The sequence below is a fragment of the Aptenodytes patagonicus genome, chromosome 1 (genome assembly GCF_965638725.1).
Source record: "Aptenodytes patagonicus chromosome 1, bAptPat1.pri.cur, whole genome shotgun sequence".
In the NCBI taxonomy this organism is placed as follows: domain Eukaryota; kingdom Metazoa; phylum Chordata; class Aves; order Sphenisciformes; family Spheniscidae; genus Aptenodytes; species Aptenodytes patagonicus.
Window position 1 is genome coordinate 128,900,913 of NC_134949.1, and position 66,319 is coordinate 128,967,231.

A 66,319-nucleotide genomic window follows, 5' to 3' on the forward strand; every position below is an offset into this window, starting at 1 on the left:
TATAAGAGACTGGGGTTAATACAGACTGCTTTTAGATCTGGTTTGAGGATCCTGTAGGACAGATCATAACTGTTCTTTGATACACAGATAAGCATTTGACAGACTACAAGTCTTCACAGAGGGAGACTTTCTGCCTCTATCTGATGGAAGAAATACACTGCAAATTGCACACTGCACATCAAGTGTCATTATCCCACACTGTTTGACACAAAACTTTCCCTGCAGCCTTGGCAAAAAAGCAAGATATTTAGCATTGACCTATGTACAACTATAGATATCTGGTATGTTATGTATCTACTGCATATGCTTACAAGATAATTTGAAACAACCTTAAAGGTGGAATTCATCTGCTCTAACCAAGGCATCCAACAGCTGGATGACTAAATCTGAACTAGTCACTGTTGGCTCCCTTTGTTATTAATAGAGATAAATGGATACTGCCAAAAGGCAATTCCACCTGGTCCTATCATCAGCAGGTGAACGGCCCTTCGGGCAGTACCTACTTGTGGTTTCCACTGACAATAAGAGAAGCCAAGCTGGGACTGAGATATCTGGCTTCAGGAAGGGTGGATAAATCCCACAAGTGTCTGCAGAACTGTTGATCCATATTGTTGAGATTCGCAGAAACACTGTAGCCTTCCTCTTTCTCCATGAGATATAAAGGACTGGCAAAGGAGACCAGAGAGGTACAGCCAGTCACTCCAAAGGTGATGGGGACAGGGATTATGGTGGCTGCAGTCTCTTCTAGGAGAAAGGGACTGTGTCTTCCAGCAGTCTGAAGGTAGAAAAAAGATCTTCACTCTCTTATTTATGATTTTCTTATAGGACTGAGTTGCCTTTTTGTCTGTCTGCCCTGATGTTAGTCGCTCCCATTGGCATTTCAACCAGCTGTCCAATTTCAACCAATTTTAACAGCAATGCAAACGTCTCTGAGAAAAAAAAGTTTCTAGACAAGTTCTTGGATATGTATGGAGCTGTGGTGCTTAGGCAGGAGTGTTGCATCCTATTGCTGTCCTGCAAAGGGAAACTGAAGCACCCACAGTTTGGCAGTCTGAGGAGGCGAGGAGCCCCAGCGTGCTGGCTGATGAGCATGTGCTTGCTGGCCATGGAGGGCACGCTGCCCTTGCTCAGCCAGCAGTCTTGGAGGGGCTTTAAAAGCAGTTGAAAATTTTGTGGGAGAGAGGAAAGACAAGGTGGAGCATTACACATCATCAAGAGATGCAGGGCTCAGGGAGTTGAAGGTAATGTAGAGGCAAAACCCGAGTGGATAACCATGAGGGACATATGCTTAAAAATGTGTAGGAATCCAGGCTTCTTCATTGTCCTATATAACCTGTTCATCAGGGCTCTGTGGTGAGCACAGGGGAGCCCGAGTGTGACTAACGGCAGGCAGCGACTTTAATTAGGAGGGCAGAGCAGCGACTTTATGCGCTGGAATCACTCATGCTAACCTTCCCCCACCTGACTGCCGCCCGCCTCTCTCCCACAGACCTGTTCAAGCCACTGTTCGTCCACGATCTCTCCTTGGTATATTGTTTTCCTTGTCAGGCTCTTGAGCTTGTCTTTTTTAAGCACCGATACTCCAACACCATTTGTACCTTGTAGGCAGCACACCACAGGGGATCCCTAAGTGACCAGCTCCCACTTCTTGCTGAAGGAACCAGGGGGACACCAACTTCTGGTCCTGCTGCAACCACATTTTCAAGTCAAACTAAAGCCCGAGTATAGTCCAAAGCCAATAGACTGTGGACTATACAATGACTTCTGTGGTAAAATGAATAACCAAACAGTTCAGACCCAGTTTTCACAGTCTTCTCCATAGCAGCCTTATTCCCTAGATGAAGGGAGCCTTGCTTTAATAATGGCACATGTGTAAGGCACTGAATAAACATTTCCAGATACTGTGTCTTAACAACACACATTCATGGATACATATAAACATTGAAAGAAGAGGCCCATTTAAGTTACAGAAGAATATATGTGTTTAGGTATTTAAATATCCTTGCAAAATGAATCTGAGGGAATGCACAACAGGGTGACAGAAGAGATGAAAAACATTGAGTGCCTAAACAGGCTTTTGTGCCACCTGGTCCTGCATCGATGTATGTGGGTGTGTAATTCTATTTGTTTGGAATACTATTTACCTAATACTTATTTTGATTTTTAAAATGATAGAAAATACTTCCTCTGAGAATTCTGGGTACCTCTTGTCTGCAAAAGTATATATGCATTATATAAGTATTATGTTGCTTGTTACCGTAGACTGTCATTACAATACTTTTAGTTCCTCCTACGTTCCCAACTACGAAAAGAATACTGCTAGCCAAGCCCCAAATATAAACCACCCTTTATCAATTCAATAATGGAACAAAGCATCGTCCTTCCCTGAACCGCATTCCTATACAGCCTACTCCCTCTAAGTGCTTGCAGCAGTAGTGTGCGTGTTTTTATGTCTGTGTGTGAGTATATATCTACACTTAAAAATTGTCCTTGCGTGTGTACTCCATTCATGGTCTTCACAGACACAGCCAGCACAGATACCAAGTAGTGCCTGTTCTGACAATACATTTGATGATATGGAGGTCTGTTATCCACCGTCTCAGAATGTAAAAAGAGCCTGGGGAAGACTACAAAATGGCAGCACTGGAAAATCCTTCAGATTAAAATGAAAGATTGATTTTGCTGCAGAATTCTGAATGCACAATTCTGAATTTCACAACACGCGCACCATGGAGAGGTGAAATCCTGCTCTTTTGAGGAAGCAACACGCTGCTTGATGATGCCAACAGGGCAAACAATTCAGTCCCGCTGAGTTGCAGGTAATGGTAGTACAATGTTTTTCCGAGGACAAACATGAGTCTTGTAGGCCATACAGTGGTGGAATAAGGAAACCTGCGAATTAGGGTTGCAGGTCTGCAATGCATTTCATGGGGATGGAACCAGGGAGGTTGGTAGAACTCCATGCAGAGGTGGATCTCCATCTCTTCAAAATTACAGCCTGAGTCCTTGAGGGAGGGATTTTTCTCACCTAGTTTAGCTATCTATTTAAGAAAATAGATATTTAGTCCAACTAAATTAGCAGAATATCTTTGGTTGTTCACAGAGAGAAAAACTGTTATTGACGCCAACCTTAAACTGGCCTGAACTGAAAGTAATTTGGGATGGAAACTCTCCATTTGCTGCTGGGAGAGCCTAAATTTAGTTTTCAGGCAACTACTGCTAAGTGAGATAAACTCCCTCTGAAGGGAACTCAGATCAAACCTGATGGGAGCAGGATACCTTAGATCTTCTGGAAATCTTATCTAATATCTGGGGCCATCTCAGATGTTTAATCGTCTCTGAAAACTGAGCTCTGAGCTCCTGTGCTTACTGCTTTTATTTGTTTCTTTAAAATGACTGTTTTTATGGGTGGGATTAAGTCACAGTGGTTGAGAGAGGGTGAAGATTTATGAATAGCTATGAAAAAGTTATGGGCCATAGTGTTCTTGAGGTGGGGGGAGGCTACGTTTGATGCTTCTACTTTCATGCTTGTGATCATGTGTAAGTTCATTCAGAAGGCCACAGATGAGAGGGTCAGTTTATAAGTCACCAGCCTGTGAGGTCAATTAACTGCCGATTAACTCCCACTTACTGCCAAACACGGTCTTGAAGCTGAAGATAAAAAAATGAAAGTTACTTTTAATTTTTTGAAAAATTTTTACTCCAATATCTGCAGATTTTCCTGTATTAGGAATTGGTAGCTGTGGTAGCAAACCGCTGAGCACTACTTCTCAAAAATACCACTGTTTGAGGTATTGTTGATAATTGTGGAGTATTTAAAGCATGCTTAGCACCCAACAAATAACTAATGCAGATATTGCCTCCTGTAGGTGACACAAAGATAACAAACCTAAGCTGCACCAGTAAAAAACTTAAGCATCATTTTCAGTAAGGACCGTCAGTAGGATTTCTACTGTCCCCTGGAGGATTTAATCCAGGAGCTACTTAGCCAGGCTTTTGTCTTGCACATGGCAGGTCCTTAGTGCAAGCAACTGGAGTATGTGAGCCACTTTCTTTCCCTTGGAAAAAGAGAGACAACCTGGCAGCATACTGACCAAAGGGCAAATACCCTTAGTTTTAAACGAGGGTGTTGGATAAACTAAAAAAGATTGCCATGTGTAGTCTATTTGTTTAAGTGTAGTGCCAGAGCATCGGTGACATTTCAGCCCGCAGTTACAGCGTGGCAAAGATGCTGGTGAGCTCTGCCATCGTCCACCCTGGGCAACCGTGGTGGCATCTGCGAGGGAGGCAGAGAGCTGGTGCACATATGGTCGGCGAGAGAAACCCGGGATTGACTTAAGAAGCAAACCAATGTAAACACTGAATATGAGGGAAAAAATGTGCAGCAAAACTCACATCCTGAGAATCTCGGTCCTAAGTGGATCATTTGTTTATCCCACCAGCCAAACCTGGCTCTGCAGCAAAGCAAGCCAAAGAATGTCTCCTTTATTGTTTCCATGATGCTTACTCATCTACAAGCCATTCCCCTTTTAGATTATTCTATTTTTAAGGCATAATTTCCATCTGTTCTTTGATCTTATACCACATAAGACATTTAGCTAATAACATCATCCATCAAATACCAACTTTCCTTTAGAGTTCAAACACAATCGACACAGGACCCTGTCCATCTGCTGGCCAGTGCCTCTGAACAGATCCAGCTTGTGAATGGCCAGCTATGTCGCCTATTTTTTAATTAACCGGCTAAGGTCTGTGCTTCCCGTAATGCCGCAGGACGACTAGGGGACACTCCAAAGGGAAGTGAAACGCGCTCCTCTGTGGAAGTGGAGAAGAGGGTCTGCTGCATCCACAGCTGCCATGTGCTTGTAAGTGGGGGTTTCCAGTGGATGGAGTCTGCCTTCAGCCCCTCAGGGAATTAATTTTTGCATAAAAGATGCAATATTTATATAAAAGATTTGAAGGCTAACCAATTTCAAACTTGGCATTCTTCAGAGGAAGGTGGGTAAAGCAGAAAGATAATGTTTGTTTGAAATTTTAAATAGCTCTGCTTCTGTGAGCAAACTTCTGAGTTTATTTGAGAGAAACTTCAGAATTTCAGGGCAGGTTATCTGAAGCATTGGAATTGCAGATTTGCAGACAAATATTTATACAGAAAAATACTTGTCTGCTTACACTGGAGAGCCAGGGAATGTCAGATGATTTAGGTGACCAATTGTAGTGAAGCAGCACAGCTTGAATTAAGGATATCTGAGATCAATCACAGTTAAAAAAATCCTGAGAAAAACCTGTCAGGAAAAAGGAGATCAATGAGTAATCTGGGGTAAAGGCAGTTTCTCTATGGATATTTTCCAAGGACAAACAGATATGCAATTTTTTAAATCGTTGCTTTCAGATTCTTCACTTAGCTCTATTACCTTGCTTCTCAGTGGTTTGCTTTATCTTGCACACAGTGCATTTGTTTAGGAAGGAATTTGATTCAGGATTTATATTCCACTAGCTTACATATGCCACAGCGTACGTATCTCCAGATCTGAAACAATAACAAAACAAAAAAAGCGCCTACGTTTCCTTCTATTTCCTGGCTTGCCAATAATAAGAAGTCCCTGCAGAGGGGAGCTTGGCTGGTGGTGTTTTGTGATTTCTCAGATAACAAGAGCTTCACATTTCTGTGGAATTCCCATTTGCCAGCGAGCTGCTGCTGCCGCTGCCCTGATTGATATATGACTGCAGTGGCACTTTTCCATTTGACATTCCCTCTCTCTCCCTTTCCCTCTCCCTCTCCCTCTCTCTCTTAAACAACAGCCCTAACTTTTGTGTGTTGCAAATATAAAAGGCAAGCCATGTGACAGAGGGACAGAGGAACAAAAGCATTTGGAAGTAACAGGACCTCTTTTTAGTCTCTCCGAAGAATTTGAGGGGAGGAAGGAGCAGTGCATTTTCCAAAGGTAAGCACACAAATAAGAGATTCCTCCAGATTCTGAGTATTACATGGACTTAAACTGAGCACTTAATCTCTTTATCTGACAAACGCATGTTCTCCTTGCACCATTTTTTAAATTAAAATGTGCTGATGTGGAATCAACACAGCTTTAGTACCTGTGTCTCCTTCTTATCCTTGTATCTTTAACTATATCTCCTGTCTGAAGGATGCCTGTACACAGTCAAATAGGTAGCCCAGTGTGCTTCCGAGCAACTTGGTTAAACATCTATTCTTGTGAGCGTGCCGGGCTCATGTCTGCAGCTCTGCACTGGTCCTAGCTGTATGGCTTTGGAGTGAATGGACGTGCTGGACTCTGCCCTGAATTCATCGAGAGCGCCGGTATCGCCAGCACCCTCTTTGTCCCATTACAATAGGGCTCTATGAACACAGGCAAGCCTGCTAGTTTAAAGCTGGACTGTTTACTTTTATCACTACTTATGCATGCTGTTCTCTTGCCAGTCATCTGCCGGAGTGCTTAGAATAATTTGAAACAACAGGCAATATTTATTTCTAGCTTTGTGTGTCATGCTTCGCAGGAGCACTCTTAATTTGCACATTATTATTTATCCAAACTTCTGGGAAGCTTTACTATGGACTGGACAGCACTGGTTATGGATTAGGAGAGATTTAATATACACTCTTGATTGGCTGAAACCTATGAGGAAAGCCACAGTGTTTGCCTTTGCTGTAACGCCGAGGGGTATATTTAGTAGGCAGCCGACCCCGTCCGCGCGACACGTAATGCAGCGTGGCTGTGCAGTCGGTAGCTGACACGGGAGGATGCTGCAGGACCCCAGACCGCCTGCTGAAGGAGAGAGGGAGGCTCTCCTCGTTTGCTGGCAGATCATTTTGCTGTGTATCAGCATCAGAGGCAGGAGCATAACTGTTCTCTGTGTCTTTGGGACAAAAGAAGAGTTTCACTGTTATGAACCCAGTGATAAAGTGTCAGGGTAGTGTAACTGCGAGGCGCGGGAACGAACACTGCCCCGAGAGAGCCTGGCTGAGGAAGAAAGCCCCGTCTCCCTGCTAGGATTCAGGTGAGTGAATTCATCCTATAAAAGTTCAAATTAATGGGTCCAGTAGCAAAAACCAGGGTAACAAAGCTGAACCATGTGAAGAGCAATCTCAGTACTATGTTAGCTAACTGCTGTGGTGTCAGTAAAGCAGGCTCACACAGAGTGTGTGTTGGGGGGGGTAATCTTCTTGTGGCAAACCTGAATTTGCAAGACGGTGTCTGTGGACTGACTCTTGTGGGACTGTCAGGCAGATTTCTTATCCTACCCCTCAAGTTCATTGAAATTTCTCCCATAGCCTCCCCATAACACATCTTATTTGTTTCTGCCTGGGACAGACGGCGTGACAAGTAACTTGTTAAGGTTTCTGCAGCTCTTTAAAGATGAAAAAACGTTTCCTATATGCTAAATGTTACTAACAGTTCCTAAAGCTTTGTAACTGTCCCAGTGGCTGGAAGGTGAGAACTTTGCATGTTGGAAAAGGACAGGCAAATGATTGTTTAAAACCAACAGTGGGGACAAATTCACTTCAAAGCAGTTCCTCGCTGCAAAGATATTTTCTAAGAGAAGCAGTCCAGCTGCCTGGTGGGGTTGATAAATGAGGATGTAATAATCACAGTGCTGTTATTTGTCCTTCCTCAAAAGAACATCTACATTTTAGGACCTCTTTTTTTTTTTTCTTTTGCATTACTAACGATGCTCACTTTTGCTCCGGCTGTGAGACCTTACTCATATCTGTGAGCAGTTATACACATGAATAATTCCCTTGACTTAAATAGAACTATTTGGTGAGTAATTACTTACCAGCTTGAATCAGGGGTTCCCAGGGTGACCTATACATACATTGGCATGTTCTCGCTGGAATAATGAAATCTTATTTGCAATACTGGTATTATAGGAAGATGTTTTTAGATTTTCCAGTTAAAAGCAAATGTGGAAGGAATAGATGTTTCAAGCTTACAAAATAAAATACAATTTGATTTAGTGAAGGGATAAAATTAGGGGCTGCTGCTGATTACTCTAATTACAAGCTCAGATCTCTACCTGCAGGTGTCCCATGTAGGTTTCCTGGGTTTGCGCAGCGCCTGGTTTTAATCAGATGGATGTACGCTGATGATTCCCCCTTGCAGAGCAGGATACTTGTTATGGACAGTCTTGTGTACAGTTTGCAGCAGCGATACCGCAGGCAGCTACCTACGCATGGCTGATCTCCGCAAAAGCCATCTGCCCCACCAGAACAATCCCTCACGTGCCATCGAGGCTTGTGAAAGCACCTGTATGTTCCTGCTTGCTTGAGTTGCCAGGATTGCAATCTCTTTTGCCCAGGTGGGAGGGAAGCGAACCACCTCCTTGGGGGCTGGTATGATGCCTGCAGTGACTCATTTGACAGGAGTCCTCCTGGAGTCGGCTTCATTCCCTGTTTCCCCCAGGGGCTGACTGTGTCTCCTTCCTGGCTTGTCTGCTTTTAGATGCACTAGGAAGTGCTCAAGGTTGTTCTTGGACCTTGAAGGGAGTTGACTATCTATGGTGCAAAGCTTGCATGAAGCCACTGAGACGTTTGTTTTTGCAACAAGTCTGGAGGATTATTTGTTTAACTGAAAGAAGAAAAAAACCCCTCCTTTTTTTTTTTTTTTCCCAAATGTTACCATTGTAATTACAATTATAAATATTAGATAGTTGTATTACAAATACTACAAATTCCTCTGCCTCTAATGTCCTGCTGAGTATGAGGAGAGACTTGCCTCTATGAGTTTTAGAAAAGTTTTGCTACATGAGACCGTGCCACAGTCCCATGTTATTTGAGTAATCCACCTCTTGAGCGTGGCTGGAAGCGGCCACATCAAAGAAAGGCATAGAGACCCCATGGCAGGCAGCTACGGGGTAACTTGCTGTGGCGAAGGATTTTTCCCTAACCCCATCAACTGAACTCTCAGAGTCCTGAGAGTTTATAACCCTTCCAAAAACTCTTTAAAAATGAAACCCTTACAACTGTAACCCTCCCATACATAACAAGTCCTTTTGCTGAGCCCAGCTAAACTTTTGCCCTCTGTGATATCTTGTTCCACCAGATCATTGTCGGTTGTGTAAACATGTGTTTCTTTTCATCAGTGTTAAATGTGCAGCCTCTCAGCTCCCCTGCCCTTCTCCACGTCCTGGTATCCGGGATGGGGTGAGTAGCTATGCCCAGATCACCTTTTTTTCTGCTGTCTTGCTTCCCGCTCGACAGCCCTTTCGCTGGAACTCAGCTCAATGGCAGGAGAAAGGTTCAGCTGGTGTCAGGTTAGCTCGGGTGCCTGAGTCTCCCTGCCCAAGAACACCCCACTTTGCCCATGCTTCTGTGCATGCATACAAAGAGATGCTGCAGTCTCCGCTGACTATGATCAGCTGTTATTTCCTTTTTATATGTGTCAGTGTGGAACATATTAAAATTTCTCAGTAGTGGTATGTTAGGAATCCCTCTGATGCCCCACCTCTAACTTAGCAGAACAATAAAAGCAAGGTTGTAGTAAGCCTTTGAGCAGCTGGCCGTCTATATATTCCTTCTTTTTCACATAATCTAATTCAGACTATTATCCGGGTAACAGTGGCACTACCACTTCCAGACACCATCAGTCCTTGTCCTGTTTGCTGGAATTTCGTTGCGTGGCACAGAGATCCTTTCTACCACAGACGAGTGTAGCCTTTCTTCTGGTGTCAGGGTATCAGGCTGCTGGTGCCATGGAGACACCGGTCCTAGGAATTCCACCGCATCGCTATTTTTCAGCTTCTCTTTGCTATTTTTCTATTTGCATCAATCATTGTTACAGCTTACGCTTGTCACATTTACATGCTTATTATTACTGAGCTGCAAACTGTGTCGGTCCGGCAGTGTGGAGGCAGCACAGGTTATGTTGCCCTTTAAGACATGTGAGTTGAGGATCTGAGTTAATGCCTCAGCTCTGGTTTGGCAAAGGTTAAGCATACCATGGCAGTGACAATCGCATTACTGTCATAGCAGCACGGCTCAAAGAGAGTGGGACCTAGGGGAACGCTGTTCCCCTTGTTAGGAGACATAAAATTGTTACCATGAGTCAAATATTTAGGTTCCCTAATTATCAGAGGCTGAGGTATATGGATGGTGGTCTGAATTTTGCCTGTATATAAAAGAAGCGAGGATTTTGCCCCTGGGGTCAGAAAAGAGGGAACATCCCCTCCAATTGTGTGCTATCTCCAGCATGCGTAGCACTCTCTGCTGGTCCTGGTGGCAGGGGTGTCTTTGCTTAGTATTAAAGAATAAGAAACCCATTCCTACTCCTGCATCTATTGATAACTACAGTCCTTTGAGTTCTCTAGGAAATATGCTAAATCAACCTCTAATCATCAGGCATGCAATACAGTAAAAGACAGAGAACGAAACCTGCCCACCTGCTTGTAACACACTCCTACAGGTAGAGGACACATGCCCGAATGCCCTAGACCTCTCAGCAACTTGTCGTTTGGCCAAGAGTCATTTTTCCTCATGTTGGGTCATAAGACTAAAGCAGAGGTAATTACTGAAGCAAATCCTATAGCTAATGCTCGGCTGGGAATATTTGCACTTTAGCCAGCAGCCACCCTTGCTGGTTTGCCTCCTGAGAGGGATGGGCAGCCTTCCTTAGACCGCTCGGCTCTGCGCCCGGTGCTTCACCGAGGAGTGATCCCATCCAGCACCCTCTGGATGAGCAAGTGGAAAACTGTATTCCTCTCAATTCCTGTCCCAGACTCAAGACCACGACTACTCTGATATGCAGCGAGACACTGAAGAATAAAGAAAAAATCCAAGGCTGGCATCACCTCGCCATTAAATGGCTCTACTAGCTCATTAGAGAGAGATCACATACACGCCCCTAACCAATCTATTTAAAGTTTCCTGGAAGCAGGAAAAGGAAAGAATAAAAATACAAGTGCTCTTTTGTCCACCAGTAGTTATTCTTTGCAAGTGTATTGAAAACCTTTTCTCCATGTTGGCCTGTGCCTGTCTGCTGGCAGGGTGCCAGCTTGCAGTACCCACTGGAGTTTGTTATTTCAACCGCCTAGCAGGAAGGCGCTGTTAGCTCCCCCTCTCCTAGCTACCTGAAGGACTGGAAATATTCTTGGAAACTTCAAAAGGAGAGGGAAGCTCAGCCAGCTCAAGTGCTGTTCAGCTTAATTTGTTCCACCTCATGCACCGGGTCCCCGCCACGTGAACACTTATGGGGGCCTTACACGAGCCGCCCCATCGAAGCCCGGGGAACCAGTCCCATGCGTGCTCATCCCATACGAGCTAGTGCTCCCAGGAGTGCTTGCAGCAGTGTGTTCTTCCATTATATTTGCTGCAATTACTATGTTGTTTCTTATGCTTCAAATACCATGGTCTTCCTATTTTTTCAGTCTGTTTACAGTCACAGGTATTCATCTCCTGAAATATTAAAAGTCTTAGCGAAGCCTCACAGCAGAAAATGATGTGCAGGAGTTTCTTTCAACTACCATCAGCGTGTTTGACATTTCAGACTGCTCAAAGGTAGTGTCTGTTTTCTCTTCTTGGTTTTTATGGGACAATGCTCTGCAGTTGCTGGCTGGCAGGCGGTAGGACAGCGCAGCTTCAGTAGGACCAGAAGATGTGCTTCCTTCCTGTGGACAACCAGATGAAGCGGCTTAAGTCCCTTCTTTTGAGCCTGTTTTCCTTTCTACTGCCTTCTTCCTTCCCCTGTCCTCTTGCCCACCAGCTGCCGCCAGCTCTGGCCAGGAGTGTGTTATTCATGTACCCTCCTCGCACACGCACGCTGCCCTGCAACCTGCTGTGTCATGGGTGGATGGAGCTCCTGGACGATGGGTGAGAACATTCCCCTTGGTGTCAAGGGGGACAAGCTTCAGCACAGCTGGATGTCAGCAGGGCAAACGCTCATTTAGCACAACGAGGCCTTGGGGAAGCATTTCACTTATTTAGACCTGTAAGGATCTCACTCAATATATTTAGTTTAGTATTTGCCCTGTCTTGGGAGGGGAAGAAACCTGTTCACATGCTGCACGGAGGCATTTCACAAACAACTGGAGTTCCCTGTGTTCACCTGCTGCTTCCCGGCTGCCACATGGCCGCTCGGTCACTTGTCATGTGTTTTGAAAGGCGGCTGCAGAGCAGAGCGAGGATTTTGAAAGCGTATGTAGGAGGCCAGCTACTTCACTGCTGGAACAGAAATGGCTACAGTAAAATAACTAGATGAGAAGATGACTACATTTATTTACAGAGCTAAAACATACACTGGAGCTGATAAAGCCTTTGAGTTGATTCAACAGAAAGCAGGATCCGGCACAGCATCTTAGGTCGTCTCTCCTACTAGATAACCTGTTCTCTTAAATTGCTCAAACGGTCACTTGTACGATTTTGTCCCACAGCACACAGTGCTTCCCAAGGGGTTCCTGGGCATGGTGGGGGTGGTTGCATGGGCTGGAAGCCCCCTGAGTGCTGTGGAGGCTAGAGGAAGTCCTGGAGCAGACCGCGCCACGCCACATGGCCACAGCACTGGAGAGCCACTCCGGGGGGCTTTAATGTCCCAGCAGAGATGTGGCCTTAGAGTAAGACTTGAGCTGTGGACATGCAGAACAATACATGGCTTTGGGAGAGGGGTACCCCTTCACAAGGGTAGCCCTGGCATAAGGGCAGACCTGCTGCCGCTGTCAACTGGGAGGTGTGGTAGAGCGTGGGGCAGCTCTGTACACAGGGCACCCCCAGCCGACCGCCCAGCTGGGGCCTTGGCAACTCATTGCAGGAGCAGAAATTATGGTTCCCCAAGCTCCCTGAAAGAACAGATCTGTTACTCAGAAATCCTGGTGATGGGTCGCCGTGGGCCATGCTAGCACTGTGGCCAGGCGGCAGCAGCAGTGGGGACGCCACAGCGCTACCACATGCCTGGGGCTGGGGGACTGGGGGTTGTCTCCAGCACAGATTGCTCGTCCCCCCCTTCCTGTCCCCAGCCCCTTTTGTGGACCTTCTCATGGCAGTGGGGAGTTCAGCCCTGCAGAAGAAACACTGGTGTAACCCAGTAGTGTAGTTTGACCAACACAGTCATTTCCACTGCAGTCCAGATCTTGGAGAGCAAAACCCCCAAATCCTTATCCTTCTGGCCTAAACTTTTCCAGGTTAGATAAAGTTCTTGAGAAAACCATTTTTGTCTCATAAAGATCTCGGTGACATTTTTGTCAGAACAGCAGTGGCAAACTACACACATACACATATATATACACATATTATGGTTAGTGACACTTTTTTAGGGCTGGAGTTCGGAGAAACTGAGTAGTCTTGTAACTTTTCTGTTTACATAACAAATTCAGAATGAGGGAACCACATGGTAGGATCCAAGTAATTGCGTTTACTAAATATGCACAGCGTGCAAGGCCAGGCTTAGTTATATATACACACTGCTGCTCCAACAGGATTCTGGCAGCCTCCAAAATGTAAAAGACATTGAGTGACTTGAATTGTACCCTCATTGTCAAGCAGGAGTCTCAAACATGGAAAATGCACACCAAACAAAGGCCAAGCTGCACATACGTGCATGCCTAATTCATGGGGCTCAGGAGTGGGGAACAGCTATGTAGAAGTACACCATAAATGAGCTTTTCCATTGCTCCCTTCCTACCTTCCAGGGTAAAAGCTGTGCAGATCCAATAGACCTTTGGAGAATTGCTCAGCTCTTTATTTTTTCCAAGATACATAGCAAAAAGGGAATTTCTGTTTACGTTCTCACAAAGTGACTGGCTAAATAATTCCAGATGATGGAATTTTCTTCTGTCCTTAAAGCAAAACAAAATCTTAACCTTCACCACTCTCTAAATGATATTAAGACGATGATAAGAAATCTTCATTTCAGCATTCAAAAAGCAGTTAAAAACAACATAAAGTTGGAAAAATAACCCTAACTCTGCCCCTACGTCCATGTGCAATACAGTCTTTGATGGTATGTTCATATGGTCTTTCTTTGGTTTGTCTTCTATTTTTCCCTGCAGTTTTTAGGTAACAGCTGTAACAGCTTTTAGCATGTTATGTCTCTATGAATTTCTGAAAACCAGTTATATGGAAAGGGCACTATAAGCCTATTACTAACAACATGTAATGCCTACATCAGTGAATTCTGAAAAAATGGGAAGTAGTGATTTTCATCCACTGTTAGGCCAAATATTTTTGTAGCAAATTTTCAGCCTGAGAATATGAAGTCACCTTTGCATCTTTTTCTCTACAGGATGTTGTAAAGAGGAAGCATTTTAGCTTCCTTTTGGTTAGCTTGGCAGGTGAGCTGTTTACCACAGTTTTTCACATGAAAAGAAACTGAGGAAAAACCAGCTTAAATAAAAGAAAAAGAATTCTATGTGAAATTGTTGATTTTGATAAAAAAGTGTATTTTCCAAATGAAACAAAATGCCATCATAAGTACAGCTATAATGATTAACAATTACAGGTACTTGCTTCTGGTTTTGGACAGAAGGATAGACTGGAAGCTACATATGTCACTCCTGATACCATGTACTGTCTAGGATTTTATAATTTCAGACAGCATTTCAAAAGGAATACAACCTTTTTCTAAAAAAAAAAAAAAAAAAAAGTTAATTTAAAATGAAATGCCATTGCACAAAATCAGCTGGAAATGGAAAATGTCATGTCAACATACTTCATCACGGTGATGTACCCGAGTGAAAATATTTAGACTTTTTTTACACAGTCAAAAATCTACACCCTAACTTCTATATGTTTAAATGTCCCTGTGAGACTTTTTTCCCATATATCTCAATTATATATGGCATATGTACTTGAAAAATGTATGTGTATAATTCACGTAGGTATGTCAGGAGATGCTGGCATGTGCAAATAGCCTGCTGTTGTCTGCAGTCCTGCTTCCAACACCTACACGCTCGTTTTGCCAGTTTGTCTATCAACAACTGTACCCAGTTTTTTCACGAAAGATGGGTCACATGTACATCCGTGGTCTCTCTTTTTACTAACAAATATGTGATAACAGTGCTTTTTTCTTCCTTCAAAGTTTTGTTACCAAAGCCCGCCACATTTCTTTGCCAGGGAAGTATCAGGGCAATTTTAAAAGATTGTGAAAGTGTTAATAGTTTTTGTATTGTGCCGTGCTTATCCTGAAGAAGGTACAGACGTCTTCCTTTTCTCACATTTTTCCCTGCTTCTTTCCAGCTTTCTCAGAGTGTTTTCATGAGGCAGACTCTATGTCATCCAATTATTTCCTGAAGAAAACTAGAGAGATAAGCCTTTGAATACCGAGCCAGGACTCCAGATTTCTCTCACTGTATTAAATCATACTGATCAAAAACATAGAAAGATATAGAAGCACAAAATTAACAGTGGGACAGAGAGAGTGGGAAATGGGGATCCCTAGACGTAATATTACATGAGGTGAGACCATCTAATATCAAGTAAATTTATTTGGACAGAGAGGGAATTACTGGGTGTGTAATACTGATTAACTATGTTGGAGAGAGACCTTGCCAAGCAGCGTGTTTTGGTCAGCCTCTTCATAAAGAAGAATAGGAATGTAGGTAAAAGGTTAAATATTAAAAAAAAAGTGCATCACTCCTCCTGTTAGCTAATCCTTGGGCATCATCTGCATGAACCGGAGTAGTACAGTTTACTTCTGGGAGGGAGTCTGTCCCAGCTCCCATGACCGAGAGATTTCTCTCTTACCCTGCTAAAATGTTTGGAGGGATATTTATTGACATTAATGAGACTGTGCATAAACGTATCCGAGATCCTAAGTCTTTAGTGTTGTTTAAGCTCCTTATACTGCAGACGTAGTATTTTTTAATGCCATATCTGCTGAAAAACATTTGCTTGAGGAAAATATACCAGGTCATAGGCCAGACTCCGGGAAAAAAAAATATTGTCTATTAAATCCACAGTCACATCATTTTTCCTTTCCTACTTAGGCACATGGACAATAGTTTGAAACCCAAAAAAGGCTTTAAAAAATGTCTAATACACAGAGCATCCCTAATTACATTTCTTCCCAGCATGAGACTTTGTATGTCACTTCAGCCCGACAAGTCCCGACTCCCAACTTGGATGAACTCTGGAAGTGTTTCTCACTGCTATGCACTCCTCTCACAAAAGTGTTTGAGCAAGCTATAAAGCAATACACAAATCATCAAGCACTCTGGTGGGGAGGCCTCGTAATTTCAGGCTGTTTGGGAGATGAGTATCGCTCGGTTTAGAGTATCGCCAGCAAACCAGAAAACAGTTTTGAAAGAGGCTTGTATAAGGCAATAAAGGCACACACCAGCTCTTTAAATAGGCAAGAGGCTCTGGGGGAGCATTTCTGCGTGACCAGGGAACTGTTTTATCATAAGTTTCTTCAGAATGTCCTTGCACTTTTAACTTTACTTATGACTATCCTTTGCTTCATCAGGTTGTATTTACATGGACAATTAACAGCTCTTTCAAGCTATAGCTGTTTGTAGTAAAAGCGAAATTAAGTCACCCATTTGAGACTACAGGCTTTGTGAGAAGGATCCAGGGCCTGTGATGAAGCAGCTGAGGGAGATGCCCTCCTTTCCCTGCCCGCACAGAGCTCCGGGCAGTGTTTCAGGGGTTGTCCTGCGCCTGTTTTCTGGGGGATCTCCTGGTCTCCCACATGCGCCAGAAATCCAGATGCCTGGGTGGATATCCACATGACTCCACCTGCATATATTTTTACCCAATTGATAGCTGGGATGTACTTGGATATTATGGAATATAATGTATTTTTCAGATGCTGCTCTTTAATTAACGGGGAAGAGACTGACACTGAGCAAGTGCAGCCTGATAAGTAAGCAAGTAAAGCATGCCCACCTGTGTGCATGTGAGTTTGGTACTCAGGAGGGCAGGGCAGCCAGAGACCTAGGTAGTCCTCCATGCCGTGCAGGTCGGCACTCAGCAAGCTTCCTGGGGGACTGCGTTGCTCATGCCTGGGCTCAGACCCTCAGCACCCCTCCATCCTGGGGGTGCCCCTTGTCCCTGCAACACAGCAGCTGCAGGAGACTGACACACAGCCCCCAGAGCCAGGGGTCAACCTGCCTCCAGCCATTCCATGTGCTACCTAGGCCAGAAATTCCCATCTGTAATGCAAGAGGCAGCCTAGCTTTGCCCCCCTTTGACACTTTGAGTGGATACACAGTCCTTTCAATTTGCAGAAATCTCTGATGTGTTACTAATCACCAGTTTTGAGGGGAACCCATTAGGGACATCACCAACTGGAAAAGATTGACACTGCACCACTTGTGATGTTAAAAGTCAAAAGGTTCTCCCCAGTAAAATGATAGAGCAATGCTTAAAGTAACAAGGTCTTGACATCTCCTTCTTAATGCCGTATACTCTACCTACTGTAGGAATGATGCTTACTCAGAGCGTATATTTTGCCCAGCAAAAATCTTGTGTGCCTTAATATTATTTATGTCTGTTTTTCTCCAGAGCTCTTTTTGGTCAGAATTGTGATTTATGTTTTCTTTATTCCAGCTATGCAGGAGATTCTTTGACGGATTACAATCTCAGCAAACTCCAACTCGAGAAGGAGAATGACAGCTAAGAGACTTAAACCAGACTTTTCATCGTCCTGGAAAGGAACTGGCTGCCAGTATTTGGAGTTTTTTTAATACTCTACCTCCCTCTGCTGTTATCAGCGAGAAGTTCCTCGACAATGGGAAATCATGTACTTGCAGCTTCAATTTCCATGCTCTCGCTCCTGGTGATGATGGGAGACGCGGACAGTAAAACAGACAGTTCCTTCATGATCGACTCTGACCCCAGCCGCTGTATGAGGCATCACTATGTCGACTCCATCAGCCACCCCCTCTACAAGTGTAGCTCAAAGGTAAGGACTTCCCTCACCCCCTCGCAGCAGGGTGCTGCGTCGGCAGAGTTGTTAAAATGAGCCATTTTGGGTGATTTTTCTCTGTGCAAATTCCTTGCTAACAAAATCTAGCTGCAGAGACGTACAGATGTAAAGACGTCTGAGTGCGTACATCAGAACTAGGACTAGAAAGAAAGGCTCTTGACTCTCTTTTCACCTTTTCAAAAGGAGAAACACACCATGATGGTAAAGCTAACACACAGTAAAAGATAAGATTCAAAGGAGCACGTCGGGGTCTCAGCTGCCAGTGCCAAGGAGATGGGCTAGTTTGGAAGTTTAGATCATCCCAGTCACCCTCTCCTTCAAGTGAGTCTTTAATCCGGAGTATGTAAACTTACAAACATTCGAGGTGAAGTACTGAGATAAAGAATCAAGCTGTAAAATGCTAATGAAAAAAGAATGTGAAAAACATTGCTAACTTTTTTCCCCATTTAGTTTCAAGGCCTTTGTTTTCATGCAGAATGAGAATTGGATGTTTACTGTAGGGCTTAGGAGCAGAAGGAAATACAAGATTGTCTTTCATTTGAGATTTCAAGCCTGAAAAGTTTTGTGTCAAAATGGTTTAGCAGCCTGCGCATGTAGCCTACAGTCATTTATTTCATTGCGTGGAGAAAAAGAATGGGGAGAAACAATGGGAAAATCCTTGCCGTTCCCTTTTGTCTTGTCCTAATTTGTTCCGGCTGAGTTAACTCAGTGCATATTCAGATGTACAGTCTTTGCCTGGACCATCCCTCTGTCCCGCGGAAAGTGGCTTTGCCTTATGCACCCACATCCCTGGATTAACGAAAGGGAACAACTGCCAGCGCTAACGCTTTTGCCAGCCCTGTGTGGGGTAAAAGAGTGATGGGAGGCAGGTACGTGATTGGGTTTAGGACAAGAGGGCTGCCTGTGGTGTTGCCTGACAGCAAACCCCAGCAGCCGTGATCCTGGGAGCATTTCTGAGGAGAGAGGATCCATACAGTTCAGACGGATGCAGTGCTGGCTGCAGAGACCCCCAGATGCCTGTGTGCAGAACGAGTTATCTGCCTCCCATGATCAGTGCAGGGGTGAGGTAACACCACAGGTAGCAGCAGGCCATAAAATTTAAATTAAAGCACAGAGAGAAGCGTCAACAGAAAATAAGACCCACTTGGTGCTCTGCACTCCCCCTGTGCACCAGGACGGCTGCTGTCCTGGCTGTGCACCTTCAGCAGGGCTTGCCCTGTGCCTGCTTGCCAGGGAGGGGCTGATGGCCTCGAAATTGCACACAGGTGAAAGCCCCGCTCTGGCCTGCCTTACACCGGTCTCACAGCAGTGGTGTCTGCCCGGCTTTGCATAACCATGCCTGATCCACAGCAGTGGGAGACCAGAGACTTTTGCCCTACTGCTTCTAAGTTCAAACAGTAAAATCATGCATTACTTGTGATTCAGGAGAGGTCTTGTGGTTTGCTTTTAGCCTAGACTAGACCTTCTTACCATCTGGGAAACATCCAGCATTAACATACAGAACTCCAGAGATGCATCTGTTTGTACAATATTGATTTTATTGCAGTTGACTCCAGTGAGAGGCAAAGGTGAAAAGTCTAGGTATGTGGGTGGTGTGGGTGGGTTTTACTTACTGGTATGTGGGTGCTAGCAGCCCTCCCCTCTCAAGGCACTTCAGATCAGCTATAAGACCTGAGAAGCCATAGCTACTGTGATGGTTTGTTCCATGAGGGCAATGCTCCACCCAGCTGGCCCTCACTTTCGGCTCCCTACTCTTCCAGAGAGCAGGAGGAGCTGTGGTATGTAATGTAGGCAAGACAGTAGGTAGCCCCCAGAGGCCCTTTGGTCTCCAGCTTTGGGTAGGATCCCCCTCTGCCCCTCTACATGCAGAAGAGCAAATGAGTAACAAGCGGTGACTTCACTAGGGCAGTGAGAAATGCAGAGTATAACTGACCTGGGCACACTGCCTCAGACATAAGAGGATAAACACAACAGGTCCCAGCCCAGCCCCTGAGGTAAATCCCTCCTGGAGCATGAAGGATGGGGCTTCTCTGGCCCGGGGCCAGAGGACTGCCGTACCCCAGTCTCTCCTTTCCCTGGGGTCATCACCCACCCGCTCCCATTCCCCGGCTGTGGTGGGTTCCCACAGCATGGCCTTGCCTCTGCTTGGTCCTGCATCACTGCCAGCTCTCCAGCAGCCACTGCCATGGCCAAGCTCTCCTGTCTCTGGGCCAGCTGGGCACTCGCCCCGAGGCTGCTGCCCCGGCACTGCCAGCCCCGCAGCTCCACACACTCCTGCCTGCCCCACAGTCAGCCTGTGTCTCACCTCTGGCCATGATTTTCTTCCATGCTCAGGGCATTGCTTCCTACACAGCCCAAGGGCTTTTGCTCCTCAGCTGGCTCTCCTGGTGGAGGCTTTTAGGATAACTGTATTAGGTGGGGGCTGCTCCCTGGTCCACGTGACCCGGAGCTGTGATTGTGCCTGTCCAGGACTCTGTCGGTTTGTTGCCTGATGGCTGGGATGTGCTGCGGGGTCTGGCACACTCCTGCGCACCTCCATGAAGCCCTTTCACTGTGTGGCTGCCTTCCTCGCTCCACCATCGCCACCACCATCCTCTGGGTTTTTCTTAAAACTCTGGCTGCCACAGACATCAGATAGAAGGTTGTTCTTCTCTTTATTTTTCTGAAGAAAGAACAAGAGGGAGGGAGGGAGGGAGGGAGGGAGGAAGGAAGGAAGGAAGGAAGGAAGGAAGGAAGGAAGGAAGGAAGGAAGGAAGGAAGGAAGGAAGGAAGGAAACCCACCAACAACTCAATTTCTTATCTTCCCTAATGAGAAAAGCAATCAGGCCTCTAGGAGTGGGACTGATGGAAATGAGAACACAGCATGCATTGTAATGAAAACCATATTATTTCAAAACTGAGCTATGAGAAAAAAGCTGTTGACATAAACATCTGTAACTCTGACTGCAATCTGCACCTCTTGGCTTCCCAAATTCCACAATGGTTTCAAGAATAGTTTTTTAACAATACTGCAAGTTGTATGGACTTTCTCATGAAGTAGAAAATGAAAACAGTTTCCATACAAAGTGAAATAATGTTGACATTTCCTAGAAAACTTCTCTCTGTTTGTTAAATCAAGCTCTTTTTTTTAAGGTCTCAGGGATCTGAATCATCCTGGTACACATATGGCTTCTGTTCTTGATCTAGCATATAAACACAGACCAATATTAGACTTGCTAATGAAAATTAGATGCAATGTCTGTTCCTATATATATTGTGATAAAATATAAGCAAGTCAAAAAAAGGAAGGTTCTGCGGGAGTAGCTGTGGGAATTGTGGTACCTCTTGTTTCCAGCGAGTTTCCATTGTGAAGCTTGGACTGGCAACTGATGTCAAGCAGAGACTTTGCCCTTTTTTGGTGTGACATATTGGCTCTACCGAGCCATCCTTTTTCACTCTGTATGTTTTCCCTTTTAGTGCAGCATAGAATTACAGAAGTTAAAAATGGCTTCAGAAATTGCAAGTTGTATTATGTTTGCTGTCCGTCTTGGTTAAAAAAGGATTATGTCCACCGTGCTTCTCTGTGGAGGCTGCCAATTGTACCCACATGGGAAGTAGTTTTGTTACATTTGGAAACATCCACCCAATATAATTTAATCATTAAAATCCCTCTTGCTTGTGACCTCAGGCAGATGTTAAAAACAGGTTTCCAAAGCCTTCAGAAACAGCATGTATAAAAGAGACACAAAAGAGGGATGGAAGAAGGTCATTTGTTCCTGAAAAACAGTGTTTTCCTTTGACTTCAAGGAAATGTTTGTATCAGGTCATGAGGTATTGCCTTTCCTGACCATATTGGATTCTGCCTGAACTCTGCCACGGAGACCCACTGGTCTTCATTGATGTGCTGGATTGCCTTGACGCTGCAACCAGAGCCTCCTAAATTACAGTATCGGTTGTCACAAGTGCTTCCTCCAGATGTGCCAGAAGTGTGCTACCACTGACAGACTTGCACTAAAGAATCCAGCCCAGAGAGACACAGACCAGATGAAGGAAGATTTAGCAAATGTTTGAAGACATTTGCTCATGAGGTAGCTCAGGAGATTTTCAGTAATGTCTGCTTGCAGCCAGGCCACGTACACTGTGTGAAAGTCTGTTCTCATGCATCTCAGCCCATCTGCTTTTGGGCCTCAGCTTGTTGCTGAAGAGTGCGGAAAAGAGGACTACAAACACTGTTAATAACAAACCAGTTCACAACTTCCAAATTTCCAGAATACGGCTCGAATGATCAGAGTCAAATATTGCCTCAGATTCAGGTTGCTCTTTTTCGTGGCCTTCCAGATGCCTGTGAGACTGCTGACTTTAAGTAAGAAAACCTATTCTTCCCTAGCTGCTCATACAGGCGAGACCCCCGCGGTTCCCACATTGTAGCACGCTGTGCTTCCGGATCCAGCATCGCAAGGTGACACGCACAAGCTCATATGTGCGGGGGATGAGGGGAGCCAAGAGGCACGCGTATCAGGTTATAAAATACCCACACATTTTTACTATATATACACCCACTGTATTACTGTGCTATGCCATCACAGCATTACTAATTATTTAGGTGATAATCTCTATTGTGCTATAGTATACGATGCAATAAGCAGCTGGTGCGATTGATTAAATGGCAAAGCAAAGCTTTTAAAGTACATGCTATTTCCAGCTCATTTGCACACCTGCCAAAATCCACTGGTGCTGTTCTGGATTTATGAGGAGGAGGAGGTTAAATTTTGCTGAGGACTTCAGGTTAGTCCAGAAGTTTAGAAAGCTATCAAAATGGGAAATCTGAAAGTTTTTTATACTGCAAGTTTGACTTGATACCCATGGTGCTGTGCCATTTGTAAAAATTTACACTGTCATCCAAAAACAGGGCATAAAACCAACACTGTGTAATTTTACGTGGTATGAATACTGACCATACTCTTATGAAAAACTAAGTAGCCAGCAAAATCTGAGATTAAAATTAGAGTCTCCACAGACTAAAATATGTTTTTAAAGGCAAGGCTTGCTAAGCAATTATAAATGCAGTTGCACGTTGAAGAAATACTGACTGGTTTTGCATTAGAAAGCTTGCTGTTCATAAGAAATGTATTGAGACACAGATATTGGCACATCAGATAATTCTACCCTACAATGACACTGCTGCAACTCTTCTGTAGTCCTTAATCCTATCCCCTGGGGGTTTGTTTTTTTTCCTGGCATTTCTGAAAGTACCTGCAGATACAGGAGCAGATGTGTGCCATAAAAAGTCCTTAGGGTAACAGTACCAGAAGTGACTAACTGTTCCAGCTCCAGAAGCATCAACCATTGGAAGCCACCTCCACCATACAGCACTGTGTGCTGTCATATTTGGGCTGAAATCACAGAATCATAGAAATGTTGGTTGGAGGGGACTCTGGAGGTCCTCTGAACTTCCCAAAAAGCAACTTGTGGCCATTGCACGTCTCCCTTTGCCACTCCTGAGGAGAGTTTGGCTCCATTGTCTTTGCAACCTTCAAGCGGTTGCCAGCTGCCGTTGGATTGCTTTTCACCCTCCTCTTCAGGCAAATGCTTGGGAATAACCTGTCACAGAGAATGCACACAGTCTGGTGAACTGGTCAAAGTGGGGGACCTAACGAGCTGTCAAGATGCTGGGAAGGGAACTAACTGTTTTAAATGTCCCAATCTGCTGTCTTTCCTTTGCAATACAGGCAGGATTAGATACCTGTGTAGTTCTTCACCAGCTACCTGCCTGTCACTATGGGAAGTGAGTTTGTTTACCAAGGGGACAAAAGTGGATCTTTATATGTCAGTAATGGGGTGCTAGCACTGTCATGATTGTCCCTTTCCCTGTTCTCGTATACACTAAAGACTGGTATTAAGGAGCTTGACATAGCTGATACATCTAAGGCCGGGGTGTGGCTCAACAGTAAACTGAAATTTCCTTCCCACCATATTACTACTAACAGTTGAAGTGAATTTGCTTATGAATATGCAGCATCACAGGAAGGGGACCATAAATTTGTGCTACAAATCATGAAGGATGGCAAATTTGTCGGAGAGCAACAAGAACATATCTCTTAATTAAACCAAGAAACAAGATGGTACCAACCCCAGATGATCAGCTCATGAAGACATCTTCCTTGTGATCTGTCTGTGTTGACTGGAAGTGTAGTTGTTAATATATTAATACATTTCCAAACAAACCATTTAGCATGCAAGTACTCTTGGAAGAGTGATTTTTAAGCACTGTACGATGGATGATCAGTGCCTTTCCCATGGACACAGACAGTGCTGGTATTTCCTACTTGATACCAGGAATATTTTCTCTCTCTTTCACTCTCATCTTTCCTCATGACTCTGAATAAAGAGAAGATTAAACATTTGACATACCTGCTTGCAAGACTTGGAGACTTGCAGCCAGTTGAGCATGTGTAGTGAAAGAAGCTCAAAAAGGTTTAACGTTGTAAAATATTTGCTGTTACATCTGTAGTTATGCTTTTAGATTGTCTGGAAAAAACATGAGATATGTGCATCATGGTTAAAATGTAATTTTCTTCCTTGGTTATAGGATAGACATACGACTGTTTTACTGCCTACTGTCTCACCTCTGTCATATTTTGACCTTGTTTGGATGATACGATAAGTTGATTTTGAAATTTCTGTTGGTTAAGCAGAATTAGCTGATATGGACTTAATATTTCATTCCCCATGAGGGCATAAGAGTTTGTTCAAACCTGTCCAACACCTACCTGTTATCAAGGTCGTAACACCTGTTTCTAACCACATAATTTCCTGAGCTTTAGAAGATGCTTTCCATGTTTTATATAGAGCTTAGGAGACTCTATCCATCTCCTCTGCTCAACAAGGGGTTGTTGGGAAGGGGAGTAGGTGACTCCTCATGGGCTTTCCTTCCTTAGTGCCTCCCATTGTGCAAGTTACCTTATTTTGATCACAACTCAGTGAACTCAGGAGGAGAAGATCCATGGAGCCTGCACTGCTTTTGGAAAATCTCACTAGTGAACCCTCATGTTTGGCAATGAGTTCATCTTGTTTACATTTTCACTACCTTACGCTATGCAGTGCATTTTATACGTTTATACATGCATCAGATACAACTGATGCAATTATATATATATATACACACATATAATTGCAAATACGTATTCAAGGTGATCTTTGTAGAAGGAGGGAGCTAGAAACTTACTTCTTTAGAAGCAATAAACTGAGCATCTTCTTTATATTTCTACTTTATATGTTTATATAGCTAAGCATTTGGGACATTCACTGGCCCCAAGGACCAGTTCTGCTGATCACTAGTATATGCACTCAAAACATTGGAAAATATCCAACCAAAGTATCGGTCTGGCTGATGATTTAAGGGCTCGGCTGCCACAAATCTGGGGTCAGCAAGTCACAGTTGCAGTCACCGTTCCTGGAAAACAGGGCTGGCTGTGATCATCTGGAGCCCCCAGGTCAGCTTTTAGAAAACCAGGACCCGTACTCCTTATTGGTGTCAGTGCCTGGGACTCCAGGAGGAGCCTTGCTTTTCCTCTTGCCCATGTTACCTCCTCCGCTCTCTCAGACACAGCTCAGGGGCAATGCACTGTGTGGGGCTGGGTGGCCTCACCAAGGTGGGGAGATGCAGTAAGTGAAGAAAGACCAGCCAGACTGGAAGGAGGTACCCACCTCCTGGTGTTAGCTGAGCACTGGCAGCCATGGGGGCACATTTCCTAACCCATCTCTTTTCCTTCACAGATGGTGCTGCTGGCTCGCTGCGAAGGGCGCTGCAGCCAGACGTCACGCTCAGAGCCGATGGTTTCTTTCAGCACCGTCCTGAAGCAGCCTTTCCGCTCCACCTGCCACTGCTGTCGGCCCCAGACCTCCAAGCTGAAGGCCATGCGGTTGCGATGCTCAGGGGGCATGAGGCTCACTGCCACCTACCGCTACATCCTCTCCTGCCACTGCGAGGAGTGCAACTCCTAGGAACGTACCTTCCACAGCAGAGAGGGGACTGGGATGCTGTTGTTGGAGAAGGGTCCCAAGAAGTAACCCAAGGTGAGGTCGACGCTCCCAGCGTACGATTGCAGAGAGGACAGGACTAACCAGGCTGGATTGAATTCTGAGAGCTAAAGTGTAAAATATCCTGGGGCCCTGGATGGTGCCGGTACCGAAGCATGGGCTGTGACAAAGGTGAAAGCACGAGGACTTGTTTTGAGAAGCCTTTCTTTTTTTCTGAAAGGATATTTTTGTGAGTTTCTTCTTTTCCAGGCTCAGCTCTAACTACAGAGAAGTGCTTTTACTTTAGGCCAAGGGCAGCAGGAGAAAAGAGAGGAAGGTCAGCTGGATGACAGCACTGCGCTCTGGAAGTTGGCGTTCGGACAGAGGATGGGCATCAGTTCCCACATACAACCTCTTAACCTATCAATTTATTCTCAGTTTCCTAGTTTTATTGGCCTTCAAAACAGTGTTGTTGGCAAGGGTTATCTGTTACTGATCTAGCAGCCAAGTGCTGAGTAACTTTTAACTGTGGTTTAGCAGAAATTACAAATAAATCATGGAAAAGTGAACTGGATATGAAATGTCGTGGTGGGATTACCTAGCCCTAGCCAGCTGAAGTGATTATTTGCAGTGTGCGGCATCAGAGTTCAGTGGCTGAGCAACTCAAGAAGTGAAAGGTCTTGAGACTCATTATTCCCCTCTAAAAGCCTGGAAATGTGACACATCACATCTGTCACAAAAGCCATTATTCAAGTGCTAAAAACTAATCAAAGATTAAAATGACACATACTAAATGGAGCCTTTTCTTAACTTAGGTAGACCTGTTGTTGTACAGAGCCAGAGCCATGAAAATAATGACCAAACCTAGGACTTATTTTCATCTATAACTCTTAGGCCATTGAGTGAGTACCATTTTGCCTTTTAAAGACAGGCAACCCCAAACACAGGGGAATCCCACTGACGTGCCCATAGGAAGTTTAAGGCAGAGTCTGAGTCCCAGCGTTATCCGCTTGACCACAAAGGCTGTGTTTCGATTTACCTCATGATATGCTACCTGGGGTCCTGGTTGACTCACCATCCAGCTTGGCAGCTGCTCGGGCAATGAAACAGCTCTTGTCTGGTCCGTACGCCCACGTGTCCTTTGTGCGCACACAAGGATGTAGGAGGCTGTGGTGGGGTTAGCGCAAGCCCCGATCTCACCCGTAGGTGAGGCTGTCCCACAGCCAGGGTATCGGGGCTGTGGGGTCCTGCAGAGCTGCGGTAGCCAGCGCTTCTCTAAGAAGCAAGTGAGACCACGAGCTGTTTTCCCCTGTAGGACCATTGCAGAAAGAAATGCCTTGAGGAGCTGAATGAATTGCAGTGGTTGATGGGGTGAAAGGATCTCAAAATAACAAAGGATCCCAAGTTTCAGAATGGTACTTGGTATTTGCAGAGAAACTCTGTCCCTCCTCCATTAACATGAGGTTTTAGGAAGGTTCAGTCATAGTCCCTTGTGACTGCAAGGAAACAACATAACAGTTCTTATCTCGTATTACAGTTCTTATCTCCTTAAATGGCAGTCTATCCAGTCAGTCAGCAATATGTCTGTGATGTTCACATAAACACAGCTAAGCCATTTTTTTGATAGAAGTCATGAAGATGTTGAGAGCGTCTTTGCTGTGTAAGGATTCAGAGTTGGTGCGCTTTCTACCCCTCAGTAGCACCCATGTGTGTAGTCCCACAGTTATTCTCTGGGACAGGCTGGAGCAGCTCCCCTGCACAGCAATGTTTGGCAAGACCCCATGGTAAGGAGGGGAAGTCCTATCCAAGCCCAGCATTTGGTCCATCTGTTCAGCACCATCCAGTCTGCCTGCAGCAAATGCCACATGCAGCAGCTCAAGGATGCACACTGACATTGCAGGGGATGCCCCAGGTCTGCCAGGGAGGGCAGTCGTCCTGTGGTCTACACAGGAGTTACTGTGGCTGATCAGGCAAAGCCAAATTCCTTTGCCACTGCCTCCTCATGGCAAATATGTATGGGATGTGAAGGCAGGCAGGTGACAGACACTGGCCTTGCAATCCAAATCCTGGAGTAGGATGGCAGTCAGTAATGGAAAGCGATGGGGGGACAGGTACACCCGGAGACACCAGTTAGAGAGGTTTGTGATACATGGGAAGGACTGTCTCTGTCTTCCAGAGATGACTTCGAGATGGCCAGTTTCAACAACACAGAGCTGTGGGCAAACAAAAGGGCGAATCAAACTGTTAATCTGAGGGACTCAGATTAAAATGTCAAAACCGGGAGTGGTGAGCCCCAGTGAGCTCATTAGACACCATGCATTGTTTCAGCACTGTCAGTCATTCTTTTCACACCTGATGCATGGCCTGAACTTCAAAGGGCAAAGCAAAGGGAGCGTGAGCTGGGCATTATCACCAGACTACTTTATATGAAAGATCATATGTGCATCCCTTTTCCACTCTCTTTCAACTTCCAGCATCTAAAAATCCCATTATCCAAAAAAGCACCACCCCCTACTGTTAATTATATGTAGGAAATTCCAGTCCTTATCCAAAACATCAGCAATACCTTTGATAATCAAATAACTATGCTGCAAAACATGCATGACCTCTAAGCGTGGGTATATGGACTGCTACACAAAAGTGATGCTATGCAGTTATCTAAGGAATCGGGAATGTTTGGAGGGTAACTGCTATATCCAGCATCACCTCCCCCCGGGTCGTGCTGCCACTGGCCTACTTTGTGGGTGCAAAATGGGATGCTGGGGGGCTGTGACATGAAATTTGGGTGACGATTTGCAGCGCTCCTGCATGGCTGCAAGCGGCTCTGCTGGCTGGACAGGACGTGGCAGAGCAGCGTGGCCCCAATCGTGGTCCTCTGGTAAGGAAAGAGGAAGGCTTTGAGCAGAGACCATGCCTGAAACGATTTAGAAAAAAGAGAATATTTATAGTGAGAGAAGAGCTTGGCTGGTATTTATTCCCACATCCCCTTGCTATCACAGTGCCAGAGCTATAATTGCTCAAATCGGTCTCACAGAAGATATTCGTTTTTCAACAAAAGCTTTTTTTTTCCCCTCTCACACCCCACATTCCTTCCACTTTTGCTCGGTTCCTCTAATGAAATCATTGCCTTGTGACCACAAAGGCTGTTGCCAGGCATAAATATTAAGGTGAATTCAACTTCATATAATTTAACTGTTGAGTCGAATAAATGCGTGGAAGGAATACAACAGAAATTATGAATGACAAGACAAAACATACTTGTAAATAGCAAGAACTGGATATTAAAGAATGAATCAAATTTTCAAATTCTCCTTTTGGTTTTGTCAGGCAATCTTCATATTAACATTTAAGAAAAGGAGGAGCTATTCTTCAAAACCAAATGCCCCAAGTCGGTTATACATCCATATTTTGATACTTTTTTATCAGTATTTTAGGCAACTAAGTGCTGAATGAAGCACACAAGTGCTACCCATGGTAAAATTCAGGAGGCGTATTGAAGCAAAAGAAAATGAGGCTTCAGGTAAAAACTACAGGATATGGCTCATGGTGAGAAAGAGTCTAAATGGCGCTTGGAGATGAAGTGGCTTCCTGATTTCTTAGCCTGACACCATTCTGGATACTTAAGCTCTGTTTTTCAAGTCTGACTACCGTGTAAGTGCTTCTTAAATTGAACAACAGGGAGGACAATGTCTAGTTGTCCAGATAATGTTTTGGGGCTTTTTCTTTGCTAAAGCATCCTCTCGCTGGGACGGGAATGAGAAGGCTTTGTCCTGTTTTCCCCTCACTGCGCCTCATCCTTCAGGCACCGTCTTCCCTCACAGAAAGGCTGGTTCAGCTGTGATCATCCCATAGTTTGGTCAAGATGAGATGTGATACAGACTTTGGACTGTCACCACACTATGCCCTCTTCTCTTTTGATTAAGTTTCTGAGTCCAGCTTGGCTTACTTTTGAAAGCCACCCATCCCAGCAGTGGTGGTGTTATGTTTCAGCTGGATTGACTGTACTCATGGAGACCAGAGGGAAACACTAGACCTTTGCTGGCACCCTTTGCTTGTAAGAAAAGCCTTATAATGCCACTGTTTTGTGCCTATCAGAAATAACCTGTGATTTGCCAGAATAAAAGAGACCATGACCTAGCAAATTTTAATTATTCTGCTCCCAGCTTCAGTGGGTCTGTTAAGCGCTTAAAGCTGCATAGATACAAAACCAGTTTGCTGGTTCAAGCTTTATATGAATCATTAAACTGAAGAACTCACTGCTTGCTTTTTCCTTACACCTCACCTTGCCCTCTGAGCTTGGAGAACGTCTACTAGACAAGAGATCCTGAGCCTGGTTGTCTCCCGGTGGCCTTTATCAGGGCTTTTGTAAGCTACTGTCACAGTGCTCATGTCAATAACGGAGAGGCAAAGTTCGCTGACATCCATGGTACACCACAGCCTGTGCTGGGCCTTCACGTGAGCCCTAGTTGAGACCTGTTCACCAAGTCCTTGCAGATCTACCATGAAGCCCTGAAACTCAGGCAGGACTATGTAGCTTGCAGCCAGAATATTTTTGTGAAAGGGGAGAGAAATAAAAGTTGAGAGGTTACCGTCTCAAAGGAATAGTCCGATGCTCTGCTGCTCTGTGTGTCTGACCTCAGTTCTTAGGACCTGATGTGAGAAAAGAGATGCCCCTGAGCTCCCTTCTGTGGGTGAGTGTTTTTTCAGTGCCTAGGCCTACATGTTTAAAGATAGTGGTTTCTTTCTGAATTTGTCTGAAACAGGATTAAACCCTCTAGGAAACACAGTTCTGCTTAGCAAGGAACTTTTCCACTGACTTAGGCCATAAGTATTTTTGAAAAATCCAAATGCCATTAAAAAGGTCAGTGTAAGGGGAGGGGGGGGAGGGAGTGTCTTACTTTCTTTGACTCTGTAGTTATTTGAAATACAAGGGCTTTGGAAAAAGAAAAAAAGATTATATCCAGGGTAAAACTGACTGACAGCCTTCTAAGATAGATTGCATTATAGCTAACAGGTATTGAGACAGATACTCTTACAAAAGTGCAGCAGGCTGTGTTGGAAAGTAGCAGCCCAGTTAAGTTTGCTGTGTTGCACATATACTAATAAGCTGGTTGGAAATCCAGATAGTGAGTCTCTCCCTTTTATTTTGCAAGCAAGGGGTCACAATCTTTATTTGTCGTTCAAAAGAGAGAGGACAGGTGATCAGTGGTCTGCAAACTATGTTAATAAGCAGGCTAATGCACTGAAAATGGTTCTTGGTGGTTCTATGATATGAAGAATATGCTTTATGTACACCAAGATACAAAAGATCAGTCCACTAACGAGAATAAGTAATCTTGTTTGGCCTGCACCAGGAATGCTTATTTGAAAATGTTTTGGTTTGCCTTTTTTTTTTTTTTTTTAAATCAACCATTTGGGAGCGGTCTAGGAATCAAACACATGTATGAAAAGACAAAAGGACATCTACCATTTATCTGAGTCAGAATTAATGCTTCCTTTAGATGCTAACCAACAGTACATCCCATGAAAATGAAATACTAGAAACAGTTAATTGCATTGCCAAGTAATCTACATGTATTAATCTGATCTTTTTTCTAGGAAGAATTAAAGAGCAAATACTGAGTTAGAGCTGTTTTCATTCGGATGCACAATTGCTATTCCAAGCTCTACATGGATCTCGCGACTTCGTAATTTTCTATTCTTTTGAGGCTAGAGGAGGCTAAAAACTAATGGAGGTTAGCACTGATGTGTAGCGCAGACAATCACTGTATAAAAAAGAGGATTAATCTGGGGAGCAACAAGTAAGTGGTGTGCCAAGATTCATCTCCCCCAGCTCCCTACCCTAAGCACTAGAGACTTTGTCTTGTTGGGTCAAGTTCTGCCTCCAAAATGATTGATACTCCAGAGGAGAGGTGGAAAGTCCTCTCCCTGAAAGCGTCACTCCCAGCTCTGTAACAGATGGGGATCAAACCCCCTGTTTGAGTGGAGGAAAGTCTGGAATCAGTCTCCACGGTCTTGGGTGAGCATGTTTTCCTGCGGGAGCTGTGCAAAAGTGAGGTGGTAAAATCACCAAAGCAGCTGTCACTAAATGCAATGCAGTCTGAGTGAACTAAGCACGCTCTCAGCATTGGCAGAAAAATTAAGATCCTCTTTGGACTTGAGTTTTCTTTATGCCAAATGATTTTACGCAGATGCAAGTTCCTAGGTAGTCTCTGTAGGAAAGGCAGAGATAACCTCTGCTGGTCAGACTGACTTCTGTCTGAAACTCTGAGGCCGAAAATGTCCTGGGTAGGTGTCTGAGTGTATTAGAAATTAGATTTGCAGAATTCACACAAATAGTATTGAAAATACATTGAAAGCATTTCAGGTATTGAAATGACGTGCTTACTGCCTGCTTTGCTCTTTGAAAAAGACACAAATATGCTTCTGCAGAAGTCAAACATTCACAAGGGCAATCAGCCCCATAGCTTTATTAAGGAGCAGTTTGGTACTATTAGGAGTAATAACTCTTGATCTTTTTGTTATATTCCTGTGTATACGTATATGTACATATATGCGCAAAACAAGGCTCTATTTCACAGACATCTCTCTTCAGCCTCATAGCCTTCTACCACGCCCTCAGAGCCTGGTAGCTGGAGAGGAGCAAAGACCTCTCCTAGACCCCCTCCACTGCTCTTAGAAAGCAGCTATGTTTCACCACTGGTTGCAAGATGGACAAAATTTAGCAAGCAGGTGGCCTGAATCACTCATCATTCTCCTGAAGTGAAACATCACAGTAGGCACCCAAATCCACCTAAGTCCCTCAGCTGACTGCTCAAATACAGCCCTCTGTGGTCACATCAGGCGTCACTTGTTGGAGCCAAATAAGTATTCCAGGCATAAAGTTCTGTTCCTCCTTGTATAAAAGGGGTCAGGGTGATCCCATATGAAGCTGCATGTCTACATTTACTCTTTTCATCTGTGCTTTTTATAGGTCTCTTATTTTTTAAGTTGCAGATCGTCCCAACTCTTGTTTTGATCCCTTTAGGGTATTGACAAAGAGAATTATTGGCACTTTAACAAAATTGTTGTATGGTGTTTAGAAATTGCGCCATTCCTCATCTCTGGAATTATATTTAAAGATTTAGTTCTTGTCTACAGACTGTAACTGTGGGAAAATACATCAGAGGAAGAAATGCAGCAGAGGATGCTTGGGCGAACTAAGACACCATATTCCACACTTTGATAAAATGACAGTAAGGGATTTTCTTTAACTAAAGAGATCCCATAATTAATACTTAATAGAATAAACACTAAATGAATTCTGAGTGGGATTTTTCAAAGGTGCTCAGCATTGACTTAACTCCACTTCTATACACACCAAAGGAGAGCAACCAGTAACTTCAATGAGAACAAACCCTGGCTAGCACTGCAAAGTCTCCTGCCTGAGGGAGATGGGGTGAGGCAAGGAGGGAAGAGAGAGGGAAGGATCCAGTTCTGCGATGCACCTGCTCAGGATATTGGCAGTCCTCAGCATCAGATGTTCACAAGTCAGCTGCCCTTAACTGAGGAAAATTCAGAGTTAAGCTCATTTAAGTTTTCTTCATCCCTTTCGCCTGCCCTGCGCCTCCTCACCCTGCACCTTTAACACGTGGAAACAATCGTGCTGCTGGGATCCCACTGCTAATATCAGACACTTTGCCACATTGTCACACACAGAGGTTGTCCAAACACTCCCAGTAACTGGGAACGGGATGCTGGGAGAAGAAACCTGTGACCTGCTGCAGCAAGACTGTGCAGACTTAAAACCGATTCTAATTTTGTATGAGCTAGATATGTTCAAATATTATCACTCCAGGGACTAGAGTTACTACTGCCTCACGTATTTCATTCGCTTTGAAGTGCAAGAGAGTCCCTACACTGGGAGAACCCATCCCTGTGCTTCCTAATTTCTCCCATATTGTTTCTTTGTTTATGTTTGCTGCTGCCTTTAATGCCTTGAGCAATGAGGAGCCGGTAGTCCACCTCTCTTCCTCTGTACTCTCCAATTTGGAAACAGCCTCAGGGGAGAAATATATGCATCATCATCCTCTGTGTTGAAGACTTCTTTCCTTTTTTGCATCCTGTTTCAAAGACTGCATGATGTGCTAATTCTGGCTTTTCATCTGCAGGCGCGGTAGAGCACGGGACACTGGGGCTATCTATTTTGTAACCTGGTGTTGGAATCTCACTAATGACTACTTTGTGGTTATTTCCCTTAAGCTGTAATGATAGATACAGGCGTATGTGTATGTGTATGTGCACACACACACACACAGAGAGGGAGGGTGAGACTGTTTACTCTAGGATGAGAAAAGCTATAGTTTCTAGCCTTGATAACCACAGCTTTGTGGGAAATGATTTATATTACAGTCTTTCAACAAGATATAAAAAAGAAACATACAGAGATGCACTAAATCTACTTTTATATATTCATAAATATATTTTTATGCGTTTAAACCTCAGTAGTGCCATTGCTGTCAGACAAAACAACTGCATGAATGACCTTGAATGCAATAAAATAAAAGGTGATAAATACAAAATGATGCTAGGTCAGCAGCACACCTAGCTGCAATGGAGGCAAAGGGCATTACTGACTGCTCCTACATTTTGCTGAGTAACCTACGCCTTTCCTTGGAGATGGAGCACAGCGTGAAGCTCAGGCGTGATGAAATCCCTGCGGATCCCTCCTTCCTTCCTGGGAGAGAGCTGGGGCTGGGGCTGAGCCTTTAGGTGGAGCTCATGTACCGCCGCTCCCGGGAAGAGGAGCACTGCAGCTCCTGCTGGACATTGCTGACCTGGCCCAGCCCTGCAAGGAGAGAGCCAAGACAGCAGAGCTAGTCTCCTGATTTTCACAGCTTGGGTTAATAGCCAGGTTCCTCACAAGCTGAAAAATGGTTTCTTTCGAAAGCTGTTTGAAGATGACTTTTGTCCTGCGTACACGTGACTAGTGCATATGGGACATAAAGCTGCTAGTGGATCCGCCTTGGCTAGGCTACATTACCGGGGCTGGAGGTGTTGTGTGCACCTGGCTACCATTGCAGGATGAGTATGGTATCAGAGACTCTTTGTGTATGTCCACACGGCCAGGGAAGCTCCCTTCAGGTCTACCTTGCATCCCAGTCTAAAAGGATCCCATGGACCTCCAGCTCCAGAATGAGACATAGTATGGCCCAGAAGCACGGGACAGCGGATGCCTCTGGCACGTTTTGCTGCATGGCTGCAGAAGGCTGTGTTGGGTGGTGGGATGGGGAGAGCAGTGCGGAGGCTGTGTGACTGGGAGCCGGGCCACTGCACAAGTGAAGTGCAGTGGAAAGCATGAAGAAGCAAGCTTCTGTGCAAGTTTTATACTCAGGAAGGGAAATTTGGCAGGCTTGCATCTACTGCAAAGTCTGTCATTCCCAGTTCTTCCCGTCCCTTCTGTGAGATCTGGCAGGCTGGAGAATGGGCAGAAATAAGTGGAAGAAAGCTTTACGCTAGCAGCAAACCCCGAACCAGTGGACTGCAATTAAGTCACACGTGAGGGCTTGCAATTTTGCCTAACAAAGCCAGGCTTGTAAAAGCTGTGTTCACTTCACACTGTAAAGGGGATACCAGGCATGACAAGCAGGGTCTGTGTCAGCTCAGGAGGATGAAGAACATGGGTGTCCTGGAGAGCACCAGGGTATAGCTCTAGACAGCAGAAGGGGACAGGAACGGTCCTTAAACCTGCAAAACATGAAAAGGCAAAATCACAGCACTCCACTTTTCTTATTATACCTGAAGCTGCCAGTAATATCACACCATACTCACAAAGAGCCTGACATAACCCAAAATCTTGCCCACCATGTTTTTACACTCCCAGGCCTCCTGGGATGAACAGATATTTGGGACAGCAAACTTCTAAAAAAGCAACTTTACACTGAAGTTGTCAAGCTGCCAGCTGTGGGATGGTGAGGATCTTGCATGGATGTCAGAGGGATCAGGAGGTGCCAAATGCCCTGTTGAAGCCCTGGCAGTGAATGGAAAGGTTAGATTCATAACAACAGCCCCTAGCTTGCTGCCCCAGGGCTGAACTAAAAAGTTTGGTGCTTAGGGTGAGCCTGGACTGCGGGGTCAGCGTGCAGACGGCCTCTCCCAACACTGCAGCTTGAGTGGTGACATGTGTTAACAACAGAGTTACTCTAACACTCTTGTCATTTCATGACATTTTGTGAAATACCATGACTATAAGCTCTTGCTCCTTCTTGCACTTAACATAAGTTGACATGAAGTTTGGTCAGGGACAAAGAAGGTTGATATTGCCAGTCTACAACAACTTCAGCCAGGAGAGTCTGTCTTACAGCATCCGGGTTTATGCAACTGGGGCAACTAAAGGGGAGGCAAAGTTCAGACATTCAGTTAGCAGCCAAGGCCTTTGAAGAGCAGATTTGGTGATCCAGCTGCAGCTTTGTACTTAAACGATATTTAAGTCTTTACAGCTGAGAATCAGTGACAGGGAAAAGAGGAGACATAAAGTGATGCCTCCAAGAAAGAATTGTCTGCAACCATGGTATAGACAAAGGACAGTCCAGAAGGGCAAGAGGAATTTTGAAAAAAAACCAAAACAAAGCCTAAATCCAAACCAGATAGGCTTTGTAATTCTGCTGCCTGCAGAGCTGCTCTTCTTTCTTACTTTAGTGCTTGCTTATTTCATCTGGATTCTCACAAATTCCTGGTCTTTTTCTCTACCTGTGCAAGAAAAAAACCTTGATGGTTGTGAATATCTGTAAAATAGCAAATCTTTCAGTGAGCTGTTTTCCAGACAAAACTTCATCAGCTGAAACCACATCTGCACCACAAATCCTTCCCCATTTTGTGATCTCTCATACCAGTATCCAAACATCCCTCTCATGTATGTGATAAGAAGTTTTAGAAGGAAATCAAGTTATAAGGGACACAAATTTTAACAGTGTTGCCAGCGCATGCTTCTCATTCTGTTCTTATTACTTTTTTTTCCTGCCTGACTCCCTGTTTTTTTCACAGGCCCAATTACTATAAATGTAAGCAACATTAGTAATTTAAGATGATCTCATAGGTCAGGGTTAGGAAGACTCACTATGCCTTTCACATGACAGATGACTACCCATTACTGTAAGTAGTTACTGAGATCAGCAATAACAAATTCCAGTGTTGCAATATTACCCCTATTTGCACTGTAAATATTACCCTTCTCACTGGTTTTCTCCTGCACTCTAAAAATGCATACCAAAACATGGCTAGAATATACCGAATACAACATATTATCCTGTGCGTTATGCGGAACTTAGCAGGCAGGATTTGACTCACAGATCAAAGCACCCAGAATCAGGCCTGTATCTGACTTCCTGCTGCAGCTGGTGGAGATCCAGTCGAGACAACTGAGTCTAGAGTCAACTCACCTGACTAGACATCGGTGTCTACCTCTGGGTGAGCGGAGTAGCCTTCTAGACTGAACTGATTGTCCTGACTAGATGCCCACGGATTATAACAGGAGGTTAGACACCTATTGCATATGTAGACGTCTTCTCCAGTCTTAGTCTGCAAGCTGAATCCATCTGCTATTTCTTCCCTCAAAAAAAAAGAGCAATTCCGTTACTATAATTTATTACTTTTGCTGTCATTCTTATTGCAGAAAGAGTCGCAGGTACAGATCAATATACTGTACACACAAAAAAAGAAGGACAATTTTAACTCAAAGAACCCAGATCCAGGTATAACCACATAGCAGCTGTGGAGATCAATAGAAGTCACAGTGGTGCACTTAACATAGTTTCTCTAGTGATATTTTCACAAACAAAATGAGGAAACATGCTCTAGACGGAACTTCTGAGAGTTGAGTAAGCAACTACTCTCAGAGAGTAGCTACTAGTAAACACTGTCAAAATGGGCAATTACATCAGCTGGGGCCCTTCATATTTTCACTGATGACCGAGATGGTCGAATAGAGAGGATGCTTACTATATTTGCATGTGGCATTAAGCAGGAGGGACTGCAAATACAAATTAGTATTCAAGCAACCCCGACAACTTGAAGGTACTGCCTAAAGTAAACAGAAGGGAGACCTGAAAGATGCAGCAGACAGGAAAGAATAATCAGCTGTACAAATACAAACCTTCACCAGGAGGAGATATGGGGGTTATGGTGGGTCATGGCAGAGCATAATTCAACAACATCACGTTGTTATGAGAAAGCTAAATGTGATACTGGGAGGCATCCTGAGGTACCTGAAGCAATCCTTCCACGTCATTCAGTGTTAGTGAAGCTTCAGGTGGGATAGTGTGATCAGTTTAGAGCTCAAGAAAGATGTTCACTAACTGGAGAAAGTATAGAGGAGAGAAATTCAAATAATCAGAGAGCATGAAAACATAACCTATAAGAAAGAATTGAAGGAAGTGGGTTGTATAGAGAAGAGGAGGCTGAGGGAAAATCTGCTGAAAATATTAAAATATGCAAAAAGCAGCTGCAGGGATTAGATTCCTAATATCCATAATGAAAAAAATTCTTAAACAGAAGACAATGAAGGGCTGGAAATGATTGCAGTAGATGGCTGTTAAGACATATCCTTACGTGCCTTTCAGAACAGTTTAGATAAATGTTTAGGTATAGTCAGTCCTACCTCTGGATAGTGCAGTGAAGTAGATGATCTCCTCAGGTCTCTTTCCATGCCCCTCTGTGTAACAGTGCATCACGACCATTTTGTCACAGTATCTTTCTCTTGGGTAAGTTCATGATACATGACCCCTGAGGAGAGGGTTAAAAAACTGTGCCACTAAACTAAGCAGGGGACATCAAGGCATGCATCCTCATTGCATGGGCTGCCACAGAAAAATTATGTCAAAGTGATTCTCTGATTGGGAAGCAGAAAAGGAGAATCACTTGCAAGCTGCCGTTGAAACTGAGCTAAGAAGAGAGCAGAGCTGCAACATTTAGAAAAAGTAAATATACCGTGAATTTGTTTCACATAATGGGGCAGCCTGCAGAGGCCTGGCAACATTTTGCCTGTTAAAGTGTAGACTAAGGTAGCCTATTTGTTCTGACTGTTCTTCGGCAAGAAGAAATCTAGCTTTAGCTTGCAGCTGTGAGCATGAGCTCTCAGTGCCTGCTGCAGATGTCTGTAGAGCTGAGGTAGATTTAACCCAAAGTCTTCAACATACCTCTCTGCATCTGCTTTTACCCTTTTTTCCTCTGCTTTTTCTCTCCAAGAGTGACTTGAGTCTGTTTCTCCTGGTTTACTTTTTGTACTCCTATTCTTGGTTATACTCTGCACTTTCCAAAGACCTTAAAGCACTTGTCACGTAGCTGGCAGGCTTAGAAATCTCTTGAGGCTTGAAGTCAGGTCCTTGACACAGCCAGTATCAACACTAATCCTTCCTTACTATATTGCTCCAGCAATAAAAAGATATGCTACTGGTGTAAAGTACAGCGTCAAGACCGTAAGAAATAAGATATCTTGGTTTTGAATAAAGGAACAGAGAGGCTTAGGCTTTATAACCGTGAAGGTATACAGGAAAAGGGATGGCCAAAAGGTGGGGGAAAAGGTGTTTTGAAACCTCAGAAAACAGCCCCAGACAAAATATTTTGAGGGGAGAAGGTGGGGGTGAGGCATAAAGATGTGACTTGTAACTACAATGCAAAAAAAGATGTAAATGCTGGTTCCATAGAGAATAGACATATGGAGCTACACTATCAGGGCAGGCGTCTCCTGGGAGTCTCTGCTAATGGCAAAGAGCAAAGGTTAAGTGAAGATGTGCGAGGAACCTGTGTGCATGCTTCTGCTAAAGCACTATAGCTCTGAGATCCCAATTCAGGACGCTCCTGGGCAGCTTCACTGACTTCTTGTAACGCAGTATCACCTTTTACTAACCCCATTTTTCACCAGAACTGATCAAAGCAGGTACTTCCACTTTGAAAAAGAGCTGATTATGCTTTCCTCCTGTTCTCCTGGAACAGCTGGCTTTCAACCAAAGCAACATTAAAATGCCCTCTCCTGAATTCAAAGACAAGCTAGCGGGGGAAAAATAAACAACACAAAAACAGACTTTCAGCTGCGCCAGGAAGGAGTGAGGCCCAATTCCTCATCCTCGGGATTCAGCAGAATACCTCATCATACAATATAGCTATTGTAGCTATGGTTTCCACTTGGCCGAAAGCCATCACCAGAAGGAATGTGGCAACCCAGACGGAGCCCTCACACAAGCACACAGCTGTCCAGGTTGCTGGCTGCAGGGAGTGCCCGAGCCTGTCACTTGTACCGGAGGGCAGCAGAGACACCACCTGTGTGCGGTGTGACCAGGTGGATGATCTGCTCGGCCTGGTGGCAGAGCTGAAGGAGGAGGTGGAAAGGTTGAGGAGTATCCGGGAGTGTGAGAGGGAGATAGATTGGTGGAGCCGCACCCTACCGTCCCTGAGGCAAAGGCAGCAGATGGAGGCTCCACAAGAAGCAGAGGATCCCCTGCCCTCTTGCCACCAGGCAGAAGGAAGGGACCTAAGTGACGGGGAGGAATGGAAACAGGTCCCCGCTCAGGGTGCCAGGTGAACCCCCGCCCGGTCTCCCTCACCTTCCCAGTTGCCCTTACACAACAGATATGGGGCCAGGCAAATGAGGATGTAGATGAAGGTCCATCCAGGGGGTCGCCTAGGGTGAGGCAGTCAGCCCCACACATTATGACTGCCTCTGCTAAGAAAAAAAGGAGGGTAATTGTCGTAGGTGATTCCCTTCTGAGGGGAACAGAGGGCCCAATATGCCGACTGGACCCATCTCACAGGGAAGTCTGCTGCCTCCCTGAGGCCCGGGTCAGAGACATTACTAGGAAACTCCCTGGTCTGGTACGGCCTTCTGACTACTACCTGCTGTTGGTTATACAGGCTGGCAGTGATGAGGTTGCAGAGAGAAGTCCAGAAGCAATCAAAAGGGACTTCAGGGCACTGGGGCGACTGGTTGAAGGATCGGGAGCACAGGTAGTGTTTTCCTCAATCCCTACAGTGGCAGGGAAGAATACTGAAAGGAACAGGAAAACACACCTGATCAACACGTGGCTCAGGGGGTGGTGCCATCGATGGAATTTTGGCTTTTTTGATCATCATAGAATCATAGAATCATTGAGGTTGGAAAAGACCTCTAAGATCATCGAGTCCAACCGTCGACCCAACACCACCATGCCCACTAAACCATGTCCCTAAGTGCCTCATCTATACGTCTTTTAAATACCTCCAGGGATGGGGACTCCACCACTTCCCTGGGCAGCCTGTTCCAATGTTTCACCACTCTTTCAGTAAAGAAATTTTTCCTCACGTCCAATCTAAACCTCCCCTGGCGCAACTTGAGGCTGTTTCCTCTTGTCCCATCGCTTGTTACTTGGGAGAAGAGACCAACACCCACCTCGCTACAACCTCCTTTCAGGTAGTTTAGAGCGCGATGAGGTCTCCCCTGAGCCTCCTCTTCTCCAGGCTAAACAACCCCAGGTCCCTCAGCCGCTCCTCATAAGACTTGTTCTCCAGACCCCTCACCAGCCTCGTTGCCCTTCTCTGGACACGCTCCAGCACCTCGACGTCCTTCTTGTAGTGAGGGGCCCAAAACTGAACACAGTATTCACTAGAGATGAGCCTAGGGGTGGCATGCCAATGCCGGGGGCAAAATTGATAGCCCAGCTCAAGTGCATCTACACCAATGCACACAGCATGGGTGGCAAACAGGAGGAGCTGGAAGCCATTGTGCAGCAGGATAGCTATGACTTAGTCGCCATCACAGAAACATGGTGGGGTGACTCTCATGATCAGAGTGCTGCAACGGATGGCTATAAACTCTTAAGAAGGGACAGGTGAGAAAGGGGAGGCGGTGGGGTGGCCCTGTATGTTAGGGAGTGTTTTGATTGTCTAGAGCTCAACAATTGTGATGATGATACGGTCAAGTGTTTATGGGTAAGGATGAGGGGGAAGGCCAACAAGGCAGACATCCTGCTGGGAGTCTGTTATAGACCACCCAACCAGGATGAAGAGGTGGATGAAGCATTATACAAGCGGCTGGCAGAAGTCTCACAATCGCTAGCCCTTGTTCTCGTGGGGGACTTCAACTTCCCGGATGTCTGCTGAAAATACAACACAGCAGAGAGGAAACAGTCTAGGAGGTTCCTGGAGTGTGTGGAAGACAACTTCCTGACACAGCTGGTAAGTGAGCCTACCAGGGGAGGTGCCTCGCTCGACCTGCTGTTTACAAACAGAGAAGGACTGGTGGGAGATGTGGTGGTCGGAGGCCGTCTTGGGCTTAGCGACCATGAAATGGTAGAATTCTCCATTCTTGGTGAAGTAAGGAGGGGGGCCAGCAAAACTGCAACCATGGACTTCCGAAGGGCAGACTTTGGCCTGTTCAGGACACTGGTTGAGAGTCCCTTGGGAGACAGTCCTGAAGGGCAAAGGGGTCCAGGAAGGTTGGACGATCTTCAAGAAGGAAGCAGGAGCAGGCTGTCCCCATACGCCGTAAGAAGAATGGGTGGGGAAGACAACCGGCCTGGCTGAACAGGGAGCTCTTGCTGGGACTCAGGAAAAAAAGGAGAGTTTACCACTTGTGGAAGAAGGGGCAGGCGACTCAAGAAGAGTACAGGGATCTCGTTAGGTCATGCAGAGGGGAAATGAGAAAGGCAAAAGCCCAGCTAGAATGCAATCTGGCCGCTGTCGTTAAAGACAACAAAGAATGTTTTTACAAATATATTAATGACAAAAAGAGAGCCAAGGAGAATCTCCATCCTTTATTGGATGTGGGGGGGGAACATTGTCACTGAGGATGAGGAAAAGGCTGAGGTACTCAATGCCTTCTTTGCCTCAGTCTTTAACAGGCAGACCAGTTATCCTCAGGGTACTCGGCCCCCCGGGCTGGAAGACAGGGACGGCGAGCAGGATGAACCCCCCATAATCCAAGAGGAAGCAGTCAACGACCTGCTATGCCACCTGGACGCTCACAAGTCTATGGGGCCGGATGAGATCCACCCGAGGGTGCTGAGAGAGCTGGCAGAGGAGCTCGCCAAGCCGCTCTCCATCATTTATCAGCAGTCCTGGTTAACGGGGGAGGTCCCGGACGACTGGAGGCTTGCCAATGTGACACCCATCTACAAGAAGGGCCGGAAGGAGGATCCGGGGAACTACAGGCCTGTCAGCCTGGCCTCAGTGCCAGGGAAGATTATGGAGCGGTTCATCTTGAGGGCGCTCACAAGGCATGAGCGGGACAACCAGGGGATCAGGCCCAGCCAGCACGGATTCATGAGAGGCAGGTCCTGCTTGACCAACCTGATCTCCTTCTATGACCAGGTGACCCACCTAGTGGGTGAGGGAAAGGCTGTGGATGTGGTCTACCTGGACTTCAGTAAGGCCTTTGACACCGTCTCCCACAGCATTCTCCTAGAGAAGCTGGCGGCTCACGGCTTAGACAGGTGTACTCTTCGCTGGGTGAAAAACTGGCTGGACGGCCAGGCCCAGAGAGTTGTGGTGAATGGAGTTAAATCCAGTTGGCGGCCGGTCACGAGCGGTGTTCCCCAGGGCTCAGTTTTGGGGCCAGTCTTGTTCAATATCTTCATCAATGATCTGGATGAGGGGATCGAGTGCACCCTCAGTAAGTTTGCAGACGACACCAAGTTGGGCGGGAGTGTTGATCTGCTCGAGGGTAGGAAGGCTCTGCAGAGGGACCTGGACAGGCTGGATCGATGGGCCCAGGCCAACCGTATGAGATTCAACAAGTGCCGAGTCCTGCACTTCGGCCACAACAACCCCATGTAACGCTACAGGCTTGGGGAAGAGGGGCTGGAAAGCTGCCTGTCGGAAAAGGACCTGGGGGTGCTGGTCAACAGCCGGCTGAACATGAGCCGGCAGTGTGCCCAGGTGGCCAAGAAGGCCAATGGCATCCTGGCCTGTGTCAGAAATAGTGTGGCCAGCAGGAGGAGGGAAGCGATGGTGCCCCTGTACTCGGCACTGGTGAGGCCGCACCTCGAATACTGTGTTCAGTTTTGGGCCCCTCACTACAAGAAGGACGTCGAGGTGCTGGAGCGTGTCCAGAGAAGGGCAATGAAGCTGGTGAGGGGTCTGGAGAACAAGTCTTATGAGGAGCGGCTGAGGGAACTGGGGTTGTTTAGCCTGGAGAAGAGGAGGCTCAGGGGAGACCTCATCGCGCTCTAAACTACCTGAAAGGAGGTTGTAGCGAGGTGGGTGTTGGTCTCTTCTCCCAAGTAACAAGCGATGGGACAAGAGGAAACAGCCTCAAGTTGCACCAGGGGAGGTTTAGATTGGACATGAGGAAAGATTTCTTTACTGAAAGAGTGATTAAATATTGGAACAGGCTGCCCAGGGAAGTGGTTGAGTCCCCATCCCTGGAGGTATTTAAAAGACGAGTAGATGAGGCACTTAGGGACATGGTTTAGTGGGCATGGTGGTGTTGGGTTGATGATTGGACTCGATGTCTTAGAGGTCTTTTCCAACCTTAATCATTCTATGATTCTATGATTCTATGACAATGATGTGCCACATGATGCTTTTTCTCGTTTTAAGGTTTGTGACATTTCTTTCTGCTCAGCGGCAAGAGCCTGCGGGACATCGGCTCCCCTGCTACCTTTAAAGCCATGAGCACCTCTGTGTTGCCTGGTGTTTAGCACCATCCAGCTGTATTTTATAGGCTGGTTGGAGTGTGAGAGGCAGCATGGAAACAGGATGATTGTGGGGAGCTCTTCTCTTTTTTGTACCAAGTGTAAATCCTTCAGTCATAAAGAGACTGCAGTTACATAGTCCACTGGGGAGCACAAATGCCCCTTACAGCTCATGACCATGTATGACCTATGGACCATTTTGGATGACAACTATGATCCAGAATATGACCAATGTCAATAAGGAGATAGGATGACATTATCATACTTTATTTGAAGATTACTTAATCTGTAATCTGTCTTGAAATCACTAAGGTTATGAACCTTCGGGAGAAGTATACACCAGCCAGTTGAGTGCTTCGCCTCCGTCGTGGTTTAATTTCAGTCGGCAACTAAGCACCACGCAGCCGCTCGCTCACTCCCCCCCACCTGGTGGGATGGGGGAGAGAATTGGAAGAGCACAAGTTAGAAAAACTCATGGGTTGAGATAAAAACAGTTTAATAATTGAAATAAAATGATAATAATATTATGATAATAATAATAATACACAAAACAAGTGATGCACAGTACAATTGCTCACCACCTGCCGACCGATGCCCAGCCAGTCCCCGAGCAGCGGCCCCCCCGGCCAGCTTTCCCCAGTTTATGTACTGAGCATGACGTCACATGGTATGGAATGTCCTTTTGGCCAGTTTGGCTGTGCCCCCTCCCAGCTTCTTGTGCACCTTCAGCCTTCTCAGTCGGTAGAGCATGGGAAGCTGAAAAGTCCTTGGCTAGTGTAAGCATTACCTAGCAACAACTAAAACATCGGTGCGTTATCAACTTTGTTCTCATCCTAAATCCAAAACACTGTACCAGCTACTAGGAAGGAAATTAACTCTATCCCTGCCGAAACCAGGACAATATCCACCCCTTATTCTATACCATCTGCGTCATGCTCAAGTCTCATACTTTCCAGTACATTTTCATTAATCACCACCCCTTTTTTTATATATATATATATATATATACACACACACAGAGATATCATTCCCTTCGTCTGTGGGCCATCCCTCTAAAATGTTTGGTGAGTTCATTTAGTCCATGACTTCGGGCTCCATCTGTCATAATAATCTTCCAGGGCAGGAAAAATGGAGATGGTATGTGGTGTTGGATTGTTTCATGTTGAAGTCAGTTCTGGTACCATCATCACTGTGCTTTGCTTGGTTTCACTGAAGTTATTCTTCATTAGTCTGGGTGATTCTTATTGTAATAACATTAGTATGGCATATAATATTATTAGTATTATTAGTATATCTGTGTATTATTAGTATAACTATTATAACTATAATTAGTACTTAACATCATATAGTTCAGAGCATTGGCTATTCTCACCCTAAATCAAATCCCCTTGAGGTACACATCGGACTTCCCCATCCTTCTGCATTATCCACCAAGTGCACCCAGATCCTTGAGCAAAAGCAATCCCATGGATGGGTCTGCCTCTGCCCGAGGCAGGAATAACCCAGACTGTCTTCCCCAGCACATTTTTTATGTGCACTACAGGGACTTTATTCCCATCTACAGTACGTAAAAGTTTTGACTGGGCAGGGCCTGCTTGATTGGCAGATCCCCTCGTGTTGACTAACCAGGTGGCCTTTGCTAAATGCGTATCCCAATGTTTGAACGTCCCGCCACCCATTGCTCTCAGTGTAGTCTTTAACAGTCCATTGTATCGTTCAATTTTCCCAGAGGCTGGTGCATGATAGGGGATGTGATACACCCACTCAATGCCGTGCTCTTTGGCCCAGGTGTCTATGAGGTTGTTTTGGAAATGAGTCCCATTGTCTGACTCAATTCTTTCTGGGGTGCCATGTCGCCATAGGACTTGCTTTTCAAGGCCCAGAATAGTGTTCTAGGCAGTGGCATGGGGCACAGGATGTGTTTCCAGCCATCCGGTGGTTGCCTCCACCATTGTAAGCACGTGGCGCTTGCCTTGGCGGGTTTGTGGGAGTGTGATATAATCAGTCTGCCAGGCTTCCCCATATTTATATTTCAACCATCGTCCTCCATACCAAAAAGGCTTTAACTGCTTGGCTTGCTTGATCACAGCGCATGTTTCGCATTCATGGATAACCTGGGCTATAGTGTCCATGGTCAAGTCCACCCCTTGATCACGAGCCCATCTATATGTTGCATCTCTTCCTTGGTGGCCTGAGGTGTCATGGGCCCACCAAGCTAGAAATAATTCACCCTTATGTTGCCAGTCCAGATCCACCTGAGCCACTTCAACCTTAGCAGCCTGATCCACCTGCTGGTTGTTTTGATGTTCTTCAGTGGCCCAACTCTTGGGCACGTGAGCATCTACGTGACGGACTTTTACAACCAGGTTCTCCACCCGGGCAGCAAGATCTTGCCACAATGCGGCAGCCCAGATGGGTTTGCCTCTGCGCTGCCGGTTGCTCCGCTTCCATTGCTGCAACCACCCCCACAGGGCATTTGCCACCATCCATGAGTCAGTACAGAGATAGAGCACTGGCCACTTTTCTCGGTCAGCAATGTCTAAAGCCAGCTGGATGGCCTTTACTTCTGCAAATTGGCTCGATTCACCTTCTCCTTCAGCAGTTTCTACAACTTGTCGCATAGGACTCCATACAGCAGCTTTCCACCTCCGATGTTTTCCCACAAGACGACAGGACCCATCAGTGAACAGAGCACATTGCTTCTCATTTTCTGGTAGTTCATTATACATAACGCGTGCTGAAGAGGCACGTGTTACCTCCTCCTCTGGCAATATTCCAAAATCTTTGCCCTCTGGCCAATCCATGATCACTTCCAGGATTCCTGGGCGACTGGGGTTTCCTATTCGAGCCCGTTGTGTGATCAGTGCGACCGACTTACTCCATGTAGCATCAGTTGCATGATGTGTACAGGGGACCCTCCCTTAGAACATCCAGCCCAGCACCAGCAGTCGGGGTGCCAGGAGGAGCTGTGCTCCAGTGCCGATCACTTCTGAAGCAGCTCGAACCCCTTCATATGCTGCTAATATCTCTTTTTCAGTTGGAGTATAGCGGGCCTTGGATCCTTTGTATCCCCGACTCCAAAACCCTAGGGGTCGACCTCGAGTCTCCCCTGGTGCTTTCTGCCAGAGGCTCCAGGTAGGGCCATTCTCCCCGGCTGCGGTGTAGAGCACATTTTTTACCTCTTGCCCTGCCCGGACTGGCCCCAGGGCTACTGCATGAACTATCTCCTCTTTAATTTGTTCAAAAGCTTGTCGTTGCTCAGGGCCCCATTTGAAATCGTTCTTCTTTTGGGTCACTTGATAGAGAGGGCTTACAATCAGACTGTAATTTGGAATGTGCATTCTCCAAAAACCCACGACGCCTAAGAAAGCTTGTGTTTCCTTTTTGCTAGTTGGTGGAGACGTGGCTGTTATTTTGTTGATCACATCCATTAGGATCTGACGACGTCCATCTTGCCATTTTATTCCTAAAAATTGGATCTCCTGTGCAGGTCCCTTGACCTTACTTTGTTTTATGGCAAAACCGTCCTTCAGCAGGATTTGGACTATTTCCTTCCCTTTTTCAAAAACTTCTCCTGCTGTATTGCCCCACACGATGATATCATCAATGTATTGCAGGTGTTCTGGAGCTCCACCCTGTTCTAGTGCAGTCTGGATCACTCCATGGCAAATGGTAGGGCTGTGTTTCCACCCCTGGGGCAGTCGGTTCCAGGTGGACTGAACGGCCCTCCAAGGGAAAGCAAACTGTGGCCTGCACTCTGCTGCCAAAGGGATTGAGAAAAACGCATTAGCAATATCAACTGTGGCATACCACTTGGCTGCCTTTGATTCCAATTCGTATTGAAGTTCTAGCATGTCTGGCACAGCAGCACTCAGCGGTGGCGTGACTTCATTTAGGCCACGATAGTCTACTGTTAGTCTCCACTCTCCATTAGACTTCCGCACTGGCCATATGGGACTGTTAAAGGGTGAGCGGGTCTTGCTGATCACTCCTTGGCTCTCCAGTCGACGAATCAGCTCATGAATGGGAATCAGGGAGTCTCGGTTGGTGCGATATTGCTGCCGGTGCACTGTGGTGGTAGCGATTGGCACTTGTTGGTCTTCGACCTTCAGCAACCCCACAACAGAGGGGTCCTCCGAAAGACCAGGCAAGGTGGACAGCTGTTTAATTTCCTCCATCTCCAAGGCAGCTATACCAAAAGCCCACCGGTACCCTTTTGGGTCCTTGAAATACCCTCTCCTGAGGCAGTCTATGCCAAGGATGCATGGAGCATCTGGGCCAGTCACAATGGGGTGCTTCTGCCACCCATTCCCAGTTAGACTCACTTCGGCTTCCAATACAGTTAGCTGTTGGGATCCCCCCGTCACCCCAGAAATACAGATGGGTTCTGTCCCTATATATCTTGACGGCATTAGGGTACACTGTGCACCGGTGTCTACCAGAGCCTTATACTTCTGTGGGTCTGATGTGCCAGGCCACCGAATCCACACAGTCTAGTAAAACCGGTTGTCCCTTTCCTCCACCTGGCTGGAGGCAGGGCCCCTCTAGTCCTCGTCATAGTATTTGTTTCTCATTTCCTGTACATATGAGTCAGAAGTCTCTTCATTAAGATCAGAAGTAAGATTGGCCCTTCTGCTCTGTCTGGGGAACTGCCCGCTGGAAGCTGGAGCAGCAATTTTCCTGGAAGAACCCCCTTTTGTGATTGTTTTTCCTTGCAACTCACGTACCCATGCCTCTAGGGCTGAGGTAGGTTTTCCATCCCACTTCCTCATGTCCTCTCCATGGTCACGCAGATAAAACCATAGGGTGCCCCATGGTGTGTACCCTTTATATTCTCCCTCTTGAGCAAAAGAACGCTTACTTCTAATAGCCGAGATACTGGTCCGTACAGGTGAGGAGTAGGACCTATCCTCTCTGAGTTGCTGGATCTCCCGGGACAGTTTTTCGGACAGTTTCTCCACAGCCGAGACGAGGGAGGAAGAAAGACTTTCCTCGTATTGCCGGAGTTGACCAGCCAATTCATCCACTGTTTGTTCCTCTCCATCTTTCCAGGTTATCACTGCCAATGAATTGGCGTATGACGATGGTGAGCTCCTTATAAACTTCCTCCACATGGGTCGTGTGCACTTGACTTCATCTGGATCTTTGGATAGTTGTTCATTGTTCAGGTCATCATAAATCACCTCCAGCACAGCTAATTCTCTCAGAAACTGGATACCCTTCTCCATGGTGGCCCATTTGCTTGGGCGACATATGACATCTTCCTTAAAGGGATACCTTTCCTTCACGCTTGACAAGAGTCGCCTCCAAAGGCTGAGGATACGTGTCCCTTTTCCAATTGCTTTATCAATGCCCCCTTCCCTAGAAAGGGATCCCAGCTGCTTGGCTTCCCTACCCTCTAATTCCAGGCTACTGACCCCATTATCCCAGCATCGGAGCAGCCAGGTGACAATATGCTCACCTGGACGACGGCTGAAATCTTTTCGTATATCTCACAGCTCACTCAGGGATAGAGATTGGGTGGTCACTGCCTCGTTTATGAGTTCTTCCTCTTCCTCCTCCCCAATCAGCGGCCGGCTCTCCTCTTCCCATTCTCATGATGGCCCTTCTCCAGGGTAGTCGTACAGTTCTTCCTCCAGTTCCCTTTGAGGGCACTGAATGGTGTTGAACAGGGCTCGGTAGGCACGGGCCAGGCCCCAGCACGTTGCAATGATCTGCATCTCTCTGGAGTTGCCAGGGTGACAGCATACTTTTTCCAAATATTCTACTAACTTTTCAGAATTCTGCACTTGCTCAGGGGTGAAGTTCCAAAACACTGGGGGTGCCCATTGGCCTAGGTACTTGCCCATCTTGTCCCACACACCCTGCCACTCATAATTATTCAGCCTTGGTGCAGATCTCTGGATGATATTCTTAAATTGCTTACCAACTTTAGACAAAACCGAAACAATATTCCCAAGAAGTATTAATAGAAGTATCTTAACTGCCCAAGGATGTTCAAAATACTGAAAAATTACTGCAATGAAGGAGGAAACATCATAGAAGAAGGTAGTGACCCTGCCATTCTGTATTTCCTCCGTAAAAAAACTCTCAGAAAAGTTACTGCAATTGCTAGCTGTCTCCACGAAACGGTCTCTGCGGTACAGTAACGGCTTCATTGCGAAATTTACATACCACACTAACGTCAAGGTCAATGTTCTAAAAACAAACCTCACAAGCGAGACATTACTATTCACTGCAGACCACAGCAAACTGCAAAACCCAACACCAATCTTTAACATGTACAGCAGGAAAAAGAGCGCGATGCAGATTATACAAATCAATATCGAGAACAGAGAAACCAACATTGTGACCCACAACCACTAACAGATAGAAGTTCCTTAATACACTCCGGTTAATCTGTTATTATCTCAAACCCTTCGTGCCTCACGTTGGGCACCAAAAAGGACTGTCGTGGTTTAATTTCAGTCGGCAACTAAGCACCACGCAGCCGCTCGCTCACTCCCCCCCACCCGGTGGGATGGGGGAGAGAATTGGAAGAGCACAAGTTAGAAAAACTCGTGGGTTGAGATAAAAACAGTTTAATAATTGAAATAAAATGATAATAATAATATGATAATAATAATAATAATACACAAAACAAGTGATGCACAGTACAATTGCTCACCACCCACCGACCGATGCCCAGCCAGTCCCCGAGCAGCGGCCCCCCCGGCCAGCTTTCCCCAGTTTATGTACTGAGCATGACGTCACATGGTATGGAATGTCCTTTTGGCCAGTTTGGCTGTGCCCCCTCCCAGCTTCTTGTGCACCTTCAGCCTTCTCAGTCGGTAGAGAATGGGAAGCTGAAAAGTCCTTGGCTAGTGTAAGCATTACCTAGCAACAACTAAAACATCGGTGCGTTATCAACTTTGTTCTCATCCTAAATCCAAAACACTGTACCAGCTACTAGGAAGGAAATTAACTCTATCCCTGCCGAAACCAGGACAGCCTCTATCTCATTTAATTGCCATGGCCTTTTCAAATGCCAGCACTGAAAATTTTTCTGTACTGAGATCTAAGTACAGGACGTGTTCAGGCTCTGAGGCTTCATAGGACTACAGTAATAACCAGAACAAAATTTTTAATTGTGTTCTGAGGTGTCGTTCTGATTTTGCTGGATTATGAATCATTGTTGAGTATCAGACAAATCTATCAAAGCTAGACATGTAGAGGAAAAAATAACCTCATTGTTGATAAAACTTGAGATTTTCCATTTTGCTGAGTCATACATTTAAATCAAGTTGTTCTATCACTTTCATTATAAATAAAAACAGCTTCTCTGTCTCCTGGCAGGCTGTGGTGGGTTGACCCTGGCTGGATGCCAGGTGCCCACCAAAGCCTCTCTATCACTCCCCTCCTCAGCTGGACAGGGGAGAGAAAATATAACAAAAGGCTCGTGGGTCAAGATAAGGACAGGGAGAGATCACTCACCAATTACCGTCAGGGGCAAAACAGACTTGACTTGGGGAAATTAGTTTAATTTATTGCCAATCAAATCAGAGTAGAGTAATGAGAAATAAAACCGAATCTTAAAAACACCTTCCACCCACCCCTCCCTTCTTCTCGGGCTTAACTTTACTCCTGATTTTCTCTACCTCCTCCCCCCGAGTGGCACAGCGGGATGGAGAATGGGGGTTGTGGACAGTTCATCACATGTCGTCTCTGCTGTTCCCTCCTCCTCACACTCTTCCCCTGCTCCAGCGTCGGGTCCCTCCCACAGGGAACAGTCCTCCATGAACTTTTCCAACATGTGTCCTTCCCACGGGCTGCAGTTCTTCATGAACTGCTCCAGCGTGGGTCCCTTCCATGGGGTGCAGTCCTTCAGGAACAGACTGCTCCAGCGTGGGTCCCCCACAGGATCACAAGTCTTGCCAGCAAACCTGCTCCAGCGTGGGCTCCTCTCCCCACAGGTCCACAGGTCCTGCCAGGAGCCTGCTCCAGCACAGGCTTCCCACAGGGTCACAGCCTCCTTCAGGCATCCACCTGCTCTGGTGTGGGGTCCTCCACAGGCTGCAGGTGGATATCTGTTCCACCGTGGACCTCCACGGGCGTCAGGGGGACAACCTGCCTCACCATGGTCTTCTCCATGGGCTGCAGGAGAATCTCTTCTCCAGCACCTGGAGCACCTCCTGCCCCTCCTTCTTCACTGATTTTGGTGTCTGCAGAGTTGTTTCTCTCACATATTCTCGCTCCTCTCTCTGGCTGCAGTTGTGCAGGCTTTTTTTCCCCCTTCTTAAATATGTTGTCACAGAGGCACTACCACCATTGCTGATGGGCTCAGCCTTGGCCAGCGGTGGGTCTGTCTTGGAGCCAGCTGGCATTGGCTCTATCGGACACAGGGGAAGCTTCTAGCAGCTTCTCACAGAAGCCAACCCTGTAGTCCCCCTGCTACCAAAACCTTGCCACGCAAACCCAACACACAGGCAACATATGTGCTTCTCCCCACCTCCCCTCTCCCTCAAGGACTGACACTTTGATGGGAGCATAATTAGATATTGGAAAAAGAAGAGAAATCTTGCTAGAACAGAACCAATGTCAAGAGAATGTAACGAAAGACCACACTGTTCACACGAAAGAGAACAGGTACTTCATAACATAGCTGAGACACGTCACCTTTTTGCTTGCCTATTCAAAAGTAAATAGCGACAATACAGTTTGTCTTACATTGAACACAGATCAAAATGCTAACAAGATGAAATAACTATCAAATAATAAGGCCTATGATACAAACTGTTAATCTTATGATATTTCTCTTCAGTATTTATTTCTGTTACAAATATTTACAAAGAATTCCTCTTGTAGAGCACTAATGTTGAAATACAACTACAGTTGTTACTGCCTATGACTAATATTAGTGCAGGATAGGACAGGACTAATGCTAACTGCAGAATATATGCAGTGACAGCTCTCCTTTGAAATAAACTATTTGATGCTGTGTATGGCATGTATGAATTTTAAGCTATAGCTTGCATCTGGAAGTGCTGGAAGTATTTCTTTACAGTAAGACATTCAAGTCTTACACTATTTCTAGTGGATAGAACTGAGATATGCACTTCACATCAGCCAAAGAAAGACAGATATTTATGAACAGAAAAGCCTTCTTTTTTTAAACATGTCTAATCCTAATCAAAACAATTCTTCTCAGAAAGAATGTTGTTCCATACTTAGGAATTAATGACATCATTTAAATTTTATGCTGTGTCATTAAGCTGTCCCCAGACATTAATATTCATTTGTATTTTATCTTCACTCCTCCATAACACCAGAGGTTACGGAGTCTGGCGTTCTTTGCTTGGTGATTTCCAGATTTTTTATCCCTCAGGCCCATGTCACCTTTCAGAATTTCCGTAGGCAACCATGCATCTTCAGCACAGTTTTAATTGGAAATACTGTGAAGGTGATGTTAGCTCCATGATCATCTGCAGATCACTTGCCACAGTCTCGCAGAACACCATGCTTTGAAGACAAACAGTTCCTTGGGATTCATTTACAGGGTACAAAGAGTAATTTCCTTTAAAATTCAGAATGACATTATTTGGTGGGTAATAAGCAACGCCATTATCTCTGGAACAGGTCCTTGTTCAGGATGCATTTCACAGTTGCTGGAATGATGAAGACCAGCAGGCTATGAATGTTGGAAACTGTTTTAAAGAAATTACACAGTTACTGCCCATGACATCATATTATCTAACCTTCGTCATTTGGGGAAAGATTATTCTGAATGCACAGCGCCATCTTAAGACATAAACCCCAGAGCCAGGTTCCAACGTCCCCAATTTTAAAAAGGTCCTCAAATCCAACAGTGAGTGCCCTGGCCATATAAGACCTACTGTATGCCTGCAAGATTATTCACAGAGGAACCGTGCTCTGGGTCTGCAGAATCCCTGTGCTTACCTTTATTAGAGCGTGTCCTATCCACAGGTGCCGTACCTGTTTCTGCGGTCATTGGTCAACATTCATCTGGAGCTCAGGACACCTTGCATAGGCTGTTACCACGAATACTTTTCAGAGGGGAGTGAAAAAAAATTTCAGCTATTCCTAATGAAGAAATCAATCAACATCAAACAGCTGTCATGACAATATTCCATGTCTGGATCAATTAAATGTCACTACATGCAGTCCTCTACCGTACCTGTGCAAATATCTGTGCTACCTTAACCTCCTGTCAGCATAAAGCCCTTCATCTAAGCTTTACCCACACTTCACTGTGTACTGTTCATTGCCAAAGTCTTGTATATCTGCAACCTCTTTTTCAAGCATAGGAAACCACTGTGAAAGTAGATACAGCGACACTGCCATATCACAAGATTAAGAAGTAGACATGAAATTTCACAACACAGTTTACAAGGCATGAACACTGTTTACTTTACAAAGGCTTATGCAAAGGAAAACGACATGGAAAATTCCAGGCATGATCTTGAGAGAGATAAATCAAACTTTTAAATAGAAGAGAGTTCCCTGGAAGGAGTCTGTTGTGGTTTAAGGCATGACTGTCATCTTCCTTCCCATTCAGAGTGGCCAGAAAGACTGTTCAAGTGAACAAAAGCACTGCTTATTTTGCTGGGTTCCTCTACACCTTCTTAGGCCAAAGTCTCACTATTTCCTCACATGGATTAGCAATGTGTTCAGTACCAGTACCACCTGAAATAGTGTGAATGCAGCCGCCAACCTGCCTTCAGGAGGCCTCTCTGGCCCTCCATCAACACGTAGCTACAACACGTAGCTTTGAAACCTGCAAGTTTATCTCTGACCTTTTGATCAACCTGAGTAAATACAGACACTACTGGCCAGCCCAGTGCTACAACACAGTTTGCACTAGTACTTCAACACAGAAAACAGTTTTATGCATTGTGATCTCCTAGGGGCATGAAAATGGTGCTGGCTTTCCCCATGAGACAACTCAAGGGCGGAACAGATGGTTTTAGGAGTTTGACTCCTGGGTATATAATTCAGTGGCTACAGGCTAGCTTCTGCAAGATCTCTCACCACTCACCAAGGGACCAAGTCTACGGAGCACAGATCCTAGTAGCTGTGCAATGGAGTGCTAATCCATGCTGTGCAACACCTGTTTCAGAGGAAAACCTATACCTGTTTCTCAAGGGAATGATATTTTGTAATGCAGTAAAAGCCAATATTCATGGGGATATGGCTACTGAGTGCCAGTTTAAGGGATACAAGTACATCAAAGAATCTCACTTCAGAATACATTCCCTCATTAAGCAAGCCTTGTGGTTATATAACGTTTGCAATCCCAGAGACTCCTATGAAAATGTCAGGGTTTTTTTTCAGAAATACCACATATATTTGCTAATTAATCATAGTGTGTTTACTTTGCTTATCTCTACTATTTTTATTAGTCAGCCAATCCCAGACGAGATACTGACTATTCTAATGAACTCAGGGTATTTGAAATCACTAGCCAATATTCAAAAGGCCATTTCTTTCTGGTATTGTCTATACATATTCTCAAAGTATGAAAGTATGCAAATATACTTGGTTTATTAAAATCTTACATCAGTGCTAAGGCATTTATGACTGTGAATTCATAAGACCTGATTGACACAATTGCTTCAATTGCTTCACTTGACTGACATAACTTAAAAGTCACATTTGTTTGCCAGAAGAATTACCAGATAAGATATTTCTTGTACCTCTGTCCAGGTACCTCTGGATAGGTACCAGTTCTAGAAACCTGTGTGGCTTAGACAAAAGTCTGTCTAACTTCAGTGAACTGCTTGCACACATTAATGTTCTTTTCATCTAAAATCATGCATGAAAAACAAACCAGTTTTTTCAAACAGGGGAATTCTACAATAGCAATAAAAAACATAACATGGGCTCTCAGAAAACAGTCCTTGACACGAGTATGAATCTCTCCACCGACTCCAACAGTCCCTGGAACAAGATCACAAAATACATCAGTGATCAGCAATATGCCAAGCAAAAAAAAGGGTCAGAAGTTGCAGATGCTATAAACTAGTCCCTCACACCACAGTCTGCAATACTAAAAAAATCCAAACAATGCAACTTATTTTGTGACCTATCTCCAAACTGACGGAGAGACATAGCAGATGAACCAACCCACAGCTGAACCAGCCAATATAAACAAGAGCAGTAAGCAGTGCTACTGTATTCAGAAAGATGTCTTAGCAGTTTCTCTAACCACTATGCTTATATTGCAGATACATGCAGGTAACAGGAATAAAGACTGAGGAAGTTCAGGCTCACTCAGCAACAGTAGAGAATGCCAACAATGGGGAACCAGCAGAAAACAATGCAAAACAAGACAGACCAAAAGGATGTTAGGGAAGCAGGCAAGACTTCAAAAAGAGTACAGACTCAAATCAGTGCATGGTCTGATCCCAGGGCATCGTTTGGAGTTCTAATAGAACATTTAAAATAAAAGGATGCTTGTCTGAACAAGCAAAGCAGATGGAAATAGCCTTGCTGAGTACCCTATTGCAAGTGCCTGCATACAATGAGTTACAAATGTCTGACACATCACCATCAGGTATCAATCGTTCCCCAGAAGGGCATGATAGAAAGCAATGGCCACTGCATACAGAAAGGAGGCAATCAGTCAAATGCACGCAATGGCTCAGGACCAAGTTTTTAATCCCAACAGAGAAAACGCAGAAGGCTCACTTTGATTTTTTTCTGCCATCTGCTGTGAAATGATAATTGCCAGAAGATGAAGGATCAGTGCAGTTCTTCACCCAAGCATGCAGACAGTAGGGTCAGGCATTTGAACATGACAAAATTCTGTTTTCACACTGCAGCCTAGACGGTTGATTATATTCTAGATTCTAGATGATATTCTGATTCAAGAACCTAGCTCATGAAGATAGAGGTGGGACCAGGTGAGGTCTTTAGGTAAAACAGTTAAAGTTGCTCTCGGCCCTGACAACTCCATTCAATGCAGTCACCAGCAACAAGAAACTAGATCACCTTGAGCTGAGGAATGGGACAGAGACAAGGTCCCCTTGTGCTGTCCGGCTGGTTGCTCTTTGTAAAGTAACAGCATTTTAAAATATCTTGTCTAGCACTGACCTCCTCCAAAATCTACCTTTTGTGAAATACAACCCACAGTAACACTACCTACATGCTGGCTACCTCATGAAAACAAAATACTGATCGTGAGAAATGTGAGATGAGACCAAATAATATTTTTACCTGAAAACTATTGTTCAGTGTCTGTATGTGACAGTAGTTAGAATTCTGATGCACCTAAATTCAAAATATTTTTATTTCATTGAAACTGGAAGAGAAGATTGGCTTCTGTAGGAGATCTGTAAACATAAAGTGAATGCAGCAGGCTCATTTTGCAGATAACAAAGAGACTTATGACCTGGCTGCACTGTAGAGAAGTGCTAATATAAACAAAACATGTTTACAAGTTAGGCTTATTAAAATAACCAAGTGTTTCAAAAGAAGCAGGCTATAAAATGGAAGACAATAAGCAAAGGCAGACCTAAATACTTAGACAAAAAATAACATGAAGACAACATGAAAAGCCCTGCTTATTTAGATCCAGATTCTACAGATCTTAAACTATTGTACATCTAGTAAGTGGATACATATGTATTTTTTTAACTCTCTGGAGGAGGTTTGTCTTTTGTGGAAATGAGTTAAAGGAAGCATACAAGGAGAAGTTGATGAGGAGCTGGGCTTGGGAATTTATAGGGTAATTAAAGATTCTGGAGAAAGTTTAGGCCTGAAAAGAATGAAAACTTTGTATGCTATAGAAAGAAAAATAACATGAGTATGGAAAATCTACCCAAAGTCTCAAAGAACAGGATCAAGTCCTGACCCCAGAGGATTTAGCATAGAGAAATTTGGACAACACTCAGCACTTTGCAATGCCGGGATTTTGAATGTTTAGAAAACACAGAGTGCAAAGGGCAATTATAAGATAAAAACTTGATTCTGGTCCAGCATACAACTAATGCTGTTTGTGTCTATGGGTGCTTAAAATCTGTGCTATGACATTAATAATTAGCAAGGCCCCAGCCTTCCTATGTAAAGGGGTTCTCCATGCTCGTTCAGGAAGATGTAACAGCTTTGCTTCAGGGCACTGAGGGGCACTAATGAAAGGCATGGAGAATGAGCAGGACAGCACAGGCCTTTGCAGAGGTAGTCTTAGCCTCCATGGAAGAGCCGGGAGCTGATTCATCTTGCTTGCTGCTTGCACAATCTCCTGCTGCTTCTCAGGAACAAAGACAAGATCCTATGGTCTGTACAAAATAACCCAAGTGGTAAGTTTCCAGGGGAGATTTCTACTGATGTCTCCTTTTCTTCTAGGTTAGAAGTGTTAGTTAGCACTTCTGTCACCTTCACTGACTAACTCTATGAGTAGCTCTTTGCTCCCTAAGTACATACTTGGAGTGAGACTTACTTCACTAATTTTAATCCTCTGAAAGTTTATCTAGTCTGAGTCAATTAGTTAGGTGTCCTTGAAGAGAGACAGACATCTCAGGAGGAAAATTGTCCCACCTCTCTTGATTAACTATCCTAGTATAGTATAAATCAGTCTCTAGACCTACCTATCTCTTCCATTGCCCAGAGAAGGGGGCTTGTTGGCCAGTGCAGATGGTCAACATAAGATGAAATGAATCCCACCTGTAAAAACTATAACCTCTTAACCTTCTCCTCTTTAAATTTACATTTTTTTCACTAGTAAGCATATTTCCCAATCCATTTTGTATTTTCAGGGCTCTTCACTGAAGCCACTTTCATTTACACAGGGCCATCTTGGACTGTGGAAGTGCGCACAGAAGTGTAAATAACATCCCCTGAGTAGTCACAGCAGCATTACCATATACACACATAGTAATACATAATACATACATAGTAGCCTCCTCAGTAATAATAACCTCCATATTGATACACGATAGCCTGTTGTTCGTTATTTCAACTCTTTCCTAAGTTTGCACTGTAGGAGCTTCCAGAGTATCTTCCTGTAGGCTTTTTTTCTGCAGAAGAACATGAATTTTGCTACTGATGCTGGACTATTTCACCATAGCTAACTATTAGGGAATGAGGCATTAGAAGAAACATAGGGGAAAAGACAGAGAGAATGAGGAACCAGAGGAATGCAACCCTAAGAACCCCTTTTGACTCCAGTTCAGATGAAATAGAGCAGCAGTGAATTAGCGAAGGCTGGCAATGGCCATCTTTCAAGTGATGGATGGGAACGGTGTGCTGTGACTTCGATAGATGTGAAGTAGCAGGACCAGCATGATTAAGAAAAAATAAAAGGTCACCTGTCATTATTCGCTAAGAAAACATTTGATATGAGTGAGAGACATAACCTGTCTCTTCAGGAACTGTTCAGATTAGGTTATCGTCGAAGGACATGGAAGTCACTTTTGTTAAAAGGATGAAAGTGTTTTATTTCCTCATGTGTTCTGAGTTATGCCAATGCATATTACACAGGGCACTGTCTGTTTAGAGGTATGAGAAGGACTTGCTCTGCTATCATCTGTTTTGCATCTTTAGCCTTTGCTCATCTAGTTCAAGAAAAAAAATTGAGCTCAAGCAGACTCTAAACAAGGGTCAGAAAAAAAAGATAGGCATTACATAGCAAAGACTTGATTTTCAGCTCAGAACATATGTCTTCTGGTCACTGCTTACAAAACACTGATTATTTTGCAACAATATCCTTTGATTGCAAAATCAAGTCTGGCTCTGTCTGAAGCAGGAAGATACTCATTTGGACTGCGCTCTGCCATTCCAGGTCATGCCCTGCCTGGTGGTCTCATTTGTGGCATTTAGGCTATAGGTGAACTGGAGGCCTTGGGAGTACCACATTCAGACTAGTTCTCCAACCTGGACAATGGGGAAACCAGTGTTCCACCTTGCCATGATGTACACATGGAGTTGAGTTTAGCAGCTGCTGTTGAGATTTATTTTTTCTTTTCCATTTTTGTTACCTTCTAAGAGACTTTAATTTTTCTAACTCCTTTACATCTACTTAAAAGGTTGCTTTCCATGCTGTCATTATCCTTGTCTGTATGAGTCACCTGTGGACCTGCCTGTTAGGACTTCTGTAGGGCGGGAACTGGCATTGCCTGTGAATGAATGCAAAGTGTCTTTTGAAATTGGTGGGAGTCCATGTCATAGATGCCATGGCAGAATCAGGCACCTCTGCCAGACATGCATGCTAATACCAACAGTGAATATCACTGCAAACCTGACGGTGGATTTCTTTTGGAGAAAAATTTTGCAAAAGAGAAAAGTAATAGGAAATTGGACCAGCCTGAACTGTAGCTAATGGTCAGGAAGAGATTAGCATAGTGCTTGACGTTGGGAAAATAATTTATGCTAGTTTAAGGTTTTTTCCCTGTTTTTTCTTTGTGGGCTATATTAGTAAATTTGCATATACTTGTATAATTACCGTAATTGTTATTAATCGTTGAATCAGAACAGTGGCTACATCGGTCATAGATTTGTAAAAGCAGGCTCATTAGGACAGAGAGTTGGAAAGGAAACTAGAGACTATGAAGTAGAGACTATGAAGTAGGACTAGCTGGAATGGTTTGAGACATCACATCTACTCTCCTCCGCTCCTTCTTGGGGTTTCATTACACAAGCAGTTGTGGGTTCCCTGTGAGATCTAACAAAGGGACGTGTGTTTGATTCCTCATTGTGTTAAAGCCTACATGGCCTCCTTCCACTGAACGGGAGGCTGCCTCCATACCCATGCTGGTCTTCCTGACTAATGTGAAAATACGCAAAGCAGTTTTCCCTCAGCTTCAGGGCCCTGAGGATACCACCAGGCCCGACTGCCCCTTGGCAGCCCCTCAGGGCTGCCCCTACCTGCCCATGGCCCAGGACCCCAGGTCAGACCCCCAGAGGCATCAGCCCCAGCCCCAGCGACACTGCAGCAGGGCCGGTCTCCAGCTCCCCACAGTCCTGCCCGGCCATGGGCCCCACTGAGCCAGGCCCATCTGTAGGCCCACGGCCCAGCCCATCCTCAGCTCATCCCCGTCCTCAGGGATGTGCCCAATGCCCAGGGCTGGGGTTGCCCCGGTGCCCCGGCTGCTCCTGGCTGGGGGTGGGATGGGCCCGGGTTGCCAGGGCCTGCCCTGCTGCCCTCCCATGGGGAGCCCTATGGTCCCGGCCCCCGGCCTTGGGGAGTTGCCAGCCTGGCTGCGCCATGGCACTCAGAATCCTTGTTCTCTTCTTGCGCTATGGCTCCGTGTGCTCACAAGTAACGTGTTTACATTCACTCATCACTTTTACTAATGGGCTTAATCTTGTAGGTTTTATATTTAATGATCAGTCTTACCTTGAATTGAATCTGGCTGATAAAATATTCAATTTTTGCTTATTAGCTCTAGATTAATGTCAGACTGTTGTATGTTGGATTAAAAATCTTGGCTATTAGCATTTAGCCTCTCCAGTTAACATTCACTGCTAATCAAGATACATTTTGGTCATGGCTGATGCTGCCATAGGGCAAAGGGACAGACTAGACGACCTCCTGAGACTCCTTGCAGCAGTTTTCCTTTATTGGAAAGCCTGGCATGGAGCTTATGCTCATTTAATTGCATGGTATTTCAAAAGCACTGACATGTGCTTTCACAGTTTCTGCACTGATTGCTTTAGAGAGTTGTGAAGGTCTGGGACCCACTGTGGTGTGCCATGGTGTCCATCTAGCCTGAGTACCCGAGCTTTCTCCCTGTGCCGTAGGGGATGGTGGCAGTGGTGGGGAAGGGTGGAAGGCAGGATGAATGCCCAGGGCTCACTGACATGGACCTAGCGCAGTGGGAGTTTGCATCCAGACCCAGGAATTTAGAAGAATTCCTGGCTTTGATCATAATGCTGTTGCTGAAGCACCCTAGTGATGCAGGTGCTAATACAGCTTGCAGGTAACAGAGGAATCCATTCTGCCACCTTGATTAAAGGCGATGTCAGCATGTATTACCTGCCAGTGGGAAATTTCCACAGTGAAAACTGGCTTGTCCTGAAGCACTTTCCCACTGAACATGATGAAGAGACACTGTAACACAAAACAAACAATGAAAAGCTGGCTTATTAAATGTACTGCTATTTAAGGAGCAGAAGCTGAGAGGATGTGTAATTTAAAATGCTGCACTGTGTTTTTACCAGCCACTGACCAGTCATGAAACATACACCTAAATTCTACCTCTTAGTCTTTGTAAATTTGGAGGTCTTTGGCTTTGACCCCTACTCCATCAACTTTTCAGTCATTTCTCAAAATTTAGTCCAGGGCTGTCAGTACATTTTCTACCAGACAGTATAGCTATTTATGCCATCTCATTGCCACAGTGTATAAGTGCCTAACTTCGTTTCAGACAACTTCTCTTTCAAGCTGAAAAAATGTGGAGGCTTTCAGTTGCACTGTTTTCTCAAAAAGTTTGCTTTGCTTTTAACATTATGCATTCAAAGGATAATGCACCAAAATCCAGGTAGAAGACTCTTTATCTGTTTAATTAGTTAGAACCACATGGGATGAGAGAAGTAATGAGGCTATAAAAACCAGAAACAGATTCCTAATATGATTAGAAGAGATGTTTCCAGACATTAAAAAAAAAAATATTTATGCCATCAAAGAGGCTTTATTAGGATTACACATACCGTTCTGGTCATACCTGTTGAAGATAGACAGTTTTGGACTAAGACAGATGTAGGAAAGAGCTATTAGGATCAGCAAATGTGTATCCCAGTATGTAAGGCTACTAAAGTGCTTGACAAGCATCAGCCTTGCAAACAGAAAAGCAGAAAGGGGAATATGATATCTGTTTAAATGCATCGTGGTGTAAACATTTTGGAAGCAGAAACGACTGAGATGAAAAAATGAACCTTTGAAACGGACTTACTGTGGGAGAGAGGAGGGAAAAACTATCAACCTGGCTTTGGGAAAGATTTGGCCTGCTCTAGACAGAGCTAGATTTATTAATTAGAAGTATTATGTAATGTGTCCATGATGATAGAAAACCAGACTTAATGACCCAGATGGTTGCTCTGTTGTATCTCAACAGCCCTTGAGGGCTTTGTGCCCTCAGACACCCCCATGGACCTTCATGTGACTCTAGGGCATGCACCACATACCCCCAGCTGCAGGCAATACAGCCCTCTCTGTTTCACTCACTCACATTAAAAAAAAGAAAAAAAAAATATTATTCCTTAGAGCCACAGGAGGAAGACAAGGTCCAGAGGAATCCCAGGACTAAGTGTTACATATTGTGGACATGGTGAATCCGTGGCACTTGGCATTAAGTGCCTAGATGTAACTATAGCTACCCTGGCCAATAGCCCAAATAAAATGACCCACTTCTGCTTTTGGAATAGCCTTCCCTACCTTTCAATGTTTCATATGAGGTTTAAAATAATCTCTACAACTATTATTTCTGACCACCATTTGATAACTGTTTGTCTCTCAGTATGAAGAGGTCTTGGAGTTTGATTTAACCGTCCTCGAATCAGATTCTTTTAATCAGAGTAAGAACATGTATTTCTGAGCAGAAACTAAAAATCTTCTATTAATTAATCTTCTATTAATTCAGCCTCATCAGTCTCCCAGTAACTTTTTATTCAGATTGTTTGGAGAGACCTCTTTCTCTCTTCTCTGTTAACCACTTCTCTCAAAAATAAGGAATTTCTCCCTGTAAAGTGCTCCCATGTAGCACTGCTTCAGGCAGGGCAAGTATCACTCAGAAAAATTGTTTTCAGAGGGAGATATTTATGATACTTCTAACGAGGCAAAGGTTCTTGTCTTCACGTATCTTCTAGGTAGAAATGCAATAATAAAAGTAGAATTGTAGATGGTCTCATTAAACTACTTTCTTTTGTAAGAAGTTGATACATATATGGCCTTAACAAGAACGAGATCACATCTAGAAGTACACAGAAAGGGTAAGCAAGCAGCTAGGCAAAGATCTAGAGAACAGACCTAGGATATGGAACGAGAGCAACAGAGAAATAATGGGATGAGGAGCTGTAAATCTTCTTCACAAATTTTCGTAATTTTTTAAAGCAAAAGATTGCTTTGATCAAAGCAGACTTCACCAATGCAAAATAGAATTGGATGTCTAAAATGATCTGGAACCGCAGTTCCAGATACAGCACCTAATTGCAGTTATGATATTCATAACTACAGTGATGAAATGAGACCCAAATCTCATATACAATATCCTAGACATTAAACATATTAGGTATGGCAATGCAGCTTATTGCTGACCCCATCAAGAGGAATGTATGTACTAGCTAACTACTTCTTAGGACTAGCATCCTCAGAAAGAAATCCAGTTCAAGTTCCGAAGTATATTGCTTGATGTCTCACATTCAGAAAATTAAAAGTGAATGAAAAAAATGTGCACAGACAAGAGGCAAAAAAATTAGGGCCACTGCCTTCTCCTCTTCCTCTTTTACTCCTTTTTCTTCTCCCCTCTTACCAGCAACCAGCCTGAACTTCAGAAATATAAATGTAGCATTCTGCTAAGCATATAAAAAGACACAGTATCACATGTCCCTTGCCTTATAATGAATTTCCTTGTATATTCCAAGAGGTGACCTGGCCCTCCAGATAATGGCTCAGTCCCCCAATAGCACTGACATCCCTTGCCCCTCTGGCGTGGCTCCTCCCAGCCAAAACAGAAGATACTCGTGATCATGGAGGAATCGCATTCCCATGAAAGATAAGTGCTGCACGTGTTTCCTGGGTATCACCGCTGCAATTAGTATTCTAATAGTCACAAAGTGATATCAGGTAAATCAAATGAAAATTTCATATTTCAGATATTGAGAACTGTGACAAACTAGTTTCAGCTAGATATTGGTCTTTCTCTAGGTTTTGGGGTTTTTTAAAATTTAATCTTTCCTTTAACCCAAACTCCCCCTTATGCTGAAATCATGGGGTTTAGTTCACTAGTTCTTCAGGTTTTGGGGGGCTTTCATCCTAAAGGTTAGACTTCATCTGTCAATTGGCACACAGCTTGGAGAACAAGCAGGTAAGATACAAGGAGAGGAGGTATCCAGGTGAAGAGGGCTGGAAAAGGGATTAAAAAAAGGGCAGGAGAACTATGGAGAGCACATCTTTAGGGAATGAGAGATGAAGCAGAGATGGGGAGCAAAGTGAGGTGGAAGCATATGGAAAAAATTTTTTAGGGAAGAAATTTTTTACCATGAGGGTTGTGAGACACTGGAACAGGTTGCTCAGAGAAGTGGTGGATGCACCATCACTGGAAGTATTCAAGGTCAGGTTGGATGGGGCTTTAAGCAACCTGATCTAGTAAAAGATGCCCCTGCCCATGGCAGGGGAAGTTGGACTAGATGATCTTCAAAGGTCGCTTCCAACCCAAACCATTCTGTGACTCTGTGATTCTATGAAAAATATAAGGGAACAGAGAATGTTTGTTAGATAGTATACTTGTAAGATGAAGGGTAGTTCATCCTGGGGTGTCATGAAGATGCTAGAGCCTTGGCACTGGGCATTAAACTTACTGCCCACGAACAGTGTCATCCACAGCGCATGAGATACAGGATACAGGTCTCCTAGCAAACTAAGCATGTCCAGGACATGTGCTCAGTCAGTCCTCTGTGATCATCATACTGTCTAAATGTTAGCACACCTCCTGGTGCTGTTTGGCCCATGCCAACTGGCATAGTGCCACACGATGCCTGGGCAGGACACAGGGAATGGCACGGGGGAGGAACTGTTCCCAGCAGGGAAAGAGAAGATGAGTCCATGAATGATTATTAGCTTTGCAGACAGCTGATATAGACCTATCGTTATTCTGC

The 66,319-nt window shown here is 44.9% G+C and overlaps 1 protein-coding gene across 4 annotated transcripts; it reads left to right on the forward strand.

Moving 5' to 3' along the window:
• Positions 1-4,933: 4,933 nt before the first annotated feature.
• NDP (norrin cystine knot growth factor NDP) lies at positions 4,934-26,445 on the forward strand. Of its 4 annotated transcripts, XM_076355115.1 has the most exons (4): positions 4,934-4,998; positions 5,834-5,945; positions 17,495-17,849; positions 25,629-26,445. In XM_076355115.1, exons 3-4 carry the CDS (start codon positions 17,676-17,678, stop codon positions 25,854-25,856), a joined length of 402 nt encoding a protein of 133 aa, XP_076211230.1. In that variant the 5' UTR covers positions 4,934-4,998; positions 5,834-5,945; positions 17,495-17,675; the 3' UTR covers positions 25,857-26,445. The 4 variants fall into 4 exon arrangements, with proteins under 4 accessions (XP_076211230.1, XP_076211220.1, XP_076211237.1 ...); XM_076355105.1 differs by lacking the exon at positions 4,934-4,998 and having other exon boundaries at positions 5,804-5,945; XM_076355122.1 differs by lacking the exons at positions 4,934-4,998; positions 5,834-5,945 and adding an exon at positions 6,736-7,017.
• Positions 26,446-66,319: the final 39,874 nt, after the last annotated feature.

What these genes read in the sequence shown, in the direction of transcription:
- NDP (XM_076355115.1), top strand. Translation starts at nt 17,676, where the DNA reads ATGGGAAATCATGTACTTGCAGCTTCAATTTCCATGCTCTCGCTCCTG. An exon ending in TCTACAAGTGTAGCTCAAAG is followed by an intron (nt 17,850 to 25,628) that starts GTAAGGACTTCC and finishes TTTCCTTCACAG; the next exon opens with ATGGTGCTGCTGGCTCGCTG.